The sequence below is a fragment of the Acanthochromis polyacanthus genome, chromosome 10 (assembly GCF_021347895.1).
Source record: "Acanthochromis polyacanthus isolate Apoly-LR-REF ecotype Palm Island chromosome 10, KAUST_Apoly_ChrSc, whole genome shotgun sequence".
Lineage (NCBI taxonomy): Eukaryota > Metazoa > Chordata > Actinopteri > Pomacentridae > Acanthochromis > Acanthochromis polyacanthus.
In genome coordinates, this window is record NC_067122.1 from 38,935,784 (window position 1) to 38,997,625 (window position 61,842).

Genomic DNA, 61,842 nt, shown 5'->3' on the forward strand with positions numbered 1-61,842 from the left:
ATCAACAAAAGTGCTGTGAAGAGCATTGTGTCCAGCAGTGTTCTCAGAGGACAAGTGGCGTCTCTAAACCACCTCTCAGGAGAGGAAACAAGGACAAACAGTCAGAGTGGGTGAAGGCGTAGCAGTATTTCATGGTGAATGATACATCCATCCTTTCATTATCTATACACCACTTAATCCTCATTAGGGTTGCGGGGGGATGGTGAATGATGTTAAAACAAAAATAAGTTCTATTCACTCAGAGATGAGTGGCAGGTACAGCAGTGTGTGAATGCAACAAGACCAACAGGAAAGAGAATGATCCTAAAACAGATCAAACCCACAGTGAAATAGTGTGGGAATATTCATGTCTGGGGGTGTTTTGCTTGTTGGACACCTCCACCAAATCTACTGCATCCTGACCAAGAGGAAGCAGTTCTGTAGAGACCTGCGCATTCATTTGGTTGGCATCTTCGCAGAGAAGAATTGATGTTGCAGCAGGATAATGAGTCAAAACTTAAAGCTTTGAATTGAAGAACAAAGACTAAGGAGTGCTGACTGTCATGAACTTTCCTCCACAGTCCCCTGACTTCAACCCCACTGAACAATTATGAGAGACTTAGAACATTGTCAGATCGTGGTTGGACAACATGGTATGCCAGGTTTAAACAAACTGATAGAATCTGTGCTGCTGCTATTGAAGAGAAAAGTAGGAAACAAAGGCTAAAATATTCTGGAATTCATTTACATGTTTTAAGGAGATTGGAGTTTCCACACAAACTGTTGAGCTAATCATATGAAATGGAGTGAAAATATAAGTATCTTCTGGATCACCACATCACAAGATGCGATCAAAAACTGCACCTGATCGCCATCCCTGCTACAAGTAATCAGTGTTACAACACTCTCAGCAGTTATGCAATGCTTGTGACACTTTCTGGAAGTTCTGTTATGTCTACATGTCAAGCATCATCTGTGTGAGCGCTGAGTCTTTTGAACTTTGTGAAAACGGTGACACCTCAGCTTGAATTTCATTTTGGGGATGAGGACGATGAGACAGGGAGCCACATCTTGGGAGGAGTACAGTTGGGGAGCAATGGATATGTTGTTGTGGCCAAAAAAAATTGTAAGTAACAACAGCACCAGTGTACAGCTGGGGCAATCACATGCCATTCTGCTTCAGTTCAGGTCATTTGCACCAAATGTTCTCCCCCAGACACCTCAGGGCGTTAAAGATGAACTCTGTTTTGACAATCCGACCCTGGGGGTCGAACTTGAACCTTTTGAAAAAGGCATAAAACATGCTTGTCCTGTATTCCAGACTTGACGCATTTTCCCTGATGTTGGTGTTGCTCATTCTTCATCAGTAAAAGCTGCTGTTTGGTCTCTAAATGCCTCAAGTGATGATCCTAGTCATACAATTGTGGCTCATGCGAGGACACACATACAATTTGATTGGAACTTTTTCTTTTAGTTTGAAGCTCATGAAGAAATCTCAAATGCTCACCTTGAAGTTGTCTCTAGAACTTGTGTAACACAGGCCCTGCTGTTGAAAACACTATATCACATGATCTTTGGATTTGTGACAGTTACTGTTTGAATATTTGACTCGTGCATGAATGTCATGTGCGCACTGATGTTGTAGCTGGTGAAGGAAAGGTGGGGCAAAGTTGTAGTAATGAACACTTTGGTTCATGCTAGTAAATGAATGCAGAACCTTTAAGATTGGATTAATAGCATTTTGCACATTTCAAGTTATTTACATTGCATATTGTGAAATCTTGCACATTCTCAGGTAACATATTTGCACATTCCTCAACATTTCAAATACTTGCTATTACTTTTAATATCCTGAATGAGCTACATTTTCTTTTATTTGCCTTGTACTTTGTGTTCATTCAGCTTGCAACATTTGCTTTTTTACTCCATCATCCTACTTTAAAAAAAACTTAAACTTGTCAGTGTTTGCTGTTCTGCACCAAAACACCAAATTAAAACAGATTTTGATTTTTTTTTTTTTGTGGACCAGTAATGATACATTAGAATGTATTGATAATTTTTAATGCTAATTGTCTGAATTTGTAACTAAGAAAATGTGCTTTGTCATGTTAAACTTTGCTCTTACAGCTTTTTTTTTTTTGCTAAATAACAGGCGCCCCTGATGAAAGAGAAATGAAAACACTAAAGTTGAAGCCAGACAGCAAAACAAATTTGCTTTAAATGTCCATGTAGCTGAAGTGAACACAATGAGTTCAATAGAAATGCTCACCTGTGCGTTCATAATTGTTCAAAATCGTGATTGCTGTCACTCTAGGAAAACAAAAGAAGGCACAGTGAACAGCAATGCAGAGAGTCACACAAACAAGACAGAAAGGGACAAAAAAAGAGGTACAGAAATTCATCACATGTCCTGAGCATCTGTTTGGTGGTTATTTTCATGCTTGAAACAGGTTAATGTTTTCTTTTGAAGTTTAGCCTCATTTGCAGTCATTAGTTTAACATGAATTAAACATCTGCGTGTGTCTACCACTTATTCTTGTAAATGAGAAGATTGCATTAGCATAGCAGATGGCTTGATACTTAGGGTGTGAATACACTTAAGGAGCAATGATCTCAAGCTCCTTGTCTCTTTCTCATTTATTGCTCTGTCCTCTGTCTCTCCTCTCCGCCTGCCTCACATCCTTCTCACTCAAATGCTTCCTAGCACACCTTACACTCTCTTTCCACACTTTAATTTCACACCTTTTTTCCCACAACCTGCTATAAGGTACACTTAAGTTCTGCTCCAGCTTCCGCAAAAGGGTAATGAAGTTTTTCTTTCTGTTTGATTGGCAGGGGAAGAAAAAAAGGTGTCATAAATTCTTCCCACCAAATGTCTATGCCTGCCTGATGGTTTTTGATGAATTACTCATTTGTATCATTTGGGTAGCGCGCCGTCTAATCAACCAGAACTGTTCCCAAATGTTGTATAGTGTGTTCCAAATCATTTTTTATCAGCTCTGGGATACAGGGATGCTGTTCAGTTTGATCGCTGATGTTACTTCATCTCCATCTTTAAAATTGAAAAGTAAACCTCTTGCCTTGCTTGTTCCCCAGTCAGGAGTATCTTGTGCATCCATTTTTAATAAACATGTTCTGATCACAAATGCTCACTGGGCTTTTTTTCTTTCTTTTTTTTTAATCTGTGTCGCTGCTATTTGTGATGGTGCTCCAGCTCAGTACATTCTGCTACTGGGAGCAGCTACATATATTCTGCAGGTTCATAAATTTCAGTCTCACAGATGCTCGTGAACATAAGCTGATGATAAAATTTGCATTCTGTGAATCCCTGCTGCTACATGGAAGCCAGAAGTATAAATCTGACCATAGAGAGCCGAGACACCTTAGAGATGTGTTTTAGTTTGGAATATTTGAGCTGGATGGGCAGCTAATAGCAATGTTGCTGCCATATGTTCATAAAAAGGAGGCCCTCATTGTCCACTTCATCAATCAGACTGGCTCCTTAATGTTTAGGAATCTGACACCTCAGGCTACAAACACAACCACAGCTAGACATATGAAAATGATCAGACCTCTTCCTTGTGATGAGCAATTTGTACTTCTGTCACAACGTTGGTTGTAAATAGAGAACATGGTAGCAGGAGCAGCAATTTGATATAAGTTCAATGATACCACTTTGTGCAGAGCAACAGAACAGGCAGCAAATTAGAGACCTGTTTGAGTCTGAGCCATTATTTGGGTTTGATTTGATTGGCTCATGATCAGCAATGTGCTGCTGCTCCTCAGACCCTCAGCCAGCAGCTGTCTGTAGCCGCTGTTAGCAGCTGGCATTGAAGCAAGACAGGACTGCTACAGTAAATCATCCAGTCCTGGCCCCGGCACACTACAAAGTCAATGGCACACTCTGCGTCTGAAGCCAAACCTCAATGCTGGAATCCGGAGCTCCTCAGGCAAATCTGATGGTCCTGTAAGACAATGACACTTTCAAAATGTTCTCATAAGAAATAAGTCCAAGTTTAACTTTGCCCACTACTTTGATTTATGACTAGTTCTGCAAAAGAGATGCCACATCTTTATGCTGTGTGCAGGGACAATAAACGAACGCTAGCATGCTGGGTTTGTAAACTGAAATAGTCACTGTGGTCAGCATTGTAGCTGCTGATCATTAGCATGTTAGCATTGTAAACTTGTTAGCTTGCTTCAATTGTACATATGAATGCACCTACATTTCTGCACTTGCAGACACACAACTATATACAGCATTGTTAGCACTTTCTTTTTGTAAATTTTAATGCATTTTTTTAGAGCCATGTTACACATACATATAAAAACATAAATTACAATGAATTGATTAATAAATCCTTAATTTCAGACAGGTATGTTTTGCATGTGTTGGAAGTGCAATAGTCCTATTTATAGCACAAGAGTATATTAACTTAACATACTGGTTCCGTTATCTGAAGCTGTATTGTTTTGTTTGTTTGTTTCTTGTTGTTTTATTGGTGTTGGAGGTTTCCATGCTTCTGCTGCAAGTATCATGTGGCCGGATTTTGGTAAAAGAGGGAACCCTGAAAGCAACATTCCTACATTCCAGAAATGCCCATTAGACTGTACCAAGTGTCTGTCACATCAGGGGTGGACTACTTATTGTGAATATATTGTGTATTCCTTTTGACTTGAGTTGTATGTTTCAATATTTTTCTATTTGATAAATGCTGTATTCTTTTGATTAGAATGCTAACTGTGTTTTGTTTTTGTTTTTTTGCTTCCTTTGCTGTTAGTTCAGTTGTTGGTGCTTGATGTTACCTGCGTTGTCTGTAGATGGACTCATCAGCCAGTGTAAATCTTACTTTAGGTTTTGTTTTTTGTTTGTCAAGTCAGAGTTTTGATGGTTCAGTTCACGTGATTTTTTTGGTGTCATTTTTTTTAAAATAAAACAAAGCTTTTTTTTTCAGTTTCTCATGCTTTCCAGCTCAGTTTTCATGTGTGTCATTAATTATTGTGTTCACACAGATTCTCATCTACAACATAGCCCATGATGGGATTTCTTCAGTAAGTCCTCAAAATGAGTCTCTATAAAAAGCTGTTGTCTTTTTTTTTAATTCCTAAAGCTATTTTAACAGATGCAGAAGATTAAAGTAATTCTGTTTTCATATTACACACCAACATGTGCAGAAAATGAATGCATTGAAGAAAGTTAAAAGGACAAATACATCATATTAGACAACCATCAAACAGATACAGATTTAGCTTGCTGGATTTGACCGCTTTTTCGCAATGTGCATAAACCATGCATGTAGTTCTTTGTTTACCACATGCAATCAAATCTTAATTTCTAGCCAAGTCATTTGCAGCTCAATTGAGAATAGATGAAAATTATGCTTGTAATTGCTTTACTATCCAGGTGAATGTTAGAAAGCTGTCTAAGACATTCAGTGAGTTTTCCAAAATCCCTTTAAAAGTACCTGTTTGCAGCCTCCCTTCCCCTGCAGTATGTGGAGGCCAACGTTGTGATACATTTAGCACATCTCAGGTTGTTTTGAAAGTTCTTCCACCTGGGAGACCAGGTCCTGTCTCACCGTGACTTCACATCACCAGCCTTAATGTGCCATGGGAAGGTCAAACTCCCACTTCCAGCCTTCACTAAATGAGAAAGCTTCCACTTTCTGAGGAAGACTCCACCAGCACAAACTGAGCTGCCAGTGTGAAAGTTCATGTACAGCACACTGGAGCTCATTAAAAGCACCTCGGGAAAAAAATTCACAATTGTTTCAGGTGGCACCAATTAAAAGTTTAGCCCCCATAACCGATAAGGTGTGCCATGTGTTGGAGTCAAGACTGAACTAAACTTAGTCTCACAGTCAGGATGTGCTTCCAAACAGTGAAAAGAGAAGACTGTATGGAACTGAGCAGAGTAAAGGAAGGAAAATAGTAAAAGATGGGACAAAAGATAGACCTTTGGTAGAAACAACTTAATAAGCAGACGGCCAGAACTCAATGATTACATCAACATGTGATGTAATTTGTACATGTTAAAAATGCCTCTAGTTACTGTTAAAGCAGCTAACAGAAGATTTCCACAGCATTGGCTACCATTACCTACAACTTATAGTAATGATTTATGGGAAATAGTTGAATGTTCAAAGATTGTCTTAAGGATATTTGTCATTTCCAATAATGTTCCTATAAGGTTTAAAGCAAAATAAGACATGATGTTTTAACTGCAATATTTAGAAAAGGTCTTCAGGATGTTTTCAGGGCCACATATAATAATAATTAGAGCATTCTCAAATCCTTCCATCCATCCATTGTCTATACTCTGCTTAGTCCTCATTTGGGTCGTAGGGGGCTGGAGTCTAACCCAGCTGACTTGGGTAAATCCAGGGGACACCCTGGGCAGGTCACCATTCTATCACAGGGCTACAGAGACAAACAATCACACTCACGTTCATGCCTACGGACAATTTAGAGTGATCAATTAACCTCAGCATGTTTTTGGACTGTGGGAGGAAGCCGGAGTACACGGAGAAAACCCACGCATGCACAGGGAGAACATGGAAACTCCATGTAGAAAGATCCTGGGAAACCGGGGATCTTCTTGGTGCAAGGCAAAAGTGTTAACCGCCAAGCCACTGTGCAGCCCCATTCTCAAATCAAAATTCCAAAAAAGTTTTGAAGATGTTATCGAGACCTCACACCACAGAATGTTGAAGCTTTCCTGTCAGCCCGATCTCACGGGGATTCGTGAAACTGTCACGTAAGTTTTAGTTTCGGTTTCGTGTGCACCAACACGATTTCGTCATGTTTTTCGTGCCGCTCACCATGAAATGCGCACCAATGTATTTTAAACGGCGGACTTTTCGTGCCACTCAGAACGTATTTCAAAAGAATGTGTATATTATATTTTTAATGTAAAACCGTGGCGAATCCAACGCTATATTTTGCATGACATCGTCCCTAAACATAACCCTAACCATAACCCTAACCATAACCTAACCATAACCTAACCATAAGCCGGTGGTACACTTACCAATTTGCATAGGAATTTCAAGAATGTCCGGCGGCCAGCGGCCGCAAACGCAATCACACAAGCAGTATACGCCGATGGACAGCTTAGATCGTCATGAATCCGCCGGTATAAACCACTTTCAGATGTGATTACCACAGCGAAAAACATTTCGTGGTGAGCGGCACGAAAAACATGACGAAATCGTGTTGGTGCGCACGAAACCGAAACTAAAACTTACGTGACAGTTTCACGAATCCCCGTGAGACCGGGTTGTTCCTGTAATGTGACATATTAACAAAGGCAGAACATTTTCCCTCCGATATTCGGATGATGTTTGGCAGATGTGATGTGGTAACACATTATCATCTTCTTCTACGCGACATCATTCACACATTGTTAGAAAATGTCACATGATAACAAAGAAGCAAATTCTCAAATCAAGATTCAGAAAATGTTTCAGGAATGTAAGAGTATTAATGTCCAACAATATTATCACCAAACACTGTCAGAATGTCCTGAGAACATTATCCTACATTTAAGAGGATCAATCCTGCAACTAAAAAAAGAGGAAGCTACCGGCAGAAACATTACGAGAACTTTGCAGAAGTTTCTCTACAAGTTCACTACAAGTTAAACATTTTACTCTGCGTTACAGATTGACCCCTGTGGGTTTCTTCCTTGGCAATACTAATTAAAAATAATTAAGGAGACCAATAATCAATAGTTGGACGTAAAGTACATTTCCAGTTAAAATATTGGCACCAAAACTTATAATAAAAAACTCTTAACATTTGTGATGTTTAACAAATTAGATAGTATGGAGAAATGGGTATCACTCAAGACCACACTGAATACAAAGAGAGGGAGGAGATTGCATTGAACCAAAGTAGTACACGTTTAAATTAATTTGTTTTGCTCATACTCAGGTTTAAAAAAAAAAAAAACGTAGCAGTAACTACAATTGGAAAAATACCATAAATTAAACCTGACATTGAGCTAGGCTCGTATTGCCTACTTCCTATGGCCAAATATTGACATTTTTAAAAAAAATTTGCTATCTAATCTGGGTTGGGAACTCCCAAAAAAGGAAACTAGTAAAAGGTGCTGGGGAGATGGATGTCTGGAATACTCTGCCTGCTGCCACCACATCTCGATTCTGGATAAGCAACACAACATGGATGGACAGATGGATGCTAACATAACTGATAATGACTGCTACATTTTATCATTACTGCTTGGATATTGGTGCATGTTTAAACCTTTGCTAGAAACACATATATTAGAATTGTACTAGTTGTACTTGCAGTGATAGCATCAAAGATATGTTTCCAACCAAACGTTTTCCAAAGGTTTGGGGATCCTGTTCTGAATAGCAGCTTTAACAACTCAGAAGTTCTTGACGAAGGTGAACACAGAAACATCAGAGAGGAACAGAACAACAAAAGGGACAAAGCACCAAATTGTAAGAAACTCCAACAAATCATTCTCAGTTTGAATTTAACTTGCTGTATTGGCAAAACCTGTCTCCTCTATCGCCTCAGGTAAAGATGCCAACTGTTTTTGTTGCAAGGACAGTATTAAACAGATTCTAGCCATCAGAATAGTATATTTTCTGAAAATGTGAAAAGGGCAACTTAAAGCTTTAAGGTTTATTCTCAGAACACAGCACAATTTCACCTCCTGTAGCTCTCCCCTCAGGCATGATAGCATCTCCGAGCCAAACCTCGATGGCCCTCACACCAGGCTCACGGCTATCTTTGCTCAGCCTCCCAGGTTGGTGCTGCCCGAAGCACAATGGAAAAAGGCTTTCATCTCTCTGGAGAACCTTTCCAGCTGTGTGTAAACAATCCTTTATAAGTCTTCCATTGGACAGCAGCTTCCATCTGCCTCCATCTGCTCAGGAAGCAGTTTGCGTTTCAGTATTTGTAGCTGTTACATATAAACAAGATGCTTAGCAAATGCCAACCATCATCCCACCTTCCTGCAAGGACCATGTTTAACAGATTCTAGCTATTGGAATGGTATATATTCTGAAAAAAAAAGTAAAAATAACAACTGAAAGTTCTTAAGGCTTGTTCTCAGAAGACAACACAATGTGTCCTCCTGTATGCTGCAAAAACTCAAAGTCTTACCAAGTCTACTTGTCTTGTTTTTAGTCAAAATGTCTCATCCCACTTGATTTAAGATAAATTCACTTAACAAGTGACATTTCAGTAAGATGGAGGGACTTGTTTTCAGACAATGCATCTTAAATATCTTGTCAAGCAATCTTGAAATTATCTTGTTTTAACCCTTGTGTCAACCTGCATGTCAAATTGACCCGTTTTACGTTTGAAAATGTGGAAAAAATAATAATTCACAGTGAAAACTTCCACATTTTCAACATTTTCGGGAAATTCTTTAAAATTTTTTGGTGGAAAAAAGAAATGTTAAAAAAATGTTTCTTTAAGAACATTCGGGGAAAAAAAATCAACCAAAATCCAGCGAATTTCCCGAATATTCTTAAAGAAAATATTACAACTTTTACTAATAAATATGAAGTCCCTTTAGATGTTTTTAGGATTTTTTTGGAAGAGTTTCATTAATTTTCTGAAAATATTTAAAATTGTTATATATATTTTTTATTTTTATTTCTTGTCAAATTTGGGGATTTAAAAAAAGTTTTAAGGGAAATTTTTAAAGATTTTTTTGGAAAATTATGCAATTTTTTTTATAAAGTTGGGGAATTTTTTGCTAAATTCGGATTTTTTTCAGACAGGGCAACAATATTTTTTGGTGTCAAAAATGAGGACAACAGGAGGGTTAAGACACCTAAGCTTGACAATCCTGGTAAAATAGAGCTTAAAATAAGTTTTCTCAGATCATTTTGAGATCTCAGTATTTTTAATATCATATCTTATTTCAAGAAATCTTACCAAGACATTTTTCATTTGCTCTTTTGGCAGATTTTTTCACATATTTCAAGCTAAAAGTTCTTTGAAATATTTTTTTTCCCCCTTGTTTTGAGAGGAGCATTTTTTCCATTATAGCTCTCCACTCAGGGGTGATAGCATCACCAGACCAAACCTCGATGGTCCTCACACCAGGCTGACAGCTATCTTTACTCAACATCCCATGTTGAAGCGACCTGAAGCTGTTGTTTACCTCAGCACAATGAAAAGGACTTTGGTCTATCTGCAGAAACTTTCCAGCTGTGCGCAAACAATCCTTTATACGTCTGCATCTAGACACCAGCAGCTTCTACCTGCCTCCATCTGGGCAGATAGGCTTAGGAGGAAGACAACGGCTCAGTATTTCCAGTTGTTACATGCAAACATGTTTGCAAAACTAAAAAAATATTTTAAAAATTTGTCTCAAAGCAGCTTTGGGCACTTTACATATATTTCATTGAACATTTACCTTTCTATCTGAGCTTGGAAATCACGTGGAAGCAAAGAACAATTCCACGTGTGGGTGGAATGCATTGCTGATCTTGAACTGCAGAGAAATTTCTGTGAGGAAATACAACATATAGAATCTGACAATAAATATTTAATGAACGAGTCCTCTGCCCTTGGAGGAATTCATCCTTTAGAGTGTAGTAATTGCTTCCGTCCTCTTAAGTTGATATGTGCTTCAATAACCTACTTCATTTGAAACCACTTACTAAAGGTCTAAGAAATGTATATTTATATCCATATGTAATGTAATTGCCTTCTCATTGGCAGTGAGCTGGAACAGAAATGGAAAAAAGATAACAATCAGCTGGAATAAAGATGGCTCGGAGAGACTGGAATATAACTCAGCAGGAAATTTAATTAATTTCCATTCTTTCTGTTCCTGCTCTCTCAGTCTCATGTCTGTTTCTGTCACTTTGCCAACATCTTTCTTTCTCCTCATCCAACTGGCTGACCCACAGGGACAAAGTTAGGCTTTTGGGTCCCACTGGGACTCTTAGCAAAGCCGAACCGCCCAATTCTCTTCAGTCGTCCAATCCATTTGTGTGGCCTGCAGGTATGACTACACTGAGTTGAAAGTTTGGAGACCAGTTCATACACAAATTAAAATGCATCGACAGACATATATTTATTAGAAACAAGGTTCTCATTGTATCTTCTAGCAAAATATGGCTGAAACAGATGTTTGTCAACCTGAGAACAGCAGATTTCCCTGCCAAAGTAGACACCATGAAAATGTGTTGTCCTCTAATACAAGTTTGTTTACTCAGTTGTGAAATCAAGATAGTTTTTATAAAGTTTGCTCACATTGATACCAATAGTGAATTTTTTTTTTCTGTTTTAAAATTTCCTCCCTAAAACTGCATACTGCCCATTTAAGTACTGATTAAAACATTATTTGTATTTTTAACCTCAAAGCATACAGTTTGAAATGAAACCATATAGTACCATTGCTTGGTCTTTCTTTCTTGTAATTGTAGGAAGTGTCCCTGATGACTTGTTAAAATTTTGGATCATCACAGTGTAACTTTTTTCCACACTGCTCCATGTGGTGGTATGGGTTTTCACTTCAGAATCTTGCAATTCTCTGATCAAAATAAATCTTTTTAGTGTCAACATTAAGTGTCCATCCATGTTGTATGCTGCTGCCACCACATCCCGATTCTGGATAAGCAGCACAACATGGATGGACAGATGGATGCTAACATAACTGATAATGACTGCGACATTTTATCATTACTGCTTGGATATGCAGCATGTCACTTAGTTCTGAGGGTTTCTGGACAGAGAAGTTGTCAGAGGGTCTCAGTGTAAGGGGCTCCTCTGTATGCCTCTCATGGAAGTTGTGTGTGCATATATTATTTGTTTCTCCCTCTCTCTCCCTCTCTCTCCTCCTGTTTCTCTCTCCGGCTGTGCTGGGTGGAGACAGCCTCATCTGACTCCACTCAGCAATCAGCGTTCTTCCAGATCCGAGCAGCTGAGTGTCATCTGACAATCTACACACCTGCAATAAAAGACCGGTTCCTGCATCCACACCCTGCTAGATCGTAAACTCTGCTAGTGCAGTCAGTTTCCCTCTCACCACGTAACGTATTTTCAGTTTTAATTTGTGTCATTAATTCCTGTCTGTCCTCCCTGTTCACAGTTGGACCCAGCTGCTCGGATCAACTCCTGCCCTGTCGGATTATTCTGTGTGTCTCTGGAGTTTCCTGGTTCAACTCCTCGTCTGTTCAACTGGACCCCTTGCCCCCCTGTTCGAGTCATCTATTGGTTCTCCTGCTCGGCAGTCTAGCCCCCACCTCGCTCGCTCCGCTGGACATCCAAGCCACCATTCCTCTCGCCTCCGCCGAGTCCTGCCTGCTCCCAGCCGCCACACACCCGCCTCCCCCAACAACCCAGCCATCGTCTCCTGGCCCCGCTGCCCCCACCTTCTGCCAAGAAGTCATCCGTTTCCCCGAAGACCTGGTTTCCCTCACTCAAATCATTCTATAGACCCCCGATTAAACCTGTTAATCTGCCTCAGTCCTCACTGTGTGTTCTCTGTTTGGGTTCAGCAAAACCTTGTTCCTTAACACTCAGCTCAAATGACCTCAACTGCTCATTGTACCAGCTCTCATAGTTCCTACAGAGAACAGAAACAGAGTGATTCACAAGTAGTGTTTGCTCGATCCTGTTGCAATTTCTAAGTCGTCTAGCCTGGCCTGCAGAAACAAAAAAATATTTGCATAATCTATGCCATTTATAGAGACCTTTGACATACTGTATATGCTTTGGCTATCTGTTTTTGTATGTATGAAGTATTTTGACTCTTAAACTAGTGTGGCAACTTGGACAGAGGTGACACTTGAGGCTTGTGTCACGTTTGAAAAACGATGGTGCGCCAAAGTGACACGCCACCAAGTGCTAAAGCCTGGTGGCAAGAGTTTTGAAGAGAGAAGAAAATTATTGAAATTGTGTGTGTCCTGTATGACTCTCTCAAAAAAAAGTGATGTTTGTTTTCTCTCAGACCTCATTGTCCAAATTTGAACAGGAGGACCAAAGTGCCTTGTCATTTCTGCGTAGTGCTCAAAACATAATTATGCTCAAGTCTCAACTTGAAATCTGTGAACACTGCTTGAAGACTCCTCTGTGAAACATGGAGACAACACCAGCTGCACGATTTTTTGAAGGCCCATTTATATGGTCCATGTTTCATCTCTCAGAAGACCTTGATGAGAACGACAAAAGGCAAAGCCGCTACCTCGCCCAGGATAGGGAAACCGGGGCCTTCCCCTGGAGCCAGACCTGGGGGGGGGGCTCGTATAGGAGCGTTTGGTGGCCGAGCCTTGGGGTCCCGTGGGGCTCGGTCGAGCACAGCCCGAAAAAGTAACACGGGGCCACCGCCCAGTGGGCCCACCACCTACAGGGCAGGAAGTCGGGGTCGGGTGCTATGCCCACCGGACAGTAGGTAGGAGCGGGCGCCTGGGCGTGCCGCCCCCTGGTGGCGTAGACTAGCTCTGGGGACGTGGAACGTCACCTCACTGGCGGAGAAGGAACCTGAGCTGGTGCGGGAGGTGGAGCGATACCGACTAGATATAGTTGGCTCGCCTCCACGCACAGCAAGGGTTCTGGAACGAGAATCCTGGAGAGGGGTTGGACTCTCTCCTACTCCGGAGTTGCCCAGGGTGAGAGGCGCCGGGCGGGTGTGGGGATACTCACAAGCCCCCGGCTGAGCGCCACTTTGTTGGAGTTCTCCCCGGAGAATGAGAGGGTCGCCTCTCTGCGACTTCGTGTTGCAGGGGAGAAAACTCTGACTGTTGTCTGTGCTTATGCACCGAACAGCAGTTCAGAGTATTCGGCCTTCTTGGAGTCTCTGGGTGGGGTCCTGGAAGGGGTACCGCCCGGGGATTCCATAGTTCTCCTGGGAGACTTCAACGCTCATGTGGGCAACGATGGAGAAACCTGGAGGGGGGTGATTGGGAGGAACGGCCTGCCCGATCTGAACCCGAGTGGTGTTTTGTTATTGGACTTCTGTGCTAGTCATGGTTTGGCCATAACAAACACCATGTTCGAGCATAAGGTTGCTCATAAGTGTACTTGATACCAGAGCACCTTAGGCCAAAGGTCAATGATCGACTTTATAGTCGTTTCATCAGACCTGCGGCCGTATGTCTTGGACACTCGGGTAAAGAGAGGTGCAGAGCTGTCAACTGATCACCACCTGGTGGTGAGTTGGATCCGATGGCGGGGAAGACTGCCGGACAGACCTGGTAAACCCAAACGTGTAGTGCGGGTGAACTGGGAATGTCTGGCGGAGGACCCTGTCCGTAGGGTTTTCAACTCCCACCTCCGGAAGAGTTTCTCCTGCATCCCGGGGGAGGTTGGGGACATGGATTCTGAGTGGTCCATGTTCAAAGCCTCCATTGCAGAAGCAGCTGTTAGGAGCTGTGGTCTTAAGGTCACTGGTGCCTGTTGCGGCGGCAATCCAAGGACCTGCTGGTGGACACCAGCGGTGAGGGAGGCCGTCAGGCTGAAAAAGGAGACTTTTCGAGCCTGGTTGGCTCGGGGGTCTCCTGAAGCAGCTGACAGGTACCGGCTGGCCAAAAGGGCGGCAGCTGCGGCAGTTGTGGAAGCTAAAACTCGGGTGTGGGAGGAGTTCGGGGAGGCCATGGAGAAGGACTTTCGGTCAACCTTGGGGAAGTTCTGGCAAACCATTCGACGTCTCAGGAAGGGGAGGCAGGGCTTCGCTCAGGCTGTGTACAGTGGGGGTGGAGAACTGTTGACCCGTACTGGGGATATCGTCGAGCGGTGGAAAGAGCACTTCGAGGAACTCCTGAACCCGGTAAACACGTCCTCTATGGAGGAGGCAGAGCCTGAAGACTCGGGGGTATCTGCGTCCATATCCGTGGCAGAGGTCGCCGAGGTAGTTAAAAAGCTCCTCGGTGGCAAGGCGCCAGGTGTGGACAAGATTCGCCCTGAGATGCTGAAGGCTCTGGACATTGTTGGACTGTCTTGGTTGACACGTCTATACAATGTCGCGTGGGCATCGGGTACAGTACCTGGGGAGTGGCAGACCGGGGTGGTGGTCCCTGTTTTTAAAAAGGGGGATCGGAGAGTGTGTGCCAATTACCGCGGTATCACACTTCTCAGCCTCCCAAGGAAAGTTTACTCTCGGGTGCTGGAAGGGAGGATCCGACCGATAGTCGAACCTCGGATTCAGGAGGAGCAATGCGGATTCCGTCCCGGTTGTGGAACAGCGGACCAGCTCTTTACCCTTGCGGATGTTCTTGGCATCCTCAGACCGTGACCTCCAGCACGCACTGGAGCGGTTTGCAGCTGAGTGTGAAGTGGCAGGGATGCGGATCAGCACCTCCAAGTCCGAGGCCATGGTTCTCTGCCGGAAACCGGTGGAGTGCTTCCTCCGGGTGGGGGGGAGTTGCTTCCCCAAGCGAAGGAGTTTAAGTATCTCGGGATCTTGTTCACGAGTGATGGAAAAATGGAGCGAGAGATGGACAGGCGGATTGGTGCGGCGTCAGCAGTAATGCGGGCGTTGTACCGGACCGTCGTGGTGAAGAGGGAGCTGAGCCGTAAGGCGAAGCTCTCGATTAACCAGTCCATCTACGTTCCAACCCTCACCTATGGTCATGAGCTTTGGGTAGTGACCGAAAGAACAAGATCGCGGATACAAGTGGCCGAAATGAGCTTCCTCCGTAGGGTGGCTGGGCTCAGCCTTAGAGATAGGGTGAGGAGCTCAGACATCCGGAGGGAGCTCGGAGTGGAGCCGCTGCTCCTTCGCATCGAAAAGAGCCAGTTGAGGTGGTTTGGCCATCTGATTCGGATGCCTCCAGGGAGACTTCTTCTTGAGGTTTTCCGAGCACGTCCGTCTGGGAGGAGACCCCGGGGCAGACCCAGAACTTGCTGGAGAGATTATATATCTCATCTGGCCTGGGAACGCCTCGGGATCCCCCAGGAACAGCTGGAAAGCGTCGCTGGGGGGAGGGACGTCTGAAACGACTTGCTTCGCATGCTGCCCCCGCCACCCGGCCCTGGATAAGCGGAGGAAAATGGAATGGAAAAAAATGGAATGGAATGTTTCATCTCCTTCAGGCACTGTACTTCCACCATCAGTGGTAATAAACTCAGCAAAATGAGTTTTCATGCCCATTTACACCAATGCTTAGTTTGGCTGCAAAGTTGTTGGGAATCTGTTGTGGTTTGTCAGGCCTACCATTGTGCTGATATGGAAATGTACACATCTTTATGTTTAAATAAGCAGAACAAACTTAAAGGTGAATAATCTTATGGATGCAAGGCCAATTCAAGTGGGACAATACTCTCGAATAGGTCATGAAGTACATCAGGTGGAAAACCTGGGGATGAAAGTGCTGCAATCTTGAGAGAACACTCACTTGAACACTGAAGTGACTTGCTTTTTCTTCCTCCTAAACATTTTGCACATGAAGATCATGGGAGACTTTTGTTTTCATGCTACGTTCCCCTCAGACACATTATTGGACTGTATCTGGTCTGTAGCACAACAACAGAATCTGCACACATACTGTGCTCTGAAACACTGCACAAAGCCTTCAAGACCATGGGCAGCCAAATTACTGGCCACAACACATAACACCGTTCCCCTGATACACTGACCAACACATTCAATGAAAATGACATCCTCCTGAAGAGTGTGAAAGTCTTTCAACAAAGGTGTAAGAACACTTTGATAGTCAGATTTCAAATCAGTCACCTTACACAGCAGAGCCAGCTGCATTACTTGCAACAATGTCAATGTCATCCACATAGAAAATCACAGAACGTTTCAGCTCCCTTGTTTCAGACAATAACTGATCTTATTTGAATTGTGTTCCATGTTCATGAGACATGTAAATCCCAGGGGGGGACGGTTTAGCCTCGTGCATTTTCTCAAGAAGATTAGTCCTTTTAAACACTGGTCGAATCATCTGTAGAATTAGAACACACCAATGTGTGTCCGCTGGAATCAGAAGTGCATTATACTGGAATTATGGAAGGACAGTGACTCCTCAGAAATGTCTTCCTCCATTTGACAGTGGACAGTTCTCGACTTTCTGAAGTAGCATTGACAAAAACATTACTTTCAATGATAACCTCCACCAACTCGTGAAGAAGGGCATCATTGACAGACTGATCATGCTCTTGAAAAATCTTGACTGCCTCTCTCACAAGAACGTTGGACATTGACAACATTTGAGCCACGTTTTCAGTGATGTCCTGTATAGCTGTCTCTGACATATGCAGAAAACTTGACGTTTTCAAGAACACAGTAGCTAAATTATCTCTCAACTGTGCTTGCAATTCACCAATATCATCTCTGGACACAGAGGGATTACACTCAGGTGCATCCAGCTCAAGAGAATCTGGTGAAGAACCATCCCATCAAATTCATCCAGACTCTGCATTGGCTGACTCACAGTTTCTATAAGACAATTTCCTTCTGTCAAGTGGGGCCTAGTTATTTGAGATCCCAGGAGCAACCACTACCTGAATAAAAGCTTTAAGCAGACCAATGAAAAGTTAAAATGAGAAACATTATAAGTTAACCACATGATTATGCTTATGCTTGATGCAAGAATGATTTAATAGGCTGATATATATTCTGAAAATGATGATTGCTATAGAAGAGAATGATTTAAAATGAGTTATATGATTAGACTAAGAAAAATAATTTAAAAGTGATTCAGTGTAACTAAATGAGTTTTGAATTGAAGTAATCTGTGCTGTTCTGAGCTGTATGCAGGCAGGAAAGAGAAAAGCAGAAGTCTCCTCAGAAATGAGGAACTTGGAGTTTCCACAGGATGACAGGATGGGCTCAGGCCTACATTGTCATGACAACTGAAGTGTGTGTAACAAGTGGATGTGTTAACAGAAAAGATTGAAAGAATGATGTATGTGTAATAGGAAGAAGGTTGTGTCTTAAACCTATGAGTTAATCACCTGGGCGTACCTACTAGTTAGTATTGTGTGTAGAATGTGTATGTGCTAAGCTGAAGTCAAGCTAGGGTATAAAACCCAGAGCGCAGAGACATTAGGACGGAGTTCTCCCCTGGAGGGGGGAGATGCTGCTCGCCGGAGCTGCCGGAGAGCATTTCCAAAGTTCTGAAGAGTCGACACCGGACCTTTCGCCCAAGAGACGTGAAGACAATGCAGGACTTAGGCTGCAGAGTTCTTTGAGAACGTCGTTGGAAGCAAAGTTGTTCTAACTTTGTTCAAAAGAAGAAGACCACACTCTGCTGAAAAGAGAGTCCTGAGAGGTCTGCAGTTATCCAAAGAGATGAAGAGAAGACAGCACCTACGACATCCAGAGAGGCACAGGAGGCAGCAGCAGAGGGCTGCTCCACTCCAGGGGCTGGAGGACCCAGTGACCCACCGCAGCCTGGTGTGACGGGGGCTTTCCACCACCACCACCCGACTGAGAAGACAGCTGAGACGCCCGCACTTGTGTTCCAGCTGCTACTAAAGAAAACTGCCAGACCAACGATTGGCTTTCGGGACCTCTCCATTCCCCCTGCCTAGGAAGAACACCCACTGCCCACAAAGAAGACTTCGTACCGAGTCTGCTGGTCTACAGAGGAGTTCAACTAGACGCAGGTCAAGACTGGGTGAAACAGTGGTGGCCACGCTGTCCGCTCTCTCTCCTAAATTTACTAATTAGAGAAGATTCTTAGGTACGCTCAGCTTAGTTTAGTTTAGTTAGAAATAATCAGGAATAATTAAATTGTTTAATCATGAATTAATGCTGTGCCCCTGCTAATAATTGCTTAATAAAACGCTATATTGCATTTAAAGAGAAGTCTAATGAAATGATTATGATTCACCTATTCTGCATAGTGGTAAAAAGTTAAGTTGATTGTGTGCATTAAATCTAATGGTTCTTAAAGGTTACTTTAATCCAACTAGTTATTTATACATTACCCCTGAGGTTAGTTTTCCAAACCTCTAAAACGAACCTAGGAATATCAGCAAGTGCCACAGTTTTAAGAGGAAAGCTGTCGTTAACAAACGTGATCAATAAATCAATTCTACTACTTAGGAGGGCTGCTTAGTAAGAGAGTATTTATTGGAGTAAGAGGGGTAAGACGTTTGGAAGAAGACAGTTAGGACCTAGGCGAGTATTCCTCGACACCAGCTTAATTATTCTACTGAATCCTGTTAGGTGGAATACTAATAGGCAGATAGAATCTAACCCTTTAAACGGAGAGCTGGTCCTGATTTAACCTGAGGCAAGGGTTAAGGAAGGCTATACTGACTGACACTTCTTACAATTTCAAATGTTCTACTCTTGTGGGCATTAAAAGAGAGGAGTACACATTCGTGCAATATTGGCATTTTTTTAAAATGTCCAACCTACCATCTCATGTTGTTTTAAATGTGTTCTTAAATGACTAAAGAGACTTATCACTAAATGGTTGCTTGACTCTGCACAAAGGAATGACACACAATAAAGTTCATTTTCATTGCGTTTAGTGGCTGAAATGTGCAGATGCGGTTATCACGGAGACAAGGCAATGGGCTGGCTGAAGATAAATTGCTGTAATGCAAACAAATGTTGAAGTAACTGAACCCTTTTATCACAGACAGCAGCCCAAAATTTGCCTCCCCACACCATTGGAAAGATGAACAGTGAGGCATCAGCATATCTGACGTACAAAGTTTAGAATTACATGACTGTGTAAAGGATTTTGATTAATTTCAAAAGCCCACAACGAAAAAGGAAGTCACTGATGGAATCTGTTCTGCCTGGCAACCATTTCTGATTGGTGTGAAAAAATACAAAGTGGGCAGGTTAGAATCAGACCGTTTAAATTAATATTTATATTTTTGTAAATAAGTAATATTTACAAATCACTTCTAAATTATATTGACATTAATTTTATAAATAATTTTATTTTTTGCTGTGTAAGATTTTACAGTGTTTTCCTGAGAATGTTCTGATAATGTTTCTTTTTGAACATTGTGGCAACGTTTCCCTGAGAACAGTGGTTCTCAACCCTGTTCCTCAGGACCCCATGTCCTGCATGTTTTAGATGCTTCCCTGCTCCAACACACCTGATTCAAATGATCAGCTTGTCATCAGGCTTCTGCAGAGGCTTGGTGACGAGCTGATCATTTGAATCAGGTGTGTTGGAGCAGGGAAGCATCTAAAACATGCAGGACATGGGGTCCTGAGGAACAGGGTTGAGAACCACTGCCTTAGAATGTTCTAATAATGCTTCTTTTGGAATGTTCCAGCAATGTTTTCCTTTGAACATTCTGATAAAGTTTCCCTGACAACATTTCAGTAATGTTTCAACAAAAGAGGCACTTCAGTTGGTGAGGGCAATTTGAAGAACCACACTGAAGAATTAATTAAAAGAACACTTACTTTTTATTTTTGAAACAAAAGACCTTATCCAAACACACTTTTAATTTGATTTCAGCTTTTAGGAACTGAGTTTAAAGCTGCACTCAAAATTATATATTAACAGTGGCTGAAATGACCACATAATGTCAAAGTGATTTTAACTTGTTCACTTCTACTATCACAAGTGACCAAAAATAAATAAAATGAAATAAAATGAAATAAAATGTTGTTGCTTCAAAGCTGTTTCTGGATTTCATATGATAAAGTACAACTAAGCAATATGTTTCATCTCTTTCAGATCATGCTCGTTATTTACGCTTATTTAATATGCCATGTGTTTTCTCGTAAATGATAAACAAATAATGTGAAATGTAAATACATATGTATTTATATATGTTCGCAAAACTCTGTGATAATGACCTCCTGGCGCCCCCTCATCACCTCTTCCTAACCTGACCGGCGGCTGCTGCTGTTGTTTACATTGCAAAGTGAGTGGGGCATCATGGGTAGCGCATCTCAGACGTTTTATTGGAGACAAATGGTTGTCGTTGTGGTTCTGTTGACATTGTCAACAAATTTTTATTATGAAAAGGCATCCCAAGCCGTCAGGTGCTGCTTTCAGAAAGCGCAAAAAAGAAGAGGAGGAAAAACGGGCCCAAAGTAGAGGTATGCATTTAAGATATAGCGTGTTTTTTGACTTTTTATTCGGACACGGCATCTATTTGGCTAACGCTAGCTAAGTAAATGCAGCGACTGTATCAATAAACTTTAACAACATATCAAGTAACCCCACCTGTATATTATGCAATATGCATGCATGTCAGAAGTTTAACTTAAGTTCATGTAATTACTGTAATAACTAAATAACATGCAAAGCGAAGTTTAGTACATCACAATGCAAAATATACATGCCATGGTATGTTTATTGTAAAGGTACTGCAATGTACTGTTACAACTTAATGTATATTTTTTTATTTGTATTTGTCCAGATGCACTGAGAAAATATTTGCAGCCACGACAGGCACCTGTAGATGCTGCTACAGAGGAAGCCTCAGTCTCTCTGTCTTCTGCACCTGAGGTTCTCACTGATAGTGAAGACTGTAAGTTTATTCAATAAAGGATTATGTCTGGAGTATTAATACTTCATATGGTAATTATTGGATGTAATAATTATTATACAGACTAAATAATATTTTTTATCAGTGTCAAGCTATAAATAAAGACCACAAACTGATTGATTTTGTGTTTTAAACAGCAGCTTCAAGTCAAACAGAAAGCAGCAACACAGCAGCAACTGAGACACAGCTTCAAGATGTAAATCCAGGTGAGTATTACAGTACTAGATTTTGTGTTGTAAAAGTTAAAACTAAAAATAGAAAATCTTAAAACATTTGTCTTCTGATTGAACTAAAACCATTGTATTAATGCCTCTATAGATACCTAAATGATTTGTTGTGTATGTTTGATTCTCTTTCAGAAGAAGGACCCAGCACCACCAGCAGACTACATGTTTCAATCCACCAGCCTGAAGACACGTCATCAACATCAGCAGGTGTATGTGAGTCTGTCACAGCAGCCCCCATTGATCAGCTGATTGGCCCCCTCACCTGTCTAATCCAGAGAGGACCGAGTTAGTCAGTCAAGGGCCTTGTGTGATCAAATCTTCCTGTTTGGAAGTGCCATTGCAGTGAGGGGTTGTGCTTGACCTTCAACAGTGGCTCGGTACAAGACAAAGTTATTCACTTCACCTGTCAGTTTATTTTAATGTTGTGGCTGATGTGTGTATATTTTCTGTTCTTTTTATTAGTGGAATCACTGAACCCTGTCTATGAGTGGAAAAGAAAATGCAACATCTTTCTTTGTACATGTTTTTATTGACTTTGATAAAAAACACAATTCTTGGTCAATTTAGGTGGTATTTGCTTCTTCGCATCTGTGTAATGTTTTTAATTTCCTCACATCAACCCCTTGACACCTGAAGTTATTTACAATTACAGAATTTTAAAAAACCTTTTGCAGTTTTTCACTTTCCAGCTGTTGCTAAAATAAGTTGAGATTATTTATTTTTTACACATAGAACAGATATATAATATTAATAAGAGATATATAATAATTACGCCCCACTCCGACCGGTCCTACAAGAAACCAGTGCTTGCAAAAGGTTCTGAGGGACGTATTGAATATGCACAAACTGGCATTGACGGAATGGATATGCTGTCTCGGCTGCAGTCTGAAAGAAAGTGGTATGTTGCGAAATTGTGACAATTGGCATCAAGGGGTTAAAGGAAAAGAAATACGAAAAAAGTGCAATATTGTAGCTTCAAAATTCTTGTATTGGCAGAATGAGCATATGGAAGCTCATGATGGGACTTTTTTCTTGATTGCTTTTGCCTTTTACCTGCAATAACTTTTGTCTTTCCCCCGAGCCATACTAAATAAGACTGAGCGGTATTGGGATACAGTGTAAACTATTATGCAGTAGACTGCTGATGGTGGTAACCACTTTGAGAATCACTGCACCTGGAGCTGTGGAAGCTTTGGCAAAAAATCTGCACCATTACATTTAAAAAGACAACTGAAGGTGCTAGTTCACCGGATCACTGCCGAGGCCGTTTGACACACAGTGGAGCTGTGATTATGATGGCGGCTTGGCGATGATACAGCTGCCACTGTGATTCCGGTTGTTACCATGGCTGTGCTTTACTTGTCATGATTCTGACTGTAACACATTTGTTTCCATTCACTTGCTTCGCTGGCTTTGTGCTGTATTGAAGTGACCGTGTTCCAGAGCTCCTGTGGCGTTTCGGTAACACACCTGTCAAAGAAGCTCTGCAGGTTCAAATAGGAGTGCAGTGAGTTATTTTCATAGCGCCGTGGATTCAACCACAGATGCAGCTGAAGTCAGAGCAAGAACCACACAAAAGCTCCATAGCTGTATACTGCCAATGACTGGCTTTTTAAAGTAACTTATGAGCATTAAATGCAGTAAATCTCATCCCACCATTCCAAAATATCTGCACTGGATCAACTGTTCATATCAAAAGCAATGCAAAAAAACAAACAAAACCCCCCCCAGAAAAAAGTCTATTGCAACCACCAGTCAATATAATATTGTCAGGATACTTAGCCTACATAAAAATATCATCCATTAACAGTATAAATACAGTCAAACCCAATTAAAACTGTAGCTATAGATATATGTAGAAATAGCATCAAAGCAGCCTGCAGAACTAACTTATAGTAATTAACAGGGAGGTCATATTAAAGTCTTGAGAATAAAAATCTCAAACTCTAGAAACTCTTGTTTTTGAGTTTGGATATTGCAGTATTTTTTTCACAAACTCCCTCTTGCTCCTCACTTTGCTCACCTGCCATGCGTGTATGCACACACATACAGTAGAGGAATCAATGGCACTCCTGAAGATATTTGCCGTTATCTTTTTTATTTGTCTTTTATCACTTTCCCTCCAATCTCCGCCATTCTATTCATCAAGTGTGCCTGTGCATATTATCACATCTGCATGAATAAATGATTGCACCATGGGGGGATGCTGATCGTCTCTCTTAGTCACTCTGTTTTGTTTCCATAATATCTGTCAAGTGAACCTATGTGGATCCATGATATGAAAATTCCTTTCATTTTCTCCATTCTCTTCCTAATCCTTCCTGATTCCCCCATCTTCTCTCTTCTGTGGTCCTTCACTCATCTTCCCTCTTTGTATAACGTGCTTATATATGCATCCATGATCAGATAATTGTCTTTCTTCATGCTTCCAAGGCATGTGTAACTGTGCATGAAATAATGGTTAGAGCCAGATCTCCAGTAACTGACTCAATGACTTCATTCTGGTGGTTTGGATGTGCTGCTGCCTCTGCAAGAAGCACAATTTAGAAGAGAAAATTCCTATATTTTCATCAAGCGGCAACCTCCAGGACTGAAAAACTGCACTTCCTCAAATGGCCACTTGAGACTAGCTCTAAAAGCCAGTCAATCACCATAGACCCCCCATGTTAAAATGCTCAACTTTGCAGCAGGAATTAACATGTGTACAGCGTGAAACATAAAACAGTTTTGATCTCTGTAGCACCAGTTTTGGATGTTATCAGCCCATTAAATCGTCCCTGGTCATTCCCCGAAACACGATCTAGTAGGAACCTCCTCCACCGTTGAGCAGGCTCAGTTGGCCTGTCTGCAGGCTAAATCTCCACCAGCGCCTCCAAACATCAAAATCAGACATTTGTTCCTCTCGGTGTAGTGTAATATTCTTTGTGTATGTCGTGCTAAAAGTAAAAAATGATGTAATCCTGGCAAATGCTATGTAATTGTTGAGTAGTTTTAAAATGTGTGTGTGTTTAATATACAATGTTGAATATTCTAGTAATCGCTGATGCTTTGATTGTATTGTTTATGTGTGAAAAGGGTAAAAAAAAGGAAGGCCTGGAAGCTGTGTGTGTAGAAGAAATGATATCTGGAAGCTTAGTGGTAGATTACAAAGTATAACCTGTTACTTTGGTGTAAAGATAAATCATATGTTTTCTATAAAATTAAATGTGGAGTGCTGAAAACATAATAGTGCATGCTTAAGGTATTATAACTGTTAAAATATATCAGAAACACAACAATATATAATAGTGTAACATATGAAATTTGTCATAAAAGGGCAAATTCTGAACATGTCTGTGCATGTTCTCTGTACAACATGACCTAATGATAACCTCATGCACGTGTTCTTTGTATGGTGTGACCTAATGGTGAAATATCATAACCTGATCTCAAGATATGACCAACAGATTTCAAAAAGTATGGTGGTGTCAAAACTGCCTCTCCAGAAACACGCACTACAGGCATGAAGAAATGACCAGCTCTCTCAGCATAAAAGGTGCTGCACAGCTCAATATCTCTGTTTTTTCTTGGGTGTTTTATCACTTCTAAGGACTACTCCTGGATTCTCAGTCTACAATAAATCCTGCTGCCCTTGAATGCTGACTTTTCCTGGTGATTTTGAAGATCTTTAAAGAAACTTTCTTGGACATTTAAACACGGTCAAGTCTCAGAATGTGGCCTACGATTTGGGACTTAGTTTCCGCCTCATTGGTATTTGCAAAATCTGGGCCTCTCTATTAAAATCCTGATTTGGGCAATAGTTCCATTTTTTTTTCTTTCTGTTTTTGCTGAAATCTTGATGTAACCTTCATTTCCACTTTAATTTATCATATGTGTTTTCAGTCAATATCTAGTGAAGTTTAGGCATCAAAATACTTGGTTAGGTTTAGAATAGAATATTAAAAACACCATGTCACTTATTTCATCAGATATTACAAAGTTCAGTTGTCTACATTTTTAGGTTGATGACTCCACCAGAGATTTTACATGCTCTTGTTCACATGACTGGAAGAATTTATTGGAGTTACTTAGTAGCTTACTTTGATGACTGGTCAGACCCTCACCTTCCAGCCTCGCTGTTTTGCATCAGCGGCAAGCTCTATATACCTCAGCTTCTCGCGCTCATAGGCCTCCTCGACCGAGCTCTCCCAGGGCACTGTGAGCTCGATGATGTAGACGTACCTAAGCAATGCTGACCATAGTACGAGGTCTGATCGCAGGCTGGTGGATGAGATCTCAGGTGGGAAGCAATATATTTGGAAAAATGTGGATTACTTGCAGGAATACAATGTCAAAATGCATTTTTAATAGAGTTATATATTGTCAGCATGTACCACTGTACACATTAGATGGTTCACCTGAGTCAAAATATATATTTTTTTATCGTTCATCATGTTTTTTTGTTGCATATTTGGTACTGAGGTAATTCACAAGTAATGGAAGTAATCAAGTTATGTTCCTTTAATATTGTCACACTGGGATTACATTTTTTAAGTAACCCTCTCAATCATTCTAAAGTATTGAAAGGTGGGATTAAACACTGTAACTGAATTCAAAACAGATTTCCATTTCATCTGCTCCCTGAAAAATTCTTTGAAAGTATAAAGAAAACACACAGCACATATGCATGGTTCTGCTAGGCAATAAATGTGCAAAGACTCACCCTGTTTCACATGTTATTTGCTGCCCAAACGCATGTTTGAAATGTGAAAGATCACATATTAGCAAAAGGGCAATTGAATCGCTGAAAGTGTGCCTTCAGAGAAAAGTTTCCCAGGAAAGTTTAGGAAAGACATTTTGTCCTCAAACTTGTTCGGAAAGTTATTAAGACATGTGGATACCTTCCCCCCCACCTGCACACATCAAATTCTTCTCAGCTCATCTTATCATTTCAATTCTGGTTCACTCCAGTGTAATTTCCCTCAAAGGCCGGGGTATCTTTGATACTTGCAACTTGCAAGGATTTATATTCAGTGTAAACTTTAAGGAGGTGTGGGTGGAGGAATCACAGTTACAACAACCTTAAAATGATGCCTTCGGTGCCATTGTAAAAAAAAAAAAAATGTAATAAGGAAATCAAGGCTGGAAACAATTTATCTGAAGTCCAAGTAGAACAAATGCGTGTTACAGTCTCAGTTATCATTAACCATCAATCACACATGGACAAATACACACTAGTAAGGCAAAACTGAGAGTAACAAAGTCCTGTGCTGCGTGCAATTTCTGAAAATAACTCTAAATTTAGATCCAAAACTCAAAGATTTTTTGCTGAGCTTTCACACTTTGTAAGCAAACATAATTTTAAAATTCTAAATGTTCTTGAAAAAGCAAACTGTGTTCCAACATCTTCATTTGTTATTAGCCCCCCTTAAGGCATCTGCAAATATGAATAAATACACAATGTAGCTCCAGTATATAATGCCATTTAACCAGAGTCTGAAAAACTGATCTGAAAAACTGTAACAGAATAGAATTATTATCTGAGGATTGATTTCCTTTGGTTGAGAACTGCAGAACACAGAAGGTGCAGTGGACAGACAAATGACCTGCAACATCAAGTGTCTGTTAAGGCCACATGTTCTCCAGTCAGAACCCAAAATACTAAACTTTTGACCTGATGGTGGCATTCACTGAAAAATTAACGGATCACTGAAGTTCCTACAATCCATCCTGAGGGGAACATGAATGTCTGTCCATCCGTGACAATCTATCCAATAGCTGTCGAGACATTTCCCTCAAAAGCCACAAAGGTCATGGTGTGGTGGCGCAAGAGGAAAAGTGCAGGGGATCTTGGGACTCATTAGGATTCATGCTCTTGGCATCATGATTGTGTACAAATTGTGATGGCAGGAAGTAGTGGACTGACCATCATGTCATACCAAGTAAATCAAAAAAACATCTGATAAATGCTGAAACAACTGTTAATCATAATGTACACCATAATGACATAACACAATCTGTGTAGAAGAGACCTCTCACTGTGGAGAGGAGATTCAATCCCTCTTATCTGTGAGAACAGACATATTAAGTGCAATCACATGAATGGGTTCTTCTTTCAAGCTCTTAAAACAGACATCTCTCAGTTTCCAATGCTGTCTGTCTTTTTGGAGGGTTAACTGAAATTAAAGTTCATTTTTGCTCATAAAAGATCAGTGTATATCTTGATGTTCTTGGTGTAGGTTTTGATTTGTGATATTTAATCAAAAACATTAAAATAAATTCAACAAAAACAAAGCTCATATAGGAATCATATAGCCTTGTCTCCAAACTACACAACCTGTCATTCAGCCAATGTGTTGGTTGGAGCTGAGTTAATCATGGAATCTCATTGCACTGAGGAACAAAGAACTTTGTTTATTTTTGGTGGACATGGCCTATTTTTGGGGGCTGCACAGTAGCTAGAAGATGCCTTCCCTGGATCTTTCTGCATGGAGTTTGCATGTTCTCCATGTGCATGTGTGGGTATTCTCTGGGTTCTCAAGCTTCTTCCCACAGTCCAAAAACATGTTAAGGTCAATTGGTAACTCTAAATTGTCCGTAGGTGTGAATGTGAGTGTGATTGTTTGTCTCTACATGTTCGTTGCGTGTAGTCCTGTGATAGTGTCACGAACTAGGGGGGGCTGGACCCGAGCAGAGAGCCACACCTCCAAGACCAGAGAAGATTTTAGAATGATTTATTGCAGGGGGATGAATAGTGGCTCGGTGGGGGAAAAACCAGGGTGCAGGAACGGGAAGCGGCTGAAGTAGTGGGGGGTTTGGCCAGGTGGGTCTCCGAGTGGTTGGGAGGGAAGCAGGTCAGGGGGGTCCAGGCAGGAACAGGGGGTTCAGGCAGGGGGGAAACCGGTGACGAATTGGCTGGGGAGAGCAGACGAGGGTTCTGGGCAGCTGGGTCCCGGACAGCTGGGTCTGGGTGAAGGCAGGAGAAAACAACGTCAGAAAATGGCAAACTCAAACAGATTAAACAGGAGGCTAGAGAGCAAACTGACTGTGAGGTCTTTGTTCAACAATCTGGCAGGGAGTGGAAGGATGAGCCGGTTCTTATTGCTGAGGTGTGTAATCAGGTTGATGATCGTCAGCTGTCCGGGAGCCGTAGGGGTGGTTGATTGCCTGAGTGGAGTCAGCTGGGAAGCTGGACTCCACTCAGGCACCGAGCTGCAGGGGGAGAGACAGGGCAGAGGAGCGGATGGGAGACAGTGAGACAGACAGGGCAGAGGAGTGGATGGGAGACCGGAGCATGAGAGGGAGAGGAAACAGATGGGGAAAAAGGGGTATTTGGGATGTCAGGTGTGAAAGACAGGGGTGAGGAGGGAGCCCTGACAGATAGACTGGTAACCTGTCCAGGGTGTCCCCTGCCTTTGCCCTAAGTCAGCTGGGATAGACTCCATTCCCCCAACGACCCTAATGAGGATTAAGCGGTGTATAGATAATGAATGGATGGATTTTTTTTGGACTGTGGGAGGAAGAAATCAGAAATCAAGAAGATTTGTTGTCATTGTGCCAAATGGTTTGCATGTGCAACACCTAAAAGACACACACACTCATTCCACATCTGCATCGGTGTATAGATAATGAATGGTCTATTTATTGGCAATTTTATCAAAATGAAACATGTAAAATTAAGTGTTTTTATGGGGCTTTTTTTAATACTATATATTTAAACTTGGATTTGGCTATGTTTTGTAACTGTACGTTAAACACGATTAGTTCAAGGACATTCTGAAAGTTGAAAATCTGAGAATTACACCAAATTTCAGTCTCTGGCTTGATTAAAAAGTATCATTAAAAAGCAATAATAATAATAACAACATGCCTTTGAAACACTCTGTTGGACTTTGTGGTTCAGAGTGTTAAAAATATGTCAATACTACCTGATTTAGTACGCCGGCCCGCGGACGGGCCATTTTGATATCGGTATACGCTTTTTTTTAAATAGAAGTACACTGCAAACACGATTATACAAACACTATACACACATAGAAAGCTGAGATTCTCATGAATCCGCCGGTATAAACCACTTTCAGATGTGATTACCACAGCGGGTAATATAAACACATTTGTCCAACAAACAACAAGTCACGTAAACGTGCACAGCTCACCTGTCGACGCAGTTTGGACGCTCGTTTCTGGTCATAAAAGAAGATAATCCACAAAAACCGGCCTGAACCCAAGCTTAGTCATCCAGAGAAAACAATCCAGTATAATACTTTGGCCAAAACATGTGTCGAAATAAGTAAAAAATCCAGAAAACGATCGGCTCCGTGCGCGTGCACGCAGCGCGTGGTGGCGCTGTGCGTTTCATATTCAGTGCATTTTTCTATTATAAGTGTATCAAACATGCTCGTATTCCCTGGCTGAATCCCAAACCACCCCCTACACACTATCCCTACACACTACCCCTCCGTTTGCGCGTTCCCGTGGAGGGTCCTCCATATTAAGGGCCGTCCCAAACCGCGTAGTGCGGAGGGAGAGTGGACTGTTCAGCCCTTAAATAGCGAGTCTGCATTGATGCTCACTCCGGACAACTTTTTCAGGAAGTGCAACGTCGAAATGAAGGAGGAAACAAACATATCGATGTAAGTTCCACATGCGTTTATTTCTCCCACGCCTTTTTCACACTGACAGAACATCACAAAGAGTGGTGTAAAAAGATAAAACAAAAGAAACAAATCTTCTTCTCTGCTGACGTTTGATTTAATTGTGCACCCCCTGACACCTTAAAATTTGAACACAACTGACAGAATTAATTTATTCATTTGTTGGATTTGAAATGCCAGATAATAGGATTGGAAAAAATGTGAGTGAAAAAAGTGGGATGCTTTCGGCTTCTGGAAGCAGCAGCGATCCTTGTTAGTTGCAACCTGTGCCACAGCGCTACAGCCATGCACAGTAGGCGTCTTTCTGTTACCATGGCGATGACGTCTTCCGGTGAGGCAACAGGGCGTCCCATTCCTGCCGATCGTATTTATACCCTCCCCCTTCAGTAATAGGTGCCCTCCACAGCTGCGAGTGTGACTTCTTTTGGAGTGACACTCGGTAGTGGAGGGGGAGTGTGTAGGGGGCGGTTTGGGATTCAGCCCCTTTGTTCGCGATTCAAAATGGATACTGGAGGCTTCTCTTCCGCTTCAAACCGAACTTCAACCAATCAAGTGACTCGGTTCCGCCTTCTACGGCGAAACAGCCAACCGTGGCCGAGTCTGACAGATATGGATTACATCACTTGATTGACTTATTTCTCAGCAAATCACGTCGGAGGAAACGTTAGATTGACAGGCCTGGTAGTCAATGAGCTTGCTGAATGGCTTGAATATAAATCCCGCCTCTGCCAGCGGGTTTATATGATATTTCATTCGTGAGCTCCGGGCTGCACCTGCTGTTTCTCTGTATTCCTCTCAATCTGTGTGTGTGATCGACACTGAAGCCTATCTGAAGTGATTTTTTGAGTTCTTTATGAGTTTTTGGAGTGAAAATAATGTGAAAATGATGTGAAAATGAAGTTATACCATTCTGTAGAGGGTGTGTACAGGGTATAAAGAGGGTGTCCAACATTGACAGGGGCGGGGCATATCAGTACAAATACATGTGTGAAACACTCATTTCTTGTAGTATTGCTCTGAAATTTTGACCTGAACTATGTAAGACCCCAGGCTTTTGCAATATTGTGTTTTCAAGCTCTTACAGTGCTGCCACACTGATTTTCAGGTGTTTTATTAGGGAAAAAATGTAGGCGAGAAAAAAATTCATCCTAATTCAGTGTGTGCCAACATGAAATACTCTGTGCCAGTAGCACCTAGAGTAATTCTGACTGCACTGGGTGAAAATTCAGGTTGTCAGCTTTCAAATGAGACCCCAACCATGCATGTACTCCAAACAGTTCAAGAACAGCATTCAATTTACTTTCTGTACATCTCAGTAGAAATTTCGGGCGGAAATTGCCTGTACTTTAAAGGGTTAAAATGATTAAGTTATAAATATGCTGGCTCCGGCTGGACAACAACTTTAAAATGGCCAGACATGCTCTACTGTTAGCGTCCATGTTTACTTCCATAAACACTGAACACGCTCTCTGCGTGTCATTGTTGTGTCCTCTTCTGCTCCAGCGCCTTCGACCACTCGGCCACACTGCCTCACCTGCAAAGAGCTGACTTGCTTCAATTAGAGGTATTGGAAGGGAAGAAAAGAAGAATGCAAGAAAGAGGTTGGTGAGCATCCGTGGAAGGATCAGCAAGGAACACTGATGGCGTTCAGGTTTATCGAGTGCCAAGAACACCCACAGGTGTTTCATCTTTCAAACTTTAATGATGATCTTTTGAACTTGGAACACTGTGAAGTTCCCAAAACCCAACTCAGTTGTGTCTGCTCAGTTTTAAGGATGAAATATTCTCGGTGCCTTGTATGGAATTGGAAGCGGTGGGATTTGAACACACGCCTCCGTAGAGACTGGAGCCTAAAGCCAGCACCTTCGACCACTCAGCCACACCTGCAAAGAGCTGACTTGCTTCAATTAGAGGTATTGGAAGGGAGGAAAAGAACGCAAAATAATTTTGGTGAGTATCCATGGAAGGATCAGCAAGGAACACTGACAGCATTCAGGTTTATCAAGTGCCAAGAACACCAACACACGTTTCATCTGCTTGACTGATCAGTTTTTCTAAGAAGCACTGAGCATTCTTAAACCACATTGGCACCAACAATATTCCTCTGAAAACTTAAAGAGTACAGCTTTCTGGTTTGTCTGCCATAGATTAGCAGAGGATGGCTTCGATCCATCGACCTCTGGGTTATGGGCCCAGCACGCTTCCGCTGCGCCACTCTGCTCTTACAGCAACAGCATCTGAGTTTGTGTGACTGATACTATCAAAACCAATCATGGTTTCATTATGGTCAATGCAAATGCAAACTATTTTGAACACAAAACAGAAGAGCAGATTGGCTAAACAGCTGTGAAGAAAAAGAAGCAGATCTGAAAGCCTACTTTGTCAAACAACTTCCAAACTTTAATGACGATCTTTTGCACTTGGAACACTGCGAAGTTCCCAAAACCCAACTCAGTTGTGTCTGCTCAGTTTTAAGGATGAGATATTCTCGGTGCCTTGTATGGAAATGGTAGTGATGGGATTTGAACACACGCCTCCGTAGAGACTGGAGCCTAACTCCAGTGACTTCAACCACTCGGCCACACTACCTCATCTGCAAAGAGCTGACTTGCTTCAATTAGAGGTATTGGAAGGGAGGAAAAGAACGCAAAATAATTTTGGTGAGTATCCATGGAAGGATCAGCAAGGAACACTGACAGCATTCAGGTTTATCAAGTGCCAAGAACACCAACACACGTTTCATCTGCTTGACTGATCAGTTTTTCTAAGAAGCACTGAGCATTCTTAAACCACATTGGCACCAACAATATTCCTGTGAAAACTTATAGAGTACAACTTTAAGTTTTGTCTGCCATAGATTAGCAGAGGATGGTTTCGATCCATCGACCTCTGGGTTATGGGCCCAGCACGCTTCCTCTGCGCCACTCTGCTCTTACAGCAACAGCATCTGAGTTTGTGTGACTGATACTATCAAAACCAATCATGGTTTCATTATGGTCAATGCAAATGCAAACTATTTTGAACACAAAACAGAAGAGCAGATTGGCTAAACAGCTGTGAAGAAAAAGAAGCAGATCTGAAAGCCTACTTTGTCAAACAACTTTCGAACTTTAATGATGATCTTTTGCACTTGGAACACTGCGAAGTTCCCAAAACCCAACTCAATTGTGTCTGCTCAGTTTTAAGGATGATATATTCTCAGTGCCTTGTATTGTAATGGCAGTGGTGGGATTTGAACCCACGCCTCCATAGAGACTGGAGCCAAAATACAGCGCCTTCGACCACTCGGCCACACTACCTCACCTGCGAAAGCTGACTTGCTTCAATTAGAGGTATTGGAAGGGAGGAAAAGAACGCAAAAAGTTGTTGGTGAGTATCCATGGAAGGATCAGCAAGGAACACTGACAGCATTCAGGTTTATCAAGTGTCAAGAACACCAACACATGTTTCATCTGCTTGACTGATCAGTTTTTCTAAGAAGCACTGAGCATTCTTAAACCACATTGGCACCAACAATACTCCTCTGAGAACTTGTAGAGTACAACTTTAAGTTTTGTCTGCCATAGATTAGCAGAGGATGGTTTCGATCCATCGACCTCTGGGTTATGGCCCAGCACACCTCCTCTCCGCCACTCTGGTCTTACAGCAACAGCATCTGAGTTTGTGTGACTGATACTATCAAAACCAATCATGGTTTCATTATGGTCAATGCAAATGCAAACTATTTTGAACACAAAACAGAAGAGCAGATTGGCTAAACAGCTGTGAAGAAAAAGAAGCAGATCTGAAAGCCTACTTTGTCAAAGAGCTTTCAAACTTAAATGACGATCTATTGTACTTGGAACACTGTGAAGTTCCCAAAACAGTTGTGTCTGCTCAGCTTTAAGGATGAAATATTCTCAGTGCCTTATATTGAAATGGCAGTGGTGGGATTTGAACCCACGCCTCCATAGAGACTGGAGCCTAAATCCAGCGCCTTCGACCTCTCGGCCACACTACCTCACCTGCGAAAAGCTGACTTGCTTCAATTAGAGGTATTGGAAGGGAGGAAAGGAAGAACGCAAAAATATGGTTGGGGAGTATCCATGGAAGGATCAGCAAGGACCACTGACAGCATTCAGGTTTATCAAGTGCCAAGAACATCAGCACATGCTTCATCTGCTTGACTGATCAGTTTTTCTAAGAAGCACTGAGCATTCTTAAACCACATTGGCACCAACAATATTCCTCTGAAAACTTATAGCAGTCATCATCAACTGGCGGCCCGCGGGCCGAATCCGGCCCGCCGAACCGTCCAATCCGGCCCGCGACTGGATTCCAAAATTGTGAGGATCAAAGAGAAAATATCATGTGGTCCACACTATTAAAGCAGTCAGTCCAGTCATTATTAAAGGATCTGTTTTCCACATCAACTTTTCGTTTCGTGGCCTTAGAGAGTGCCATTTTACCCATGTTAAGAGGCCTTTTCCTGTCACTTCTGCAGTGTTTCTTTTTCAAGTGCTCTGTGAATAAAGTTGACTTGAGATGAGGCAAAATATCTCTATCACTCCTAGTGGTTGACTGTGGTACAGGTGATAGGAGCACTGACTCATAAAGGCTAAAAATGCCTTCAGTTTTGTAATGAAATGGAAAAAATATAAAAAATAAACATCAAATAATAATGTTATGCCAAAATTCGATTTTTGTTTAATTTTTGTTTGAGGGTCCGGCCCCCAAAGTGACTGTCCGGGAAAATTCTGCCCTCTGGCAAATATAGTTGGTGACCCCTGCCTTGTAGAGTAGGACTTTGAATTTTATCTGCCATAGCTCAGCAGAGGACGGTTTCGATCCATCGACCTCTGGGTTATGGGTCCTGCACACTTCCTCTGCGCCACTCTGCTCTTACAGTAACGGCATCTGAGTTTGTGTGACTGATACTATGAAAACCAATCATGGTTTCATTATGGTCAATGCAAATGCAAACTATTTTGAACACAAAACAGAAGAGCAGATTAGCTCAACAGCTGTGAAGAAGCAGATCTGAAAGCCTACTTAGTCAAAGAACTTTCAAGATGATCTTTTGTACTTGGAACACAGGGAAGTTTCCAAAACCCAACTCAGTTGTGTCTGCTCAGCTTTAAGGATGAAATATTCTCAGTGCCTTATATGGAAATGACAGTGGTGGTATTTGAACCCACGCCTCCATAGAGACTGGAGCCTAAATCCAGCACCTTCGACCAACTCAGCCACACTACCTCACCTGCATAGAGCTGACTTGCTTCAATTAGAAGTATAGGAAGGGAGGAAAAGAAGAACGCAAGAATAAGGTTGGGGAGCATCCATGGAAGACTGACAGCATTCTGGTTTGTTAAGTACATCAGCGCATCTTTCATCTGCTTGACTGATCAGTTTTTCTATGAGGCACTGAGCATTCCTAAACCACATTGGCATCAACAACATTCCTCTGAAAACTTAAAGAGTACGACTTTCTGGTTTGTCTGCCATAGATTAGCAGAGGATGGTTTCGATCCATCGGCCTCTGGGTTATGGGCCCAGCACGCTTCCGCTGCGCCACTCTGCTCTTACAGCAACAGCATCTGAGTTTGTGTGTCTGATACTATCAAAACCAATCATGGTTTCATTGTGGTCAATACAAATGCAAACTATTTTGAACACAAAACAGAAGAGCAGATTGGCTAAACAGCTGTGAAGAAAAAGAAGCAGATCTGAAAGCCTACTTTGTCAAAGAACTTTCAAACTTAAATGATGATCTATTGTACTTGGAACACTGTGAAGTTCCCGAAACCCAACTCAGTTGTGTCTGCTCAGGCTTGAGGATGATATGTTCTCAGTGCCTTATACTGAAATGGTAGTGGTGGCATTTGAACCCACACCTCTATAGAGACTGGAGGCTAATTCCAGTGCCTTCGACCACTCGGCCACACTACCTCACCTGCAAAGAGCTGACTTGCTTCAATTAGAGGTATAGGAAGGGAGGAAAAGAAGAACGCAAGAATAAGGTTGGGGAGCATCCATGGAAGGATCAGCAAGGAACACTGACGGCATTCTGGTTTGTTAAGTACATCAGCGCATCTTTCATCTGGTTGACTGATCAGTTTTTCTATGAGGCACTGAGCATTCCTAAACCACATTGGCATCAACAACATTCCTCTGAAAACTTAAAGAGTACGACTTTCTGGTTTGTCTGCCATAGATTAGCAGAGGATGGTTTCGATCCATCGACCTCTGGGTTATGGGCCCAGCACGCTTCCGCTGCGCCACTCTGCTCTTACAGCAACAGCATCTGAGTTTGTGTGTCTGATACTATCAAAACCAATCATGGTTTCATTGTGGTCAATACAAATGCAAACTATTTTGAACACAAAACAGAAGAGCAGATTGGCTAAACAGCTGTGAAGAAAAAGAAGCAGATCTGAAAGCCTACTTTGTCAAAGAGCTTTCAAACTTAAATGATGATCTATTGTACTTGGAACACTGTGAAGTACAACATTCCTCTAAAATCGTATAGAGTACGACTTTCTGGTTTGTCTGCCATAGATTAGCAGAGGATGGTTTCGATCCATCGACCTCTGGGTTATGGGCCCAGCACGCTTCCGCTGCTCCACTCTGCTCTTACAGCAACAGTTGAGTTTGTGTGACTGATACACAAACTGTATCAGCTTGTGACTGATACATAAGCTGTGTTGGTTGGCCTGTATCCAACCTACCATTTTTAAGTAAAATTTTAGAAAAACTTGTTCTTAATGCCAGAGTGGAAAAATTTAAGCAGCTCAATTCCAGTAATGAGTTAGAAGCAGTTGTGCAGGAGACTGGCAGCTGCTGTTATAGGTGAAGCTCAGAAAACTCAAGAAAAATCCCAATTAAAGACGTTATCAGTATCTTCTTAGACTGAGTGAATGATCACAATTTGTGAAAGCGGGGATCTTTGCCATCATTACCTTCTCTCCCACACGAGCTGATTGTTGCTTTTCTGTTGGATTTACTCCATTTCCAACAGTCACCATATATCTCATGTTGCAGCCTGCCATCAGCATGCAGCCTCTCCCCTTCCTTCCCTCTGCTGCAACAGTCCCATTGTATAGTTCATTGCCTTTCTATGTTATCTCACTCCATTGTCATCATAATCAACGACATCATCCTATGGCTCATTGTTCACCGCTGCATCTGCACACCCATCACTGCCACCTCCCTGTGTGATAACGCCTCCCTCACACTCCCTCTCTCGTTTCTGATGGATCATATTTTAAATTCAAAATGGAAATAAAAATCTATTTAAGTTTGGGGACCGTCTTGACCTTTCAGCTCAGTCAGAAACCTCATTTACCTTATGTGAGGGGAGGGAACAGTCCGGAGGGTCAATTTAGAGAGAGGGAGGCTGTAAGTAGACGCAATACACTCAGTCACCCCTCGTCTGCACACACACATTTGCAGACTATGAGTAATCCCTCCCTTCCTCCCTACCTCACAAACACACAAGAGATGCTACCTGCACACACATCATTCACTGCTACGCACACACACACACACACACACACACACACACACACACACACACACACACACACACACACACACACACACACACACACAGGCATTCACAAAGGCTATTAGGGCTCCCTACCTGCTCTCAACCTCAGGAATGATTGATAGAGCCTTCACTGCAACACACAGGCTGTTTAGTCATACTGATTGCCCTGCATATGTTTGTGTGTGCACACATGTTTGTGTGGACTTGGTCCATGTGGGTTTTTGAATGTCCACTGCAGAAAGGGAAGTTGTGCATTTCATTAGTGTGTGTGTTAAAGAAATATGTGTGCGCGTGTATATAGGTATGGTGGTGAGGTGCAGTTTGTGAAATGTGCATTGGAGAAGGTGTGTGTGAGACTGCATGTGTGGTGTGTGTGTGTGTGTGTGTGTGTGTGTGTGTGTGTGTGTGTGTGTGTGTGTGTGTGTGTGCATGAGAACACCGTTGTGCTTCTTGAGACTCAAACAGTACTTTGAGGTTAAAAGTTGCAACATCACATTTGAATGATGGCTGCTGCCACTCAGAGAACAGAGGAGATGGCAGAGAGACAGAGAGAGAGACAGAGGCAGGAGAAGAAAAAGAAGCTAAGAACAAAGGGGAAAATAAACACCTTTGTTTATATTTCCATCCATTTTTCAAGCAAGTTTTGTAAAAAAAAAAATAAAAATAAGAATGAGCATTTAAAGCTTCATTCACGTCAAACTCAACACTTTCCATCATTTTAACGTCTTAAAGCAGATGTTGTTGGGTAGATCATTACAATGTCTGCTACCATATTTCATATTTTCTCTCTAGAATTGCACCAGAAGGATAATCTAAATGTGTATTTATTCAACCTTAGCTTTTGCAAGATAGGCTGGCTGAGTATACATATACCACACTGAAAACTGACACAATGCAGGTTCACTTAAAAAAAGAAGTTGCATGCAGGGTGATAAATCAGAAAAGTCTTCAAGTTGGAGGAAGAAATCAAAGTCTTTAGATTTTTCCAGGTGACTGCGCTTAGAGCAGAGACTGCTTTTACTATTTCACTTTTGCTATGAGGCACCTGACACAATCCATGCGTGATGCACAGAGGAGCGTTTCAGTGCATCAAAGGTGAGCAATGAGGCGGTAGAATGTCTTGTTTTTGGTTACTCATCATCGTCAACCTTTAGATTAGGGGACAGAAAAACAATAAGGGAGTTTGGCCTGGCAGCAAATGAACAGTCTGATAATTAAACTGGTTGTAAACCAACAGATTATCTAATTTGGAGGGAAGCAGAGGCAAAAGCTAAGGCACCTCAAATACACTAACAAGTGAACAGCAAGATTTAACAAAGATTACTGTGTAATTACACTCGGTCAAAGTCCAACAATTAGAGGTTATTGAAAGAGAAGAAGATGTCTGTATGGCCGTTCTGGTCTTTCTCTGTATCTCTCTCTCCGTTGTGTGTAGTGATGAAGAATGACAGCAGACCACCTTGTTGTGAGCTAACTGATTCATTTTTGGAACAAAATAAAACATGTTTAGTACAGCAACCATGCGGTGTCACCAGAGACGGATTCAACGTTATTACATTTGGTCGTTTGACCGAAGGGCCGGTCCACATCTGGGCCAGTGCGCTGGTATTTATTAAATAATTTTGTTTATTTATCCATATGCGGCCAAATGGGATGAGTGTCCAACCATTCATCAGCCCTGTACAGGCACGCAGGCCCACATGCGTCACACCACACGCACGCTCAGCCCCGCCCTCAGGTGACAGCTCTCGGCTGAGTAGAGTTTAGATTTGATATCGCGGTGTGTGCAGTAAAGCCCAGCCAGGCAGTTGGAGATGGAGAAGAACGTCAAAAAATGTAAAGAGGGGCTGAAAAGCTCAGAGAAAAGAGAAGAAAAGCTCTCGAAGTGTCGGCCGGACAGAGTAAAACAATAACAGAAATGTTTGCTGTAGCCGCTGCCGGTCCATCACAGGCACAGGGGCCACCTGTTGATGAAGAGGCTGAGCCAACAAGCAAGGATGAGGATGCAGATCGATGTGAAGAAAGCGAGGCTGGAGTGGTGAGCATGAAAGAATCCTGCATTTCACTGTATCTTCGAGGATGTCTGAATATGTTGCCTTTAGTAGAGAAATATCAAACTGTTAGCATCGGTGGTGTAAACTCTTAGCCCAAGCCCAATGTCTATCCACGGTAGCCTTAGAAGCTAATTGGCTAGTTAGCCAAATGTAGCTGTCTCCTGCAATACAAACGCAGCTCGTATTGGGCGAAAACAAATTCATTCGGCCATGGTATAGTTAATTGCATGAACTTGAAAGAAGTCACATACTCAAGCGCACCCTGGCTAATTAGCATTGCCCTGACGACAGGACCTGAACGACACTCAAGACTTTGACTTTTCTTGTCCTCATGTGTTTTCGAGTCGTTTCCATGGACGCATCCGCTGACAAAATGTAGCTGTTCAAACTAAACTGCCAAAATATTCAAATGTGATTTATATTCTTCCATCTGCATATTATATTTTTTTCCCGATGGTCTTAATGTGTGTTTCACAGGTAAAATGTTTGAAAAAGGATTTTTTTATGGTCTGAATTGTTATCAACTCTAGGTCGATTGCACAGGTGGGCTGGTCTGGTCTGACTCCCAATCCGGCCCTGGGTGTCACATTTGCAGTTCTATACTCACTTGGACCACGGACCAACTGAATAAGTACACGAAATAAAAGAAACGGGTAGAGGCTGATCATACAGTCACAACTCACTCTGTCCAAAATGTGCCACACAAAAACCCATCTCCAATCAGTCAGCGGGGTTTTTCACATTATATGCAGTTCATAAACAACTAACAATAACTCAAATGGAGAACACAATACAGGGGATCCTCCACTTACATTGGAGCTCCGTTCCTACTGATCTACGTAAGTCGATTTTCACCACAATTCAGAACTCTGCCGAAAATGTAAACAAAGCCATTACACGCATCACGATATCGATAAGTTCTTCGGAAAAGTCATGAATACCATCGACTTTCATGCATGTATGAGTCATTTTACAAGAAGATAACAGAATATTGTAATGGACTGATGTTGTTGATTTTGAGGTTTCAATGTTTACTGTTCAATTCGAGATTTACCTAATATCGGTGAACATGACATGTTTAGCTAGCTCACCTCTGATTGGCTGAGAGTCAGCAATAGTATGAGTGTGTGTCAAGTGAGAATGCATGTTTTAACATAAAAAAAACCACAATATTTTTCTCCTACTGTACATCGTACTTCTTCGACCATGTCTGAAATGCCCTGCTTCAGAGGCCCGGCTCCTGAAAAGTCCAGTGTTCCCTGACTGGTAGGCTAGCAGCTAAGTAAAATCACCTTAGATCGCTGTGTATGGGAAGAGAGATGTAGTTCTAGCAGAAGCAACTCTTGTGAGATAATAATGGCTGACTATGAGGCAACTACTCATTCTTCATTTTTTACTTGTCATTCAGGTGTTATGCAAATCTGTTAGATGTAGATATATATAAATATACACTGGAAGAAAAGCCTGGACTTCAAACGAGACATTTCAAGCAGATAAGAATCAATGCTTTTTTAAAAGATAAACTCCCCTTGGCTTAGATTTTAGCCTTTGTAAGTTTGCAGACCTTCTCCACGCCCAAAATGCATATAATATAATAAATCCCCAAAAGCATAAATTGGACTTAAGAGTTTTGCTCAAAGACGATAGACAAAAACACATCTGACTTCACCAAAAAAGACTAACTTTTGCAGCAAGTTGTCTGTCCTTACCTTATCAAATGTTTTAATAATTTGGATTCTACACAAAGTGAGTAAAATACTGCTACACAATACTTGTCTCAATATGATTCTGTCTGCACTTTCTACTGTTTCAGCAATAACAAAATTAACGCACAACATCACATGAACAAACTGGATCATCCATCCATTCTCTATACACCACTTTATCCTCACTAGGGTCGTTGGGGGTGCTGGAGTCTATCCCAGCTGACTCAGGCGAAGGCAGGGGACACCCTGGACAGGTTGCCAGTCTGTCACAGGGCTACATACACAGACAAACAATCACACTCACATTCACACCTACGGGCAATTTAGAGTAATCAATTAACCTCAGCATATTTTTGGACAGTGGGAGGAAGCCGGAGTGCCCGGAGAAAACCCACACATGCGCAGGGAGAACACGCAAACTCCATGCAGAAAGATCCCGGGCCGTGACTTGAACTGGGGATCTTCTTGCTGCAAGGTGAAAGTGCTAACCACTACATCACTGTGCAGCCCCAAACTGGATCAGCGCAAGTAAATATTTAGTCCCTTCATAGGCATAGGGGATGCATTAAAAGATGAATAGGGACGATAAAGTATTCATCCAAATCAAGTTTAAACAAAAAGTGGATTGAGATTCAGATACATTGGGCTAGACTTATTTAACACCTTGAAGCAGTCTTCCCCATTCAGATTTAATTTTAATAGCATAAAAATTATGTGAAGTAATATGCCAGTCAACCAAGACATTGAAACCACTGACAGGTGAAGTGGCTAATGTTGATCTTCTCTACAGTGCAAAGTTCTACAGGGAAACACTGGGTCCTGACATTCAAATAGATGTTACTTTAATACTTTCAAAAACATTTCACAACAATCACAGCAATGGGATTTCCCACCACCAGTAGCTTCCCAAAGCAAAAAACAATCAGGAATGGCTTGAGGAACACGAACAAGAGACCAGCACATTGACTTGGCCTCCAGATTTGTCAAATTCCAATAATCCTAATCCATGAAGTTCCCACCCAGCAATACACAGGACCCAAAGGATACAAAGTACAGGACATACACGAAGGAAGGTCCTTTGTCCATAATAGCTGGGCAGTATTAGGCAAGTGTTCTTACTGTTATGGCTCATCATTGCATTGTATGATCAGAGGAATGCAGTATACTGATTACATCAAAACTCTCATTGTTTATTCATCAAAATAAGATAAAGCATTTATTATGGATTCAACAGCTGTTATCACATCTTATACCTCCCAAACCTACTGGTCATGGTCCAGTCTTCATGTCTCCATCTGTTCCACAAATATCAGAGTTACCTATCCACATGCTGACAAGACTTTATGCACATTGTGTTCCTCGCTCTACCCATGTGTCCATTAGCAATCTGTTCAGCACTAAGCTATCAAGCAAAAATATTGAATGAGCTTGTCTTGTACCCTGTGTCTTTGTAGTTTCCTCTCTGCCACTCTTTTCCTGGTTTTTGGGTGAACTAAATAACTATTTCAGTCAATTCCTCCTCTCTATCTCTATTCATCCTCCCTCTCTCCTTACCTGGGTGGTGTCTGCAGGTGTCTACGGGGGTCTGACTGACTCGCGGGCTGAATAATTCACTCAGTCCAAATGAGATCTCCCTGGCCTTAATGAAACCATTAATGAGACTCCATGGATTCAGACCACTGCCTCACACCCATACGGACACACACACACACACACACACACACACACACACACACACACACACACACACACACACACAGTGTCACACACAAACACTACACAAAGCACACATGCAGAAACACACACAATCAAATGCATGCGCACTGCAAAAGCTGGCATTAGAAACCAACAAAGGCTGGCATCGGCTCAAACACACACACACACACACACACACACACACACACACGCACAAATAATGCAGCGCTAGCATGCTACCACACACACACACACACACACACACACACACACACACACACACACACACACACACATACACACACATACACACAACACAATACATTATGCTAATCGCCCATAGGAATGCAGTTTTAAACTAAATAGGTCAACATGAAATCACCAAAATGACTGAGCAGCACGATGTTGATGTACCAAACATTGTGCGTGCGTGCGTGCGTGCGTGCGTGCGTGCGTGCGTGTGTGATCCTCCAAATGTTGTTTGTGCACTTGTGTGGGACTTGACTGCACTCTCACATTGCTGTTAACTGGCCGTACAGAAGTTTTACTGCCATTCTGGATTAGAGAGAGTGTTGACATGTTAGCTTTTAGAGAGGCTGTTCACTGCTGCCTACCAATCAGCAATAAGCAGCACAGTCAATGGTTCTGTTGTGCACGAGGCTTTAGGGCTTTTTCTTTTAGCCTATTTATTATTTTCGCACTCCAACACCTTTAGGTCAGCAGAGGGAAATCAGAATAGATGCGGTATCTTACTCACAGACAAGGTTTAGTTATTTAAAATGAATAAATTAAGTGGGAAATGCTTTCGATTTCTGCAGATCTTGAGTTATTTAACCATGCAGGATCTTGGATATTTTCAGGGTAAGTTCACTTCCTCTATTTTGAGTCTCTTGCCTTAGTCCTTATTCTTCTTCGTTTGGAGAAAGATCTTGCAGCAGAAGGTGTAAACCCTTATATCTCTGGCAGATGTTAATCAGCCAACTGACTAAGGTCTCATCTGCACGAATCAGACCATAAACCCCATTTGGGTGGCGGTATATGGGGCAAGATGTTATCACATGGTCTTCAGTCTGCTCCTCTGCACCACACTCACATGCTGCAGAGGAGACCATACCCCATTTATGCATAGTTGAGCAGAAAAGGCCAACACCAGTTAGTCCTTCTGAGAACTAGCCATACATGCTGTATCTTATTTGTTTGAGAACAGTCTGTTCTATCTAGATCTTAACACATGAAGATATTAACATATGGATGTGATGAAGAGTTTATGAATAAATCAACAAGCATAATAGGTGTAAAGATTAATGTGGAGTTTTTGCAGGCTGTTAACTGTAAATAAATTCAATGTAAATTATATATATATACTGTATGTATATATATATATATATATATATATATATATATATATATATATATATATTTCTGACTGAGACTTTGCTGCAGAGACAAGAAACTATTGGAAAGGTTGCATGCTGCAATAAATAGTTTGAGAAGAAGAGATGTGGATGCAAAGTGTGTCTCCTGGCTTCTAAGGGTTCTAGAAATGAAATCTTTTATCCAGTTTTTACAGAAATTTAATTTATACTTCTAATTTTGCCTTTATGATGTAAATAACCAAGAATGTAAAGCAGGAATTTGTTCATTAGAATTAAAATCTAATAGATAATGGCAAACACATGAAGCTTGAAACTGTGACAGTATCAAATATTTGTGAATATCCTGCTTTTGTTTCACCAGTGTCCACTTGGTTAATTTTCATGTTGTATGGTTTGATATAAAAATGTTGTTATGAGCCCCTTGAGTCCTGACTTTCGTTAACAGAAACATTTGCTTGAAGGGTTGAGAAAAATGATACTGTGATGAGTTGAATTTCACGACTTTCATGTCAGTCATTATAATAAATTTAAGCTATGCATATATTCAGAGACATGGAGTTCATGAAGTGAAATTTTGTGCTTCGGCTCTTTAAAGATACAGAATGTAGATCAGTGTAGGGTCCTAGTCCTTGATGCAAACAATAGTATAAACAAAATTTAGTGATGTGGTTTAGGTCAGTATAGGGACCCATTCGTTTAGAGAATAGAAGCACATCTGGTTCTTGTAATAAAGTATAATTTTGGTGGTGTCTAAAATTTAAATTATTGAATGAGGTACCTTTTCATTGATCTTTGACCAGAACCAGGATCCAAAATTTGTGTTGTGTTGAGGCCAATTTAAAATACGTAAAATCAAGAACTGCAACTCCTGCAACAAGATGTTTACACTTTAACAGCTATTCTAATGCACTTTCAATCAGGGACAGATTGAACGTTATTTCATTCGGTCGTTTGACCGAAGGGCCGGTCCACATCTGGGCCAATGCACTGGTATTTATTAAATAATTTTGTTTATTTATCCATATGTGGTCGAATGGGATGAGCGTCCAACCATTCATCAGCCCTGTACAGGCCTGCAGGCCCACATGTGTCACACCACACGCACGCCACACGCCCCGCCCTCAGGTGACAGCTCTGGGCTGAGTAGAGTTTAGACTTGATATCGCAGTGTGTGCAGTGAAGCCCAGCCAGGCAGTTGGAGATGGAGAAGAACGTCAAAAAACGTAAAGAAGGGGCTGAAAAGCTCAGAGAAAAGAGAAGAAAAGCTCTCTAAGCATCGGCCGGACAGAGTAAAACAATAACAGAAATGTTTGCTGTAGCCGCTGCCGGTCCATCACAGGCACAGGGGCCACCTGTTGATGAAGAGGCTGAGCCAACAAGCAAGGATGAGGATGCCAATCGATGTGAAGAAAGCAAGGCTGTAGTGGTGAGCATGAAAGAATCCTGCATTTCACTATATCTTCAAGGATGTCTGAATATGTTGCCTTTAGTAGAGAAATATCAAGCTGTTAGCATCGGTGGTGCAAACTCTTAGCCCAAGCCCAAGGTCTATCCACGGTAGCCTTAGAAGCTAATTGGCTAATTAGCCAAATGTAGCTGTCTCCTGCAATACAAACGCAGCTCGTATTGGGCGCAACAATGAAAACAAATTCATTCGGCCATGGTATAGAATTGCATGAACTTGAAAGAAGTCACATACTCAAGCGCACCCTGGCTAGTTAGCATTGCCCTGACGACAGGACCTGAACGACACTCAAGACTTTGACTTTTCTTGTCCTCATGTGTTTTCGAGTCGTTTCCATGGACGCATCCACTGACAAAATGTAGCTGTTCACACTAAGCTGCCAAAATATTCAAATGTGATTTATATTCTTCCATCTGCATATTATATTTTTTTCCCGATTGTCTTAATGTGTGTTTCACAGGTAAAATGTTTGAAAAAGGATTTATTATGGTCTGAATTGTTATCAACTCTATGAGCTGGTGTCTAAAGCGTGTATATGTGTGTGTGAATGGATAAAGAAGACGACAGTGTAGTGCTACATAATAGTAGTAGTAGTAGTAGTAGCCTAGTAGTAATAGTAATAATAATAATAATAGTAGTAGTAGTAGTAGTAGTAGCCTAGTAGTAATAGTAATAATAGTAGTAGTAGTAGCAATAATAATAATATTAATAATAATAATAATGCGTTTCATTTGTAAAGTAGCCTACTTTACATTTCCTTGAGAAATCTCAGTGCTGTGAGATAACAGAGGGCAAGAGGAAGAGAAAGAAGACAGAAGTCACAAATTAAATGAATTGATAAGACAAGTGTCTTCATGGTAAGTGTAAGTAATTTAGATTTATCCTAAACTTTATTCAGCAAAACTGTTCAAATTGCGTGAATGGTAATGCATACCTGCATCATGCAGTCTTGTTCATGCTTGCTTTATAATCTTTCTGCATCTCTATGAGTCGTATCTAGGTTTGTGCCAGGGTCAGTACATCGAGATGTGTCTTAATACACTGCTCAAAAAAATTAAAGGAACATTTTTTAATCTAAGTATTGCATCAAATCAGTCAAACATGTGGGATACTGATCTGGTCAAGTAAGTAAAAGAGGGGGTTTTTAGTCAGCTTCAGCTGCTTTGGTGTTCATGAAATTAACAACAGGTGCACTAGAGGGGTAACAATGAGACACCCCTCAAAACAGGATTGGTTTTACACATGAAGGCCAATGACATTTTATTCCCTTCTTGTGTTTTCTGACTGTTTTTCAATAGTTTTGCATTTAGCTAGGGTCAGAGTTACTACTGGTAGCATGAGGCGATACCTGGACCCTACAGAGTTTGAAGAGGCAGTCCAACTCCTCCAGGATGGCACATCAATACGTGCCATTACCAGAAGGTTTGCTGTGTTGCCCAGCACAGTCTCAAGAGCATGGAGGAGATTCCAGGAGACAGGCAGTTACTTGAGGAGAGCTGGACAGGGCTGCAGAAGGTCCTCAACCCATCAGCAGGACAGCTATCTGCTCCTTTGTGCATGGAGGACCAGGATGAGCACTGCCAGAGCCCTACAAAATGGCCTCTAGCAGGCCACTGGTGTGAATGTCTCTGACCAAACAATCAGAAAGAGACACTTAATGAGAAAGGTCTGAGGATCCGATGTCCTCTAGTGGGTCCTGTGCTCACTGCCTGACTCCGTGGAGCTTGATTAGCATTTGCCATAGAACACAGGAACTGGCTGGTCCAAAAAGCCCTGGGCCGAATTTGACTCCCAATCCGGCCCTGCTTTTAATGGTCCCAATTTGCCATTTTCTGTGTGCAAAGAAGTCGTGGATGTACATAAAAATACCACTACAAGGAAAACTTTAAAATATAAAAACTCTCATTTGTGGCCATTAGAGACAATAACACTTTGAATCTTTAGATGAGTGTGTGTGTGTCTTTTAGGTGTTGCACATGCAAATTTCGTTGTACGATTTGGCACAATGGCAACAAAGCTTTTTGATTGCTGATTGCTTCCTCCCACAGTCCAAAAACATCCATCCTTTCATTATCTACACTGCATGATCCTCATTAGGGTCACAGAGGGCTTGAGTCTATCAGAGCTGACTTATGGTGAATTCAGGGGAAATGTACAGGGTGTCCCCTACCTTCACCCCAAGTCAGGTGGAATAGACTCCAGCCCCCTGTGACCCTAATGAGGATTAAATGGTCTATAAATAATGGACGGTTGTGTGTATGTTCAGAGCTAAGTTATGACAAGAGTTCACTGATTTTAAAGGATTTTAATAGCATACATGAGCTCTCACTCTGTTTCCATTCTACTTTTTCTTGCTGTCCACTGATAAAAGTGATTATTTAAATCAAAAACAGTGTCCTCATGTCTTACAGTGGGATACTGACAATCTTTTTCTCTCTTGCCTGCATATCCTCACTCTAAATACCACCTAGAACAGTAATAACTTTAACATTGTCAATGTCCTCCATGAAAATAAGCATCTTAGAATAAGTCAGACCCATGCCCCTTATTTCCTTCAGAACTAAATATATAACTAAGTGATTAAATGAGAATGGCCTCCCACAGTCTTGTTTAGGGGACTGAATCAATTTTCTGATTACATGGTTCAAGGTACGAGCTGGAGCCACTAAGCTTATTAGCCTGGCTGACTGGAGTTTGGCCACCTCTTTTAGTGTTTATGCGTGTGTGTGTTGGTTGGTTTACACTTGGGTGGCTGCCAGGGACTGAGAGCATGGAGTGTAAGTACACAAACCAGGCACTGGGTATGGGGAATGGAGATTGAGGGAAATCTGGTGGAGAGATTGCAAAGGAGCAAAGTGTCAGACCTGGAGGCTTGAGAGTAATGGAGGCAGTGGTGTCACATAAAAATAAAAATATAAAACTGCCGCCTGAGCTTCAAGATCTTTCTATTTCTTGAGCCAAAGAACTACGACTAGTCACTGACAAAGAAGGGTAAGTGGGAAAACCAAAGCATTTATAAACAAAGCAGGTACATACATATCGTTAACCTTACGATGCCCAACATGGTGCATCTGTTGTTTGATAAAGATGTTTGTGATAAAGTGTCTTCCTACCTCCCTCTGTTTTTATAGCAACTGACTACACAATGGACACATTCAAGATCATTTAAAGGCATTTAAATCCTAATGTAGACTTCTTTGTATGTAATAAAAGCAAGCTCCTCATTTATCTGCATGTTTTTGAAGCTTCACTCTGACTTCTGTCCTTTACTGTCACTTTTTCATTTGTTCTGAATTAACACTACCAGTCAAAAATTTGGGGTCATCGAGAAATGTCCATATTTTTCAAAGAAAAGCTTTATTTTTTTCAATGAAGATAACAGTGAATTAATCAGAAATACAGTCTAGGCATTGTCAATGTGGTAAAAGACTATTCTAGCTGGAAACGGCTGATTTTTAATGGAATATCTCCATAGGGGTACAGAGGAACATTTTCAGCAACCATCACTCCTGTGTTCTAATGCTACATTGTGTTAGCTAATGGAGTTGAAAGGCTCATTGATGATTAGAAAATTCTTGTGCAGTTATGTTAATACATGAATAAAAGTGAATAAAAGTATGAGTTTACATGGAAAACACAATGTTGTCTGTGTGACCTCAAACTTGTGAACGATAGTGTATCTTTTGGGATCTAAATGTTGAAAAGAATAGAATAAAAATTTCAGGAAATAAGCTCATGCTGCTTTCAGGCAGAGAAGATCAATACCACTGCCATGTCTGTACATCAAATGTGAAGCTGCAACCAGCAGATGACTGGCTTAGTGCGGCATGCAGTTAAAACCAGCCATCAAAACATACTTTTTGAAGTAGCAGTATAACGTCTATTTGCTTTGCTTTCATTTCTATCCTATTTATTCGTCATTTCCCGTATAATGTGCAGCTGCAAAAACACTCTCCCTATAGAGATCTATTTATTTATCTATCAAATACAATCTAATTCCGTGTGTCATTACTTTGAATCTTGTCCTTGACTGTTTGTTTACAGCAACTTACCATCAAAACCAATGTGAACTCTTCCTACTTCCAGCTCCCATCTGTTTTTCCTCTGTTCTCATGCAGGACAAACCATTCGTTACAGCAAGGTTACAGCTCTGATTTACATCTGATAAGAAGACATTAAATAACATGTTTTAAAAGAAGCACCTGAAACACAACATGTCTTAGAAGTCTTTATTTTCACATTCACTGGATACTCAATGCCATTCAGGAATGGGACGTGTGAGTGTGACGCAAAGGTTTACATAAATAATTCCGGTGTGTGTTGTACTTATTGCAGTAATGCTTCATGAGATGGCTACATAAAGAAAATAAATTCCAGTGGACGAACAATTGCCTGGAGCAGCTCCACATTATTGAATATGCATTCCATGGTCATTCTTTAGAGTGCAAATACTTTAAATGAGGCCAGATGTGATACCTGAGTCAGTAGTGACATAACTGGAAATTCTATAGTGGATCATGCTGGACTGGTTTGACCAGTGTTCAACTGTCTGATATGGGTTCTAAGTTAATCAAATTCATACCTGTTGTTTGAAAGGGGAATTACTGTCAGATCATTGAACATATTAAAGTCTCACTTTTCTGACGGGGAAAAAATATTTCAGTCATTATGTCTTACTTTCTGTTACAATGTGACCAGATTATTAAACCAGCTTCATCTGTGAAAGAGCACAATGAGAGTCACACTACGTCAGACCTACCAACAGTCACTTTCAACACCGTACAAGTCTGTAGTAATGATGGTATGTACAGCAGGCAGCACAACAGTCGAGGAAGTTACCTTGTAAAATCCATAACCTCATGCAGTCTATTGTTTTGGCGAATACTCTGAACAGCGATACCATGAGAAAGTAAGTTCTCCTGTACCACTCTGACATTCACCTGTCATGTTGTGGTAAAAAAACAAAACAAAAAAAAACTTTCACCTCATGTATTATACGTACATCACTTGATCTGCTATCTAGTCTCACATGTGACAGATATGCACATGCACCATGACTCTCTCCATTACAGTGGAGAGAATGTCAGACTACAGCTGTGAGGAGTATTAATGGAAAAGTGACCTATGTCTCAATGACACAATGCCACCACTTCAACAGATAGACAAAGGCGATAATTTTACATATCTCATGTCTGAAAAGGGCTATGGAGGGGTAAAAGCATCAAGTCACCCAGCTTATGATCCACTCTTCACAGAAGCTGTGCAACTTCATAGGCAAGCAACAGAGTCAACATGTTATTTCTGCTCTTTTCATGGCCATAATAAATAGTGAACTTGATAACTTAAAGAAACTGTGGCAACTCAACTCATTAAATAGGATTTTTACAGGTATCTAAAGGTCTTATTAGAATTACCAATGATTCTAATTAGAAATATCAATGATTTTAACAACCAATGATTGTAATTTTCACAGATTCTTATAAGGGAGTAGTGTTAAGTAACAATGGAGATATAGGCAAACCATGCAATCCTATTATCTCAGTGAACCAAACTCAATAAACCATGCAAGACGGTGTTAGCCAAAAGATATGATGATTGAAAAACCTGAGAATGTGTGTTTCTACGCCTGAGAAACTCAGTGCTCCACAAATAATTCACCAACCTGGAGGAACCTGGAAATAGTTCTCTTCTGTTCTTTAGAGTACCAAAGCAAAAAAAATCCTATTTATGCCCACATATATCGATACAAGTATTTCATCTTTTTGTGGAAATTGTAAGTTACTCAGCCGTAACACTAAATCTCTGTGTTTCTAGAAGTTTTCCCTGAAGATTTATGTAAAGGAGATCTAATCTGTATGTGTATGTTATGTGAAACAGTTTTCGCCAAATGCTCTCTTCAAAGAAACTCCCACATGCTGGAACACTCACAGGAACTGTCCAATTTATTATATATGCAAAGGATGACTTACACCTTTCGCCTACAGAAAGACAAGTGGGAAAAATTAGACTGTATAAAACCTAGTCTCCTGGACTGAAAAGTGAATGCAGCAGTGCTTTAAAGCTGTATTTTTAACAGCCAGCAGGGGGCGACTACTCTGGCTGCAAAAAGAAGTCAGATTGTGTGGAAGACAAGCAGACAATAAAATCACTTTTCACTAATTCTGCTATCACAGTACACATTTTCAAAATGAGTTAATGGTCTCAATAACTTTTTGAAAGACTTTTCAGCACAGGATTATCTTTTTATCCTTTTGTAAATCATGGTTCCATTTATACTAAACTAGACAATATAAGAGACCATGTTTTAAGGTTGAGTTGCTGGATTATTGCAACCGTATGGATGTGTGTAGTCAACTCAAGATTTCAGTCAGATCCAGCTATCTAGCGTTAGGCAATAATACTCAATTCCCATGTGTCCTAAACCACACCTATCTATTTGTTTGTAATGTTTCCTGATATCTAGAAAGACCACATGTTCAGATATTAATCTTAGAATTACTTAAAAAATTAAACTGAAAAAAAACATTTCTGTCTTTTTCCATCTGTTTCTGCCTCGTAAAATCCCTATTTCTTTTGCAGAAGACACACACTCTAAAATACTAGAAAGTTCCCCATATTTCTTTCATCACATTTCATTTACTTAAACATGAATGCAAATCAAAGCTAAATAAACACAAAAATCAATGATGTGATTCTTTTGTTTGTTCTGCTTGGACAGAGCTCTCCTCAGTTTGGTGTTTTGACTGGGATATTATGCAAATAGATTTTCGCGGCTGAAGATGCAATGACAATGAAGCTTTTGTCAGACTCAATTTCACCATGGTGTTCATCTTGTTAAAGTGTGCATCTTTGCTTAAATTTGCACTTATCCTCTTACGGTCTCATTAAAGCTTTGTAGGCAAGCCAAAACACTTTCCTAGAAAGGTACAGCTGCTGTTGTGCTTTGATAGTCGGGTGCCAAACCAAACATGTGTTGAGAATTATGACAAAAAAGAGGGACATTTTTAATACAGATATTACAGTGAAGTAGTGATTGGCCTAAATGTGAACATTTGCTTTTCATTTTGCAGGAATTTTGTCTGGACAAACTGAAAATTTGTCCAGTTGATGATGATGCTACATGAAAAGTCATCGGAACACTAAAGTAAACAACAGAAATAAGCCAGCACTTTTTTAGCTTAGTGGACGTAGTGCCTCGTGTTCGTTAATTTCATTGGTGGAAGAGCTGCCATGCAAAGTGCTTGAATGTCATCTGAGCATAATAGGAGTTGAACATCGTTACCATTATAGCAACTGAACTGCCAATACTGCCATTGATAGACAACTTGCTCTCCCACCTAAGCCACTGCCATCCAAATTTCAGAACAATCCATCCAACAGCTGTTCGAGATGCTTAAAAGTCTAAGCTTGAAACCAACTTTCTACCTAATAGTGGTGGTTGGCAAGAGTTGGAAATTTAGGATTCATCTTGTGGAGACCATGAATGTCTGTTCTCCAAATCTAATGACAATCCATTCAGTAGCTGTTGAGACATTTCAGTTCGGACCAAAGCAGTAGATGGACAACACCACACCCAGAGCCATGCAGACATCATGCTAACATGCGGTACATAGTATACATTTATTCACACTGTACAAGTGAACACGTTTTGAATAAATGTTATTTCACTGCAGTGTGTTAAGTCAGTTCACTAAAACTTTCCATACAATATATGGTACACTCCCATCTATCAATCTGTGCTATGGCAGAATGATACTTGGTTACAGCATGAAATATAGCCAGCAGGTACTAACTCAATACAACAAAATTATGAATGAAGGTCGAAGGTGTTTACACCACTATGTCCATAATGTTTTGGGACTTGGAGATAGCAGACTAACAGAGAAAAAACATGAGTGAGGAAATTATTGGGGAATGATATACAAGAAAAAATGCCCAGCCAGATTTTAACCTTGAATGTTACTGCTGTGCAGTAAGAGCCTCAAATGGGACCTCCACCAAGTTTTCATATCAAAGTCTGTTTACAGATGTCTGGGAGTATCAGTGCATATCTGAAACTAGAGAAGCACTCAGAGAGCGCAGACCTCCGCCATGCCATCTCTGTACAATTGTCCTTCGACCTTCAAAAAAATCCAAAATCTAATCGATTGTTACTTTTGCTCTTCCGGACATCCTGTAAAAATTTGGTGAAAATCCGTCCATGACTTTTTGAGTTATGCTGTTAACAGACAAACAAACAAACAGACAGACAAACTCCGGTGATTACATAACCTCCTGGCAGAGGTAACAATGTGTTTGAAGTATTTTCTGCCTCTAGAGGGAGCAGTGTTAAGGAATGAAGACCAAGTTTGATTAAAAACAAACAAAAAAGAAAAAAAAAACTCATGGTGTAAGCAAAGTGGGTTTACCACACTTAAATGGTCTATTCCTGTCAGTAAAAATGTGTAGAATTAGAACACAAAAGTGCTCCACTTGAATTCAAGAATGTTACAGGAGTACTGGAGTACTTTTTGTAAACCTGTCTGCAACGTGTGTAGTTGGTCTGAAGCATTTTAAAGCAACTATTGTTGGTATTTACCTTCAAGAGTTTTCTTGATCCTACTGATATCAGTCAGCTCTGTCTTACATCTATATACTTACAGACTGTTTTGCCAAACCAATTATGCTAGCTGGAAACATTTTTGGACCAAAAGAAACACCACTTTGGTAAAGTACTTGAAATGAGATTGGGGTGAGGACTGGGTGCAGTGTGGGACCTTCGTCAAAATCCTTGGTCGTCCGTACGGCAAATTACGGACGACCAACTCCTGCCAAATCCAAATTTTTGGTAGTCCGTACAAATTTCTGGTCGTCCGTAATTCGCGGCGTTTTTTTTTTACTTGAAGCAAAAAATAAAATTGATTAAAAAGTCACTTTTTAAAAAATCTTTAATTATATCTTGTGTAACTTTAATACTACACTCCAGTAAGACTTAGATCATCATCCTGAGATCATTATGATCACTTTTAATATGGCAACTCTACAGAAATAACATTGAAAATTTAAATGTAGCATCAAGTCCTCCAGTAGCACTGAGATCATCATCCTCAGATCATCATCCTGAGATAATTTTTAACATAACAACTATGTACATTATTACTAGTATCATCTATCTAACATTGAAATAAACTTATCTCTGATAAGTTAGCACAAAAATATCACAAAAATGTCATACCAAAAAAGTCCTAAGACCACATCATCCCTGAGAATATTCCTGGTTACAAAACCCAAGCGTCTGCCCTAATAACCTGTGTGATCCAAACTGAGACCTGTGTGGAGATGTGGGAATCGAACCTCCAAACATCGAATAATAAGAAAAATCGGAAATGAAACTCTTCATTAACCATTATCGCCCCCTCTGTACTGTCATTCAGTGATCAAAGCGAGACCCCTAAGGAAAGTTGGGAACCGAAGCAATAAATATAAATAAATGGTTAGAGTCAGAATCGACATCGCTCAACATCCACACGAACCCCAACCGGAAACTGAAACCTGCGCGAAAGCGATGCGCAATGACACAAGATGGCGGCCTCCTGCATGTTGAGAACCGAGAAGTTATTCGTTGTTTTAAATTGGTAAGAAATCATTACTTCCGCCAGGAGGTTATGTAATCACCAGAGTTTGTTTGTCTGTCTGTCCGTCTGTGTGTGTGTGTGTGTGTGTGTGTGTGTGTGTGTGTGTGTGTTTGTCTGTTAACAGCATAACTCAAAAAGTCATGGACGGATTTTCACCAAATTTTTACAGGATGTCCGGAAGAGCACAAGTAACAATCGATTAGATTTTGGAGGTGATCCGGATCACCGTCTGGATCCAGGATTTTTTTAAGGTCGAAGGACAATTCTCTCAATTGGACAGACAGAGGTCGCTGCAACGATCCCGGGCGACGGCCAAATCCCCCGCGGCAGGTTCAGGCTTCCTGGGCGAGTCGAGACTGACGAAACGAAGCGGCGGCGACGCGTCCGGTACCGTCACGCGCGCGCGCAACGGTACTGTCACGTGCGTGCGGCGGCGCCGCGTGCATCGCTGCAACAATCCCGGGCGACGGCCGAATCCCCCGTGGCCGCTTCGGGCTGCCCGGGCGAGTCGGGATCGACGAAACGAAGCGGCGGCGACGTGTACGGTACTGTGCAAAACACTGTGCTGTTACACTGTACATGCATGTTATGCTTTCTGCACAAACTGTTGAAACTCAATACAATCCGTCCATGACTTTTTGAGTTATGCTGTTAACAGACAGACAGACAGACAGACAGACAGACAGACAGATGGCCTGGCGGAGGTCTGCGCTCTTCGAGTGCTTTTCTAGTTTAATATGTCTTTCTGAGCGGCGGTCGTCCGGGCGGACGAGCAAGAATGTAGATATCGTAATGACGAGTCGTCCGGCCGAGTTTCAGGTCGCTACGGACGAGCGGACGAGCGCGAAGGTCCCACACTGTGGGTGTACAAAACACAGGGCTATAAGCACTTAAAGTCATTGACTAATCAACCCAAAAATTATCTCCGTATATCTAAGTTATATATTTGAAAAGATCTGACCACAGAGGATAGAAGAGAACTACAGAAATCAATTTTTTTTAAATGAAGCATTGAATTATCTCATTGACAAAGGTCCATTTAATGAACATAATCTCAATTAAAAGCCCATATAATTAAATTAAAAAAAACTTCCAAATAATAGTTCAAGAAAGAAACATTGTATTTCATTCCATCCCATATCAGTTAATTTCAGTCAACCTGTCAAAGGGATAATGTAGCCTGAGTTGAGGCAAGAGAAAAGGGGGAAAAGCCTGGAGATTTGGTGAGAAATAAAGCAGACTTACCCCAACCATGACCCATATAAAGACACAGATCCATCCATCCATCCATCCATCCATCCATCCATCCATCCATCCATCCATCCATCCCAAAGCCACTGTGACCCTTAGTATAGAGCAAATTTTAGGCCAGTCCATCCAACAGCTGTTTGAGATGTTTGATTTGATACTATCTTTCTAGCTCATAGCGCTGGTTGTAGTCACATTGGAAAAGTCAGGATCACCAAAGTTATTAGAAAACATGATCGAGAAACTTTTGGGGATCTTCAGAAAGATAGTTGTGTTCAGATTCATCTTTTGGGGACCATGGAATGTGTTTTCAAAATCTCATGGCAATCCATCCATCCATCCATCCATCCATCCATCCATCCATCCATCCATCCATCCATCCATCCAAGCAAGTCACCGTGGATGTGGAATGAGGTAGATTTATTCCTGCTCCTGGGATCAGCTCAGAATCACATTTCCTTGGGGACCACATATCCAGCATCCCTGGTCCTGGGTTCCACAGGCACTTTATTTACTTTAATACATCTAATTTGAAACAAAGATGCCCAGATGCTGGATTAGTCCTTCTGAAGTCTTCTTTTCCCAACTCTCACTTCATTCCGTTGTTCTTTGTGCCTTCTGTGTTTGCTGCACTCACATCACATCATATAGACGCAAACACAATGCAACAGTTCTTTTCTCGGTAGTTTGTAGCTTTTGTCGAACTCATAATCGATGTATTTGTCTCCTCTGTAACTTCTGCAGAGAGAAGAAAATGTTGCTCTGTCTGTTTTTCTTTTCTTTTCTGCTATATAACCCCTTCATGCCTTAATATTGTTTAGATGTAACTGTACACCATCGAACACTATTCGCCTATGATTTTTTTGTCTTCCAGCAGTTAAAAACCACCACATGGGCTTGTTAACAGGGTTAAAAAATATCAGTTTTCACTCAAGGGGGTCTTTAAGATGCTAGATGCTGTAGGAAGACATTTAGAGAGCTGCTGTTGTTGAAAAAGCTAATAATATACATACATTTTGTGCTTCTTCATTGGATTAATGACAAGAAACTTAAGTCTTTATCATTATTTGCTGTCAAAAATGATTACAATTGACCTAATCTTTTTAAAATTATTTTTTACTTTTTTTTTTTAGCAGAGCTTAGCCCAAAAAGAAAAAGACTCCTGTGCAAGACTGGATTTAAATATGGCATGTTTTAGAAAGACATAGTTCATTTCTATATTTATGATGTTTGGAACACAGTTAGCTGAGTATACAGTGTTTTATTTATGATATGCGTAATATGCATAATCAGCATTTCATTATTAATATGATTATGTTCACATGATTGACTTGGCTTTAATATCTTAAGCTGCTCTTTCAGTTCTCTCAGTGTGGTAATCGAGAGTATTCCAGTACAGTGTGCCTTTCTCTAGCAGATTTTTGCATTTCGGGTGCCAACCATCCCCATTGTTGAAGCGAGTTTCTATAACTGAAGCAGCCAAGGCGAGGGGATAAGCTTCTCAAGCCCCTCTCCCTTCTGACACACACAGCACAGCGGAAAAAAACCCCAAACTGAACTGATGAATCCAGACACACAGGCAGCTCGAGCATGTGTTTAAGCAAGCTGCTCCGTGTCCTTCTGTGTTCTTGTCAACATTCGCAAACACACGCTGAGGAATGCTTCCACAAAGAGAATATGAATGTGAGAACTGTGCATCAGGGCGAACCCTTGTCTATGTGTGTTTAATTCTGCTGTATCTGACTGGTCTGCTGCTTCCTTCTGCTCCGTGTGATTAAAGAACATCTCAAAGTCTGGAACAGTGCTGACAAGATACCAGTAAGATGACATTAATCTAACACAGTTCCTTTAATCACTATTTAGGGGAACGCACTACAAGCCAACACAAGCTTACTGCTGTCAGATTAAAACATATGTCCAGAATTTTGTTTTGTGAAATTCAGTCATTCTTCTTATTTTATTTGCATGAATACATTATAACTTTAGTTAGAAATTAAACTTAAAATAAATTTAAAAAAAGATATCTTTAGAGTAAGGACTATATTTGCTTCAAGCAGGTTGCATTCTATCATACATTTTACACAGAATGAAGTCTGAATCTATAGGAAATCAATATTTGAGTCTTCTCGGGTATGTTTCGGGCATTTTTAGGTCTATATTTGACAATCCACAGGGAAGGGGAATGGTATGTAGCAAAAAGGCCTTGGCCTGACTTGAAATAGAAATGTAGGGGGTCACAGTAAGTGCCTTAAGTCCTCAGGCAATCTGTGAGACAGAATTTGGCTTAAACTAAGCAGAAATTGAATAACCCTGGTGGCATGTCTCTGCCACATCACTAAACGAGAAATTTGAAAATGTTGTGCACATTGTACAAACTTTTTCTTGCTTACCTTTTCTTTGAGGGTCTGGTGCAAATGACTGACACATTGGTTGAGTGGCTAGCTCTGTTGCCTCATAGAAAGAATTATCTGGGTTTAAAGCTTTCCAGTTAGCTGGAATCTTCATCAGTGGAGTTCACATGATTTCCTTGTACCTGAGTGGGCTTTCTATAAGTGATCTGGCTTCTAACCATCGTCCAAACACATGCATTGTAGGTCAATGCTGATTTCAAACCGAATGCACATGGTTGTCTGTTTCTTTGATTATTATAGCCCTGTCTACATGTGAAGGGAAGTCTTGCTAACAGACCATAGGGTGTATGTGTAGGCAGTAGAAATGTTTAAAGCTTCATTGATTATAACTGTAATAACTCTTAGGATTGTGCTAGTAACCAAGAATGCTTTTTTTTAAGCTTCATTTTGGTTTCCACCAGCTCCTTCAGGAAAATATCTGGCATTTTGCCTGCAAAATGCTCAACACTTTTATGTCAACCAGGTAATTGATAACATTCTGTCATTTGGAGAAGGACAGATAGGACAAAGTATTTTTTTTTTTTTTGTCAGATCTCTTTTCGAAAACGGTTACTTGTATGGATAGAAAGAAACTTCAGAGACCAGAGTTGTGAATTGTAAAACCAAAATGATGAGCTGAAAGATGCAACAATGCAACATCGAGGTTAAGTAAAGCTGTAGAGTCAAGTAAAAAGTCTATGGATTTATCACTACTATTGGCAACTTCCACTCTATTCATTCTAATGTGAAAGAACATTAGCAAATTCATTTTCCTGATTGTTTTTAGAATTAAAAATATGGTGGAATATTGTTGCTTACAGAATGATGGACATTTAAAGTGCTTCAGCAGTCGGTGCACTTTCAAATATGAGTACAAATTTCTGTGGTTGAGTCAAGGTTAAATGCTTCCTTGATATATTTGAATCTTTTAACGAGGACAACCTTATGGTGACATAATCCTTGAGTTTTCATAACAAAACATTCTCCTTTATAAAAAAATCCTTGCTCACGTCCTTTAGGTTTGAGTGTACAGTGGTAAATTGGAAATCAGAAGAAAGAACAAAATACAAGTTATCAGGAGGAGCTAATTATGAGCCACAGGGCCAAACAGCAGACAGACAGATGCAAGGACATTTGGGAAATAAAGCAGTAACCAGCCGTCGTCAGTCAGAACACAAAACAATTAAAATCATCACATTACCATATCAGTCCTGTTCAAACACCAGCGTAATTATCCATCCCTGCAGCAAGATGGTCTGATTCTGAACAGATCAAAAATAAACTTGATAACTCTAAAGTGAAGATAGCAGCATTTGTCATGTGTCTCACTGAGACAATGTCTTTTTCTGGTTTCTCAATTTAAGTCACTTGAATATTAAAGACTACATCAGTATCACTGCACATCTGGAGGAAGACATTAGAGAAGGCTGTTTTTCTTTGAAGGGAAGCTTAAAACCATATTCCAATCTCTCTACTGGTGTGATATTAACACCAGTACACCAGCTACTTTAGATGCAGTGAGGTTTGTCTTCTAAGTTCAATAATCCTTGCTACATATCTAAAAACTGCTGAAAACATTCTTGTCTGGTCATTGATTAAACCCCTAAAAACGTGATTAAGAACATGATTAGTTAACAATGTAGCATTAGAACACAGGAGTGATTGTTGCTGGAAATGTTCCGAATTAAAAATCTGCCGTTTCCAGCTAGAATAGTCATTTACCATGTTAGCAATGTCTAGACTGTATTTCTGATTATTTTAGTGTTTTCTTATTTGAAAAAAAAAAAAGCTTTTCTTTAAAAAATACGGTAAGATTTGTAAGTGACCCCAAACTTTTGAATGATAGTGTATTTATGTTTTCCCCTTGCAAATAATCCCTTCCTGCCTCAAGATAACCTCAATGTAACTCTACCATTGCTTCATCTAAAATGTACAAATCTATGTAGTCCCTGCCTCCATCTCTCCCCACCTTTTCCTAGCTCTGTGTTGAACTATGAATGCTTCTGATTGCTACTGATTTTTTAAGACCAGGTAGATTTACCAATTTGATTTAAGCATACGTTTAAAGTTGTCTTATGTAATTAAAGGCTACATAGCTTTCCAGTACCTGTTTGATTTTTCATTGCTAGAACAATGTTTTGAAGGTGGATCACTTTTTTTTGTGAATATGATACACAGACCTGCTCATCAGATGTCATACGTGGAACATGACATGCTTGTCAGGCATTCACAAAATGAATTTTGGTAAATAACACAGAATTTAAACATATCTGTTGTTTACACTTAAACAACATAAGATCTTTAAATTGTAACATTTGGGGTGTGATTAATGGCACAAATTTCTCAAAGAACATAACAAAAGCAAGGTTGTCCATCCAAAAATCATGTATCTTGGATCTTTGTAAACTTTCTTCTTGGACTAACAAAATAAAAATGTTGATCAAACAGTTCAGAGACTATATTTAGTGCACATGAATGTTACTGTCATCAGTCAGGGTGTTACG

The 61,842-nt window shown here is 41.0% G+C and overlaps 6 non-coding genes across 6 annotated transcripts; all 6 read right to left on the reverse strand.

The window, feature by feature from the left end:
* Positions 1–33,479: 33,479 nt before the first annotated feature.
* On the reverse strand, positions 33,480–33,561 carry trnaq-uug (transfer RNA glutamine (anticodon UUG)). Its single transcript has one exon. It is a non-coding gene; the product is annotated as a tRNA-Gln (tRNA).
* Positions 33,562–34,180: 619 nt separating this feature from the next.
* Positions 34,181–34,262, reverse strand: trnal-uag (transfer RNA leucine (anticodon UAG)). The gene has a single exon. It is a non-coding gene; the product is annotated as a tRNA-Leu (tRNA).
* Positions 34,263–35,414: 1,152 nt separating this feature from the next.
* Positions 35,415–35,497, reverse strand: trnal-uag (transfer RNA leucine (anticodon UAG)). Its single transcript has one exon. It is a non-coding gene; the product is annotated as a tRNA-Leu (tRNA).
* A 253-nt stretch (positions 35,498–35,750) lies between these two features.
* trnam-cau (transfer RNA methionine (anticodon CAU)) lies at positions 35,751–35,822 on the reverse strand. Its single transcript has one exon. It is a non-coding gene; the product is annotated as a tRNA-Met (tRNA).
* A 286-nt stretch (positions 35,823–36,108) lies between these two features.
* trnal-uag (transfer RNA leucine (anticodon UAG)) lies at positions 36,109–36,190 on the reverse strand. The gene has a single exon. It is a non-coding gene; the product is annotated as a tRNA-Leu (tRNA).
* A 267-nt stretch (positions 36,191–36,457) lies between these two features.
* trnam-cau (transfer RNA methionine (anticodon CAU)) lies at positions 36,458–36,529 on the reverse strand. Its single transcript has one exon. It is a non-coding gene; the product is annotated as a tRNA-Met (tRNA).
* Positions 36,530–61,842: the final 25,313 nt, after the last annotated feature.